We start from the raw sequence: 66768 nt of genomic DNA, 5'->3' as shown, positions 1-66768 counted from the left end.
TCATTTGCATCATATGCATGGATTGCATTTATTGTTTGTGATTACTGCATTTTGGATGCTGCATTTGTTTGGGTTTATGATTGACATGCATACAGAGACACGAGGTATTTGTCCAATGACCCTTATGTTTAGGATAGGAGGCCCTAGTGAGTATAGTTCTTCTTCTTCGCACGCTTTCGATTTCTATATCGACAGACTGTATTTCATGATTATTATCAAGTAGTTAGTATCTTATTATGCATGTTCATTAAGATCCGCCAAGTTCCAGACTCACCTCAAGCATTATTCCTATTAATATGTAGGATGGGCAAATATTCGGAGGTATCCTGTCTACCGGTCTCACGTCATATCAGAAGACGGATTTACTTTGTTCTTGTATTCTTTCCTATATTCTTTATTGTTTTAGTATTATATTGGCATTGTGGCTATTTCATTGTTATTTTTGGTGTTGTATTTGTGTTTAAGCTGTGTCGGCACGCATTGTGTAGTTTTGGTTTGTATGGATTTTTCGTTTATTTTTCAGTTGTATTTTTAGTACAGCCGAGTGGTTATTTGATATATAACTGTGTGAATGTGTTTTTAGTACAGCCGTGTGAGCTGTTTAATATATTTAACTACATGGTTGTGTATATTCCAATCGTGTGGGTTGATGTATGATTGTTTGTTGATGTATTCATGCTTCATATTGTCACCGGTATAGGGGAGATGCTGCCGGATTTTTCTCTGGTAGGGGCTCCTCCGAGGTGTGACAATTTATTGGTATTAGAGCTATAGGTTTACGATGCCTATTTTCTTTTATTTTTGATTTCGTGTTTTATTTTTTTCGATATGACTTTTCGGATTTTGGGACCAGGCAACAGCAGGATATCTCCAAACTATAGGAGATATGTTTGTTATTGTTATTATACACTTTTTTTAGTACTTATATGGTTATCTATAAGTACTTATATGGTTATTTATGGTAGTTAGTTATGATATATGTTAGTACTCTTTTAGTCCCTATCTAATTATTTGTAGTAAATATTTCATATGATGGGTCAATGTATATGATTGTCTTTAAGTGTTATAATAAGTTTATGATAAATTTTATTAAATTTTTATAAGTTTAAAAATTTTAGTGTTTTAATTTAGCCTATCAATTTCAAATCCGAACGTATAAAGACTTTTAAAAGCATATTTATTTTAGTGATGGATCTGCAGAAAAAGAGAAGTATTTTAAGAATATAATAATAGATTTGAATATTATGAAAATTAGATCTGTGATTTGATTAATACTACTTATGCGGTTCAATAATTTGTTCTAAAAAAAATTAATTTTTTAGGATAATTTAAAAATATATTTTAAGAAAATATTTTTATATTTTTAAATGTCTAAAAAAATCATGGTTCAAAATATCTTTAAAAATATTTTTGAAAAATAATTTGGAAAATTTTCATCACTCCGACGTCCGACGGATCAATTTTTTTCCCACCCGCCTTTTGCTAATATTCCAATTTGGACGTCAGAATTTAACGTCATCACTCCGCGTGCGGCCCTGTTAGCCGCTTTCGGCCAGGCGTTCTCTTGATATTTAAATCATCACTCCACCTGTCGCCTTGTTTGCTTCTCGCCTAACTTTAAAAACACGATTTGTGATCCAGTAAACGCCCTCAGGCCTCAGAAGTCATAGCGTTCTCCGTAATTTTTTCTCTTTTTCCCTGCACCGCCTCATTGTCATTCTCCATATTTTTTCTCCTTTTTCATGCACCGCCTCATTGTCAATTTGTCATTCTCCATACTTTTTCTCCCTTTTTCTCCTTGCTTTTTTCTCTTTTTCCTGCAACCTGTACCGCGTCATTGAGAATTTTTTCTACTCCCCTGCACCGCTTCATTGCCAGGATGGCCTTGACAATGACAGAGGCGGCTCTCCCTTAGAGGCTCTCCACTATCTCAGTTACAGAACAATATTAAAAAGAAATAAATTATAAATATTATTCTAATCTTTTAACATCAGAAATCGAGACATCTGAAAGATTCTAGATACTTAAAAGAGATAAACTTTTATCCCTATCATAACAAAATGCACTACATCGCGCTCCAAATAAAATCTTACTCCGAGCACCCGGAAGAGTTGTGGGCACCTAGAGTCCGGGCACCCGGACCAAGTTCGAGCGCCCCGGACAGGTCCAGACACCCCGGACCAGCTTGGGATGTCTCGGACCAAAAAAATCTAAGGAAAATAATTTTGAAAATTTTGATATTAGTAAAAGTTTGTAATAATTTTCAAAGAAAAGGTTTCTAAGTTAAACAAAATTTAGATAATTTTGTAAAAAAATATTTTTGAAAAATTGCTAAGTTTTCGTAATTAAAATTATTTTTGATAATTTTCTAAGCAGAAAACTTTAGCAAGAAAATTTTTCTGGAAAAAAATATTTTTGAGAAATTTTCAACAAAATATTTGATGGACTTTCTAAAGCATTATATAATTTTAACTTTAATGTTTTATTAGAAAGTTAATTAAACATTTCATTTCTATATTTGACTTCCAAGCAATAGCGAGGCACTAGGTCTTCTTGGTTATTAGAGCAACAACCACTTTCTAATCAAAACCTCATAAAGAAATTTAATATTTAATTTTCTCGCTGAAAGCGCTAAGTCTAATTTAAAATTTAAGTTTAATGATGTTTAATTTTCCATTTTAGTTTATTATAATTTCTCAAATCTAAAGTGTAGAATTTTAATAGCAAAAATTGTATAATATGTATTTGTTCCTCTAATATGTCATTTTCATTTTAGTTTGTCTAAACTTTAATCGATAAACTATTGCTAGAGTTCTTTTAATTCACTATTCTCGTGTTTTATTTTAATTTCTAACTCACAAAAATATTTTGATAATATAATTCTTGATTTCCAAAACATATTTTGATAATGTTTCGATTGAATTGATCAATTTGTCGACGTGGATACCATACCCACTTATCTTGCCGCTTACCATTCTCCCCCTGAATTTTTTTCTTCCCGTTTACATTTTCATCGATGCTCTCGATGCTCATCGAGGAAGAGTTGATTGCATTTTCTTGCGTATACCCCATAAGAGAGATGTTTCAAAATTTCCTCGCTGATTCTTTGACGACGACTCGATTTATCGAGGAGTCGCCTTCAGTTGGTTCTTCAGATAGCTCAAAAAACCTTTCCCAAAGTTCTTTCGCGCATTTCAGATTCTCCTGATCGAGATCCCGTGTATAGTACACTCAAAAGGCGGGATTCAGCCATACTATTTGCCATGAATTCGTCGCGTTGCTCGTCAGTCCATTGATGCTCCTTAAGTTATTTTCCTTCTTTGCTTTTGGGCATATCAAAACCATACATCATTATTAATAACATATTAAAATTGGTTTTAAAATAAACCTCCATTCGTCGCTTCCAAAATGCGAACTCCCCCTCGAACGTTGGTGGATAAATGTTAGTTCCGCCATCTCGTTGCTTCGATCGGCGGTTAGTCTTCCTGAAGTGCCTTGGCTTTGATACCACTTGTTGGGACAGTTGGGCCGGCTAGACGGGGGATTGAATAGCTCTAAATCAAAAATACAACCCTTCTCGACTTTTCAAAGAAACACTTGCATAAATTATAAAAGCAATAAATTAAACAGTAAAGAAGAGGCACAAGATTTTTACTTAGTTACACTGAGGTTGTTAAACTAAGGTAGATGAAAAGCGTACTAAAAAATCTCTTCGAGGCGAGAAACCTCTTACCAATTGGTGCAAAATGATGAAGCTAAACTTACAAACTCTGCCACAAGTGTTGTATTAGATCTTTCTTGTTCGTTGTTTAGCTTCTGGATCAAGGTTGTATTTATAGCCTTGCTCGGGGCGCTTGGAAGGGTTCCAGGCGCCTAGAAGGGGATAAAGTTTTATCCCCTTCGCAACGGATCGCGGTTAAACACGATCCGGTCAAAGTCATGTTCTGGGTGCCCAAAAGGTTTCCGGGCGCTTGGACCTCAAAGTTAACCCCGTTGACTTTTTCGGTCCGGGCCCTCTGCTCCGGTTCAGCTCGCCTCGGTTCGGGACTTTTGCTCCGGCTCCGCTTACTTGGGTGATCTCGACCATCCGGTATAGGGCTCACCCAAACCCAACTTCTGGCCTTCTCCTCGAGCAGCCTTCCTCCCTGGTTTCTCATCCCTCGGAATCGTCGCTTGCTTCCTTCTCGTCCGCTAGCGTACTCATCCGCAGCTCTTCATCCCTCAGACGCACCGAGCCCGTCGGCTCTCTCCCGTGCCGTCCTTCTCGCTAGCTACATCTTCTACTCGACTCCCTGTGCTTCTAAGTTCCTGCACACTTAGACACAAGGTTAAAACACCACAGGACCTAACTTAACTTGTTGATCACACAAAAATAACCTTGACGTTCCAACAAAATCAACTTAACTTGTACGCTTCATTTCTAGTTTAACTTTTTCATTTTTTGTGCTTAAATGCTGTAAGAGGATTCTCCGTCTGAAAGAGTCAGTTAGTGCGCTTCAACTTCCTTAGATTAACAACCTTCCCGGTTGTAATAAAGTAAAACTCCTTTGCCTCTTCTTTTAGTTTATTGCTTTTATTTAATTTATGCAAGTGTTCTTTTGAAAGTTCGAGAAGGGTTGTATTTTATTTTTGCAAGGCTATTCAACTCCCCTTCTAGCCGGCCACTGGTCCCGAACAAGTGGTATCAGAGCCAGAACGCTTCAGGAGGACTAACCGCTGATCGAAGCAACGAGATGACCGAGCTAACATTTATCCACCAACGTTCGAGGGGAGTTTATGCTGGAAGTATAAATGGAGGTTTATTTTAAAATCGATTTTAATATGTTATTAATAATGACGTATATTTTTGATAATGTCCAAAGTAAAGAAGGAAGAACTTAAGGAGCATCAATGGACTGACGAGCAGCACGACAAATTCATGACAAATAGTAAAATTGAATCTCTCCTTCCTTCTAAGTGTACTACCTGTTCAGAATTTTGATAGAGTCAGAAAATATAAAAATGAAAAAAAAAACTTTGGGAAAAATTCTATTGATAATTTTTGTCAAATGTGCAAGTGTCGAAAAGCCCATAAATAAATGTAGAATTAGAAATATACAAGTGGATCAAAATTGATCACATACTTAATAAATGAAAAAGTTAGATAAATATTAATAAATATATAAAAGTTCAAAAAGTGAGGACAAATAAAAAAGTCTAAATAGCTCATTAGAGTTCCTTAGCAAACGGTAATTTTCTTGGTTCACTGTAGTTGTGATAATATATCGAAATAAGTAGAGGTGTCTGACGAGTCAATTTATGACGGATGGGTCGACCTGTGATGAGATGAGTTGACTCTTCGTGGAATGAGTCAATATGTGATGGGGCAATCATTTAGTAGGGTAGGGCGGAATGGGCTAATCCATTAACTTAGTGGGTTAGAAAATTTCCAACTCAACACAATCCACGGCGAATTATGGGTTTGGCATGTCAATCCGTCGGTCCATCAATTTTAAAAGAAATTAAAAAAATATTTCATATCTTCGACGTTTTACTTTGGAGTGGTTTCATCAATCAAATGTATCTATAAACATGTATTTTAAATATAAATGAATATAAATGAGTGGATGAAAATTACTATTTTTATCTTAAAATTATAACAAAGCAGGATAATAAATTGACATAAAACTTAGTTTACATATGTTTCTCAACTCACTGGTTAACCCAAGCTTATCGCGGGCCGACCCACGAGAGTCGCGGGCCTAGGCGGGTCGGCCCGCGATGGACTTAGATTGATAAAATTTTAATCCAACTCATTTAAATTATTTGACAAAACGAACTAATCTGATAGACCCAACTTAAATTAACTGTTCTAAAAATAACCACTCTAACAAATACCAACTATATAACTCGTAAGGATTTTATTATGTCAATATAATACATTATCAAAAACAATATATTTCATTATTAATTAGTGAAAGAACATGTGACAATAATTCACATAACATGCTTTTTGTTTAACATCAAGTCTAAATTTAATATATTTAATAAAATTAAAAAATAAAAGTGTGCCCAATTTATTTTTTATCCTTTATTTCTATAAATAAAATTGGGCCCTTTGTTATCTTATGGGCCCTTCTTTTGATTTGTAGCCTTTCAATGGCCCATGTTTAAATATATAGTTAAATAAAAAATATTTATTTTTTATTTATTTATCTAGAATAAACTAGAAGCATCAGAGAATATATCTTTATACTTGTCTCGGCAAATTCTGGGGCATCGCTCGTTGCCATCGAGATGGAGCACATGGACGCCGACCACCCCGGCGAACGATGCGACGCCGCGCAGGGGAACGCCCCGGGAGCGTTCTCTCCGCCGCTGGGCACCATAGCAGCCTCCGGCGGAGTCGGCGGTGCGGGCGTCCAGGAGAACGCGTGGAGTTTCCTCGCTTTGGCCCGCCAGCTCGTCGATCGGGGCGAGCCTTCCCTCGCTCTACAAGCGGTGAGTTCCCTGAGGAACACCTTTTGACGCTGTCGTTTTTTGGTGGCGTCATTGCTGTGTTGTTCTTGTTCGAGGGATCGGTGTTCTTGATGTTTTGTTTATCCTAATTTCCTAATTCGCCGGCTTTGGGGATGTTTTTTTTGGGCCTTTCTCACCTGTTTTGCGCGAGTTGGTATAAAATTAATAGAGGTATTTGCCCTATACCTGATTTATTTTGTTTGCTTACATAAGATTGTGACGTTGTCTGCTATAGGAGGTGTGCAAATTTTGCAGGTTAAATGGAAGGTTACGATGTAGATATGTTTGTTCGGATTAGTATGAATGTTGCATGTTCGTTTTTCTCGAACCCGACATTTTCAGCATCCTCTTTGCAGTTTTTGCATCTTGAATTGTTCTTTCTCCAATCTAAGCAATTTTCCTCATCATTTTTTTGTGAAGTTTCAGTTAAAATCACTACTCAATTTTAATTGCAATATCGACTAGGTGCATTGGTCCATTTGAGTAATCTTCTGTTTTTTTGCTTGATTTGGGGTAGATTCTTAATTTGTAGATATAATATCCAAGATAAGATTGTAGCTTCTAATATTATCATTTTGAGTTCAAATCGGAGGATGATGCTAGCAGTTTAACAAGAAAGAAAACTGATTTTAGTGTAAACTTAGTTTATTGATTGCTGATGCAACAGAAAGTTTAAACCCTTTAATCACACAAAAATTATCACAAATTAGATGAAGCATGAGGGCAACTATCTCGCATAGAGAACGGAGTCTCACATAGAGAAGAAATCTCACCCAGTGAATTGAAAGTAGAAAATTCTTATTGATTGAAATGGATCAATACATAGATATGCCATCATTTTTATAGTCTCCATTCTAAATAAATTAGAAATAAACAAGGAATTTGGGAAATGCATTAATGCTCTTTAATCCACAAAAGCTAATTACCAAGAAATTCTAATTATTACCAGCTGCTGATATTGAATTAAAATCTAAAATTGATTTTATTCATTATTTGCATTATTTTTCCTATCGGGTAGAACTCTACGTCAAGCAAGGTGTAAGCATGTGCAGCTCAGACGTTCTTTTGATTGAATAAGCAATAGAAGTAACACAATTTGAGACTTCACTTCTAATGAATGTATCTTTATTATCTTTTTCTTTGGATGCCCCTTCTGGTGAGTAAAAAATTAATCTACTTTATTCTTCCTTTTGGACTTTGTCTTTGTTTCCTTCCCTTCTGATTACCCTTGTGACAAAATCAACATATGAAAATGGATGTTCAAATTTCCTTCAATTGAGAATTGAACATATGTTTAAATAAATTGTCAAGGTAAATAAACAACACTATCAATTTTTCCAATGGTACAACTTAACATGAACGAAGGAGAGCCTTGGCACAATGGTAAAGTTGCTGCCATGTGACCTCGAGGTCATGGGTTCGAGTTGTTGAAACAACTTCTTGCAAAATGCAAGGTAAGGTTATATACAATAGACCCAATGTGATCCGACCCACACTAGCGAGAGCTTCGTGCATCACACTGTCCTTTACAAGTTAACATGAATTTAGAATTTTTGGAACTCTTGCATGCTGAACGAGAATTTATTGCATTAATAAGTACTTTATATTTTGGAAATAACATAGTTTTGTATGCTAATAATCATAATAAGAAGCAACTAATAATATCATGATTCTTATTATCATCATATAAATCATGGTAAGATCAATCATGTGGCGCGTTCCTTGCAAATGCAACGTGCCAAGGTGCCACGTGTATGCAAAACATGGGTAACACAAATCAATTTTAAATTTTAAATTTAAATGTCATTTAAGTGATAATGAATTTTACCTTATTAGAGAGATATTTCATTTTCCTAATAAATCTATGTAGTCTTCTTTGTTCTTTTTTTATTGTCCTAGTATCTATAGTAAATATTTTGCCTCAATATGCCCTCTGATTAACATGTAATTTGTGTTGCTTTTATTTGGTTCAAATGCATTTATATGATTCTTTGTTTTTGAATTTTTTTTTTCAGACTAGTTGATGTGAGCAGTGCCAGCTTTTTGGGCCTTAGTTCTCTTTTAAACATGTAGTCCATTTTGTTTCTTTTAGATTTTGAGTGACCACTTATCTAAAAACTTAAGCTATTGCAGAAGAATGCCATCTTTTTTTTTTCTTCCCTTCGAGTAATAATTCCCTACTCAAGTCTTGATGTATGTTCTCATTTTCTAGGGCTATGTTTTTTCTCAATTACTTACTTTTGTAAGATTAGAAACAGAGTACTATTCTGCTATAATTCTTATCCCAAAAGCTTAGGTTATTAGAAAAAGGTTTAGATCCATAGTTTTTGTATTTGAGGTGCTTTGCTACTTCTTGTGAGGTAAACACACGCAAGCATAGCAACCTGTGGAACACTTACCTGTCCAAGAATGGTGGCTTAGACAACTTCTATTGTTTATAGAAATCATTCTAAACTTCATTTGTTTCAGACTATAGCTCACTTTTACGTGGATAATTGCAACAAGTTAAATGTAGTAGATGATCCTTCGGGTTTAAAATTACTATTCACTAACAATTATATGTTCCTCTGAGAGGATATAATCAGAAAAAGATAGTTAAATGGTTTATTTAAATAAGTTTGAATCAATTATGTTAGAAATGCGAAGAGTAGAGGGTCCGAAGAGAGTTTAATGGTACGATATTATTTATCCAATCCTAAGCAATTGGGGTATACAGTTTAATGGTTTATGGTTGAGTTGTAGGGTCTGTGATATTGCCTTATTGGTATCAGAAACAAGTTTCAATGAATTTTTCCTGGAGCTAAAGTGACAAAGCAGACAATGGTAAAGCACAATGAAAATATTGCTAATGCAAAAAGTTTAAGTAAACCCAGAAATGAAGAAATCATGGGCAAGAGGCAGAGAATCTCACTACAAAGTGTTGCACAATTTCTTCACAGACACTCAGAGAAACTCTCATGTCCTAGGGTGTATACATCTTGTCTACCATTTTCCAGTTTGGACGAGCCCAGAACTCCTGTAATGCTTGAATGGATTGGTTATTACAAAAAAAAAAAAACAAACGAAAAGTGTTATTTTTAGTGTAATTGGGGTAATTTGAATGACATGGGGCAGGGAAAAAATTAGGTGAACATATAGCTTTCTTCACTAAGAAGAGCCTCAATATTAATAACCATTAGCAAGATTCCTTACTATTATCAAAAGTAGCTCGTGCATTAAAAAGCTGGTCTCTTTCTTAAAACAACAGTCAGTGATAATATACAGTATATTAGTGTACTAGAATTAGATGCAAGTTGTTGCTTTCCTTAAAAGTTTGTGGAGATTAACAAAGAATTACTCTAACAAGAGAATATTAATTAACTCATACAGATTAAGACTTGATGGGCTAAACTGACAAGATATTCGTCTAAAAGGAGGGTGCCAAATTATTCATACAGAGATGATTAAATAGTTCCTCTCTTTTGTTCGACACAAATTTTTCATGTGAGTAGCTTAACATTGTCCTACAAGTAGCCATCACAGCTATATTCTTGCATGACCTTATAGCTTTCTCTTATGGGCTTATGCCCTCCAATTAGATCTAGTAATTTCTTACTAAATTCCTGTTGTCATTTGCTAAACTTCTCCTTTTCTTTGCTTAAAACACTCGCTACTATATGACAAAATTGAGAGCATTTGTGGGTGGCGGTGTCAATAGATGAGAAGGGAAAGAATTGTCAGTTGACTGAATTAAAGGCCTCACAATACGACACAAAAGGTTGAAATCCAATTATATCGTTGATATTTGATATGCCACATGAATATTGGATGTGTGCGTCAATGGAGTACCACAATTGGAAACAGGTAAGAATTATGAGATAAGACTAGCCCTTAATCATCACCATAGTTGCCTTTTATGAAACCTGCCTTATGAGAACCTTTCATCATGAGCCATTGATGTCTAGTCTGATCCCAAGGTTACATATTGCTAAATTAATTTGGTTTTAATCATATGGTGAAGATGACAATTTTCTCCTAATGGGATCAAGGGATGACTCTTTCTAACCCTGATAAGTGCTTTATGGTGCCCATTCAGAAAGGTGTGGTGGTATGGAAATGATGCGATGCAAGCAAGAGTAGATAGGTTTTTTGGGGTAATTTTCAAAATGCTCCTAACAGTTAATTGCTTTTTCAAAATGCCCTCTGAGGTTTCCATTTTGTTTCTATGATGCTCTCTCTCTATTAACAAATGAATTATTTAGGTGGTAATCTAGAAGGGTGAAGTAAGGATTTTACCCTTATATTTTTACAGCTAAATGTAAACCTTGGGACTAGTTTTAACATCAATGATACCTTAGGGGGGCATTTTTTTTTTTTTAAAATGATATTAACCGTTGGGTGCATTTTAAAAATTACCCTTGTTTTTACAGTTACATACGCGGTATGCAGTAAAGTTTCCTTTCATTTTTCTTGTCACGAGTTCCTCCACTTTTGCTCATTGAACAAGAAAAGATCAATTCAAGGTGAAGTTTCCAAAACTGAAAACAAAGTTTCTCAAAGGAAAAGCTAAATCAAGACCGAGCTAATAAATTTATGTAGAAATTGAAGAATTATTTTCATGGTTGAACATGAAGATGCTAAGTCATTTTTTTTAGCAGTTTCCCATAGCTAAGTAGCTTGGGAACACTTAATGCAACTAATGGTTTTTCCTTGGTTGCTTAACAAGTTTATTGACAATATATGCGATTTTATTGGTTGCTCTGGGTTGCTTGTGTTGATCTTCTGGAGAGGTACTTTCTTCCTTAGAGGCCTGCAGGAAGGGTACTTAATTGGATTCCCTCCCTAGTTCTTGGGAAGTACTGAACAATAACTGTTTGCCCTGAAGGTGAGGAAAAGTAGTCGAATCCTTCCCGGTGCACTCTTGGGAAAGTGTTATTGTCCATGAAGAAGCATTTCCCCTCTCAAGATCTTGGAGGTCCGCGTAGGCTAGTAAGAGGGGGTGAATTGCCTGAGAAAAATAAATCATTTCTCGATCTTTGGACTTGATTAGTTAAGCACAATTAATTAAAATAAACAACAACATAAAAAGAAAAGAGGCTATAATATTTACTTGGTTATAATCTAGGTGGTTGTTAATCCAAGGCGTTGAAAGAGACCTCCTTTTTTGAAGACGGAGAAGAATATTACACTCTTTAAAAACTCAGAAAAAGACTAGGGATGAGTTACAAAAGTTATTGTTGTTTAATTTCTAACTCCAGGGGGTTTTTTATAGCCTCCTAGGATGATGTTTACCATTAGTTTTTGTCGCTCGGAGGCGCCTCCAAGGAGGTCCAAGGCGCCTCCAAGAAGATAAGCTTTATCCGTTGAAGATAAAGTTTTATCTTCAGCTAACGACTATTGAAGGCGCCTCCAATAGGTTTGCGGGCGCCTTCCATGAGGGCTCGAGGGTGCCTTCTATATCGTTGAGGGCGCCTTCCATGATCAGGCGTTGAAGGCACCTTCTATCTCTTGAAGGCGCCTCCAACAACTTCTGGTAGACTCTAAAGTTAACTTTAGAGTTGAATTTTCTTCATGCGGGTGATACTTCGGTCGTTTAGAGTTGAGCTCATTCAAACCCAACTCCGACCTCCTCCTTGAGCAGGCTTCCTTCCTGAGTCCTGACTTCTCATTCCTTGAATGTCGTGCACGTCCTTCTAGTCCACTAGTGTACTCTTTCGTAGCACCTCGTCCCTCGGATGTATCGAGTCTATCAACTCGCTCTTCGTGTTATTCTTCTCGCTAGTTACGTCTTCTGCTCAACTTCTTGTGCTCCAAAGTTCTAGCACAATTAGACACAAGACATTAAAATACAACAGGATCTAACACAAGGCATCAAAATATAATAGGATCTAACTTGACTTGGTTGACCATATCAAAACCAATCTGAGGTACTTAAACTACTGCTTTAGAATGACTACAAGATGAGGCTGGTAACAAACAACTTGTAGCATTTGAGAGACTTAGTTTGTCGTCTTAGGAATTTGTACTGTCTATCGCGCAGTTGAAACAAGTAGCATTCTTGAACGAATTTGTACTGTCTATCGCGCAGTTGAAACAAGTAGCATGCTTGAACTGCTTTATTGGTATCCATTTAATTAAATTGGATTGGAAACGATCTCTTAGATTTAGATGCAGTTAGTAAATTGTTGGGGCTTAGTTCAATATCTTTAAAAAGGTTTGTAGAATCTAACAAAAGAACAATTAATTTCTTTCTTAATGATTTGCGTATCATTTGATGAAGCACCTACTTTGACTGCAGTTGTGTGAAATCGATCCTTTGATGCTCTTCTAACGCCCCTAACATGTAGGTACTTGCAGCAATCAGATCGGGTGGCGGAGAACAAGCAGTGTTTGAAATTCTGCATCAGGCACGTGAGCTATACCGCAATCGATTGCAAACGGATGCTGCAGCAGACGAGTTGGCCTCATTGTTCGCAGAATGTGCTATTGCAGAAGCACAAGGACCAGTGAGGTCGTCCAACAATCCCCCATTGGCGCCTCTTCATGTTGGCCCTTCGATTCCGCTAGATTCTGAAGGGAGATCTTTCCTCGCTATGTCCGGGAGGCAGCAGGTTATGCTGGATGCATTCGCAGACGGGAGCAGTTTTGTGTGTCTCAAGTGTGGCGGTCTGGTTAGCACTAATCGCAAAGACGAACATTTTGCGTACTGGTGTAGCTAGATTCGCTCGGCGTCGTTGCACATGTGTACTCATATTGAGAAGTATGATATTGATCATTATCGCCGAGAAGAGTGTGATCCTCATCTAAATGCAGTTGTTTAGTACAAGAGAGGTTCTCAGATGGATTGGATCGAAACATGTGATTGTCTGCGTGAATCTTTCTCATGGATTGGATCTGAAAGATGTATTCGAATTCATGACTATGTAATATTGCGTTTATGTATAAGGAATCAAATAATTATTGTTGAGAGGTATAAATCAATAATCAAATCTATCATCATTTTTGCTAGTTAATAAATTTCATTATAAATTTTCATATTTAGCAAATATATTTACTAGTTTATAAAATTTGTAGGCAAGTCATAATTTATTTTCTCATGTACAACCCACTTCGTTTATTTTTATTAATAATTAGATATATTTTTTAATAATCCGATATTTCCGCATTTGAGGCTTTGAGCTAAGCTTCGTAAGGATGGGTTTTTTTGTTTTTTGACATTAAATCTGAACTACAATTTGAAAATTTCGAATTCTGTTCTTTAAATAACCGAACTGGATTAATTGAAATCGAACCAATTAAATTTTTAAAAAATTTTGATTAATTTTTTTAATAAAAATTAAATAAATCAAACTAATAAAATAAAATTAATTTGATAAAAAATCGAATTACCTGAATTTTTTTTACAAGTCTCCTAACACTGAGTTGAGTGTAACAAAATTGATTCAGCGAGTCAGGAATGCCGCCTCGCTTAACCAAGAAAATCAGAATATGAAGCTTGGAGATGCCCCTCATGTGAAGTGGCAGAGCATGACCATAATTAATTAAATTTTTTATTTTGTAGATAAAACAATAACCTTGTTATGTATTGCATTTGTTCAAAACCCAAAAAAAAAAAACAAGATTCAAGCGTTAAATTTTCAGCAGTTCACGAGAGTTTGAACAATTAATTAGGGAAAAAAACTGTATACTAATGCGTTGATAGAATTTTTTTTCTTAAATATAACACAATTAACCAAAATTTGATGTACTAAATAAAAATTTAAAAATGTACGTAATGCCAATCAAGCTTCCAGTCACTAGTCAATAGGAGAACTCAGAAAAAGGTTAGATGTGCTGCGAAGTGAAAATATTGAACCTCGATCGTTCAAACTCATAATGGTAGTAGTTGTCCTCTTGGCCGATAGAAAACAAGAACAATGTTTGCCTGAAAGAACAGATCAACAGATACAATTAGCCACGCTGAGAGAATAAATGTTCAAACGTGTAGGCTTTCATGAAGAAAATTAACATGTTGGTACATTGACAAACTGAAATTGGCATGGTGTGCAATAAGTTACAAAGGGCCTATTTCAAGTGTCGTTGCACCCATACCATGCGAAACAAGGTTTGAGTGACTACGTACCCGTTGAAATCCATATATGATCTTAGTCCAACGGCAAAGCCATCTTACGAGCAAGATGCTAAAACCAAAAAGCATGATAATGAAACAAGCAAGCAACATTACATGGTTCGGTGGCTTTTCAAAATGGTTAGGTGTTGTGTTTGATTATTTCACGGACAAAATACAATATTATTAGGCTACATAAAATGAAAGGACATCAGTTAGAACAAGCTTATAAATGGCATATAGAGTTGTGTTGGATATTCAAAAAATGAAAAACAAGTTCAACATAGCGCGTTACCTCTAGTGATATATAGTTAACATTTGAGACTCAAAAACAAGTCAGTTTGCAAATTTATCCACATCCGAGCCAATTACTAGTCTCCACTTTTAAGTGCCCACGATCCTTTGTTAGAATCACACAAATCACGCATTACCTGTAAATAATGGAACATCAGAAGTTGGAATGTCGAGAAAATTTGGTAAGATAGTATGCAAGATGACATATGATATAAATTCTACAAAACCCACATCAGAAGGAAAACAGAGACGGTGACTAACTTCACTATTTTATGATCATTCATTCTAGATTCAGTTAGGTTGTTAGTTTAAGTTAAGCATCCAAGCCAGTTTGTCAGTCTTTAGGGCACCTTCATCTAGATGAATAGAAAAACAAAAATAGACAAAATAGCAGCATATCCTGAAACCTAACCAACTAATTCTACATGAAAAACAAAAAAGCCTTTATGTCGACAAAAATTTTGCAGCGAGCATGATTTCAAGCTATCATTCTGTTTTGTTTGCGATTGCATCCTCTGGTTAAGTTGAGGCCACCAATTTCTTCTTGCTGCTTTCAGAAGGTGTTACTAAGTTTAGCTTATTTTGTAGAACTCCAAACTAGATGACATTAAAGCTTTAGGTTCTTGAAGTCATACTATAACAAGTTAAAAACAAGAATGAATCATCAGTATCAATTATTTGAGGATCTGCTACATGGATCTTAGTTCATCAGTTAACTTATATATAAAGTTTATGTTGGTAGTAATATCTAAATGGTCAAAATTTAATAGTTTCTTCAGTTTCCCTATAACCCACACTCTAATTTATTCATCTTGTTTAACTACTGAAGTTATTAGTCCTTTTGGAAAATGTTCATACCATTTGAACATATGTTCTCTTATTTTTCCATCTATTTAAGGAAACTTAAAACTGTCAACAAAGTAACATCCATGAATAATCATGTAACAGATCAATCGATGAAAAATCAGACCTAAAGATGAGAAAAAAATCAAGGTTGATCACCAATTTAGAACCATGGTCGTAGGGAAGTGATACTACCACATAATAACCTTTTAAATATTATTGCTATGATTGGATAATAATGCCATTCAAATTATGTTTATCTTAAGAAAATTAATATCATATATTACGGATTTTAATTGAAGGGGAGCCTTGGCGCAATGGTAGAGTTATTGCTATGTGACCAAGAGGTCACAGGTTCGAATCTTGAAACACCTCTTGCAAAAGCAAGATAAGACTGCGTACAATGGATCTTTCCCCGAGACCCAGTATGGCGAGAGCTTCTTGCACCCCTTTTTATTACATATTTTAATTAAATCTCAAAATATATTTTCTCAGTGTACAAATACATTGGTGGATTCAATGATTTATAATAGTGTCTTGGATAGAGGCAAATTGAAATAAAATATTCATGTGGCCAACACTCTTCATTCTGACGATCAATTCGTTAGCATATAAGCTCACATTTTAACTGAAATATCTCATCCACTCTTGTTGACTTTAGGTGTAAATATTATCTGTCCTGTTACATATAGTTGAAGATCAAAAACAAGAAAATAAGCTGACAAGGCATTGAAGGGTCCTTGAAGCAGCTTGAGTACTTGACAATGCCCACATATTAGGCTGACATTCAAAAGAGCGAACTGTACGTCTGTACCTATTGAAAAATTGAACCAACTAATTCTTGGATGGGTTAATGTTCTTCATTAGCAAGCGTCTAACAAATACAGAATAGATAGCTGGGGGAATTACCAACAAGGGTCCTTGATTTACATTCAAAGAGAGAATTCCCATGCCTCAGTATCAAGGACCTGAACTTTAAAAAATAAATAAATAAATTCAGCAGGGCATACTAATGTTTTTCCCAAAACATAGTTGTGTGGAAACCTGTTCAACAATGATTTTCCAAAAGGTAGGGCTAAACTTGTGTGTGTGTGTGTGCGTGCATGTTGTTGCCTTTAGACTGATTAATAGTAAAAGAATTTCAGCTATACCTTTTCTCAAAAAAAAAATGTTGAAACTATTGCACTTACCTGATTATAGTCAGAATCATTAATATCCTTCTGGAGACGAGCTTTAGCAGCCATGCGAACCTCCTGCTTATTGAGCTTTGCCTTAGGTTCTTTGCCCCTGAAAAGATCAATGACAACATCTCTGCCACAAGTGTGTCTAATATTAGCATGATTCAGAAAATTTAAACAAAGATAACATAACAAAGCTCGCAAAAGGGTATAACCTCAATCTATCAAGATCCGAACTCCCTGTAGATTTCAGAACATATGTGCCATGTACATCCACAGCGATTTGAGACACAATGGACTGGAGCTCAGATATAGGAGCAGATGCACCGTTGGCAGCAGCATTAATAATCGCTCTAATTTTAGGGTCTTCTCTTGGACGAGAAGAGTTGCTGATTGCCAAGCCCCTCAATTCATTGACTACTGAGTTTATACTGTAGGCGAAACAAATTCAAATCAATTACTGCATCAAACAACTACAATATACATGTAATGTAAAGCAGTCAGATGCACATCCATGCTGGACTGGGTGCTGAAAAAGATCTTGCAACTGACAAGCTACTGAAACTAGAATACCTGCAAGGAAACATCCTAAGTAAATAAGTCTTATATGCATTACCTACGAATTTTTTTATCCTTGAAAAATTTCTGGAGAATCTTTAGAAGATGCTCCTGTGTTTCACTTGACAGTGATGACACTGCTGTGTTCACTGCCTTATCTTTGCTTTCATGTACATCATCGGCTATTTTAACTCTTTTACCACTTGGAACAGGGACATGCATCTTTTCTCCTACAGACTTTTTTATGTTATTCCAGCATGCCAACCAAGCCTTTTCCTGATCATCCACAATTTTTGGATTGTTTCTAATAAATACAATGTCAGTAGACTTTATGAATTTCCAGTGCTTGAGGATGCGCCTTTCAACAGCCAATGGAATGAGTATAGATTTCAGGCCAGTGCACTTTGACGTTAACATCCTCAATCTGTCTGTTTGAATTATGGGATTCATACTGAATAAATAAAGAAGATAATCTCTATAAAGAGCAGCTTCGCCTTCATGTAACAATGAGCTCTTTGTAACCCACAATCCCTGTACCAAATCTGCATAATGTGGCAGCACTTTCAGAACATCTTCTTTCGAACTATCTGGAGCAAGATCCAAGAGTGCATTAAAATTATTCACCTGGCAAACCTGCACGCAGAGGTGAAGTATGATAAACCATCAGAAGGTAATATCAGATAATCAATAAAACCAATGAACTATGGTGCTCTTCTCTATTATGTCCTAACTACTGTATCATGAAATGAAATAGATCTCTGTAAGTGTAATTGACTCTTCATAAATGCAGTGGCAAAAACCTCATGCACTAGGATGCTGGTCTTATGAACAAGTGAATCCCATTAAGACAAATAATGAAATATATACCAGCCAATGAGAGTAGCAAGGACAGTTAAGTAGAGACAGGAGTCTGATGATCAAGTAATACACCATGGTGATAGGTATTCAGTGACAATTGATACAACAGGTAGGTAGGTCTTAGTTATTTGGTGTGTTTATTTATGGTGGTTTCTTTTCAGATACCTATACAAAGAATTTATTGAACTGAAAGAGGTTCAACAGAAAGAATAAAGCATGATGATTTCTCCCCTTTTCTTCAACTTTCCTCTCTCCTCACTTCTCTCATGTCCCAAGTCTCTTAACTCCTGATATAGTAAAGGGTCTTCACCACTTTCTCCTCTATTTTCTTCCTCTTCTTCTCACATTCTCATTTCCATTGCTCTGCTTCCTCTTCCGCACCTATCACATTCCTCTTTCTTCTATTTCACTTCTCCTATGGGCATGACTTCTCTGCTCCAAGATTCTCCCAGCCTGCCTCTTCTTCTCAGTCTTCTCTATCTCACTATTCAGCTTCTTTCCTCTTCACCAGCCATCTCAATCCTTGCTTTCTCCAATTGTAGTTCACTTCCTATCACACATTACCCTCTTCTTCCTCAGCCACTACCAGCTTGCCTCAATAACTGTACACCACTATACTGTCGCTCATTCCAGCTGCCATTTCACCAACATTCCCATCCCCAATTCAACAAGCCAAAGTTGAGTTTCATTAATGATTTAGATATATTCTAGTTTTCTCTCTTGCCACTTTGTCAATCTGGTATTCCTTCCTGCAGCAACTAAATGACAGTTAACGTAAGTAGGAATCACAGAGACTGATAGTACATAAACACCGGATCAGATAATTGAACAAACATGACACGGAAATAATGTCTAAATATAAAGTCAAACGACACATCAAGGTGGGTAAGTTTAAATTTTTTGGCAATTTTCAAATAATTACTATTTTCGTGGGACTCAGGCAGATTCTGTGATTCCATGTTTATGGGAAAATGATTTAAAATAGAATCATGAAATGATAATGAACATTTCTCATTCAACAATTCCCAAATTATGTTTCAGGAAATCAACTAAATTACATAAAATTTGAATTTAAACCTTCATACAAACTAAAAGATTAGTATGCCAGTGAGTTTTCTTAAAGAACTAAGGAATAATATCACAGTAACGATTCTTCAACTTCTATACAAATAAAATCCTAAAAGTATAAGGGTGTTTGCTTTCTTCTTAGGAATGCAGATCAGATAAAAAATTAAGCACAAAAAGAGATTAAACCTCAGAAAACCATTTCTTCAACCGCTTTTCCAAGGGGAGTGAGAGCAAGTGCCTACAGACACATGAAAAGGCAGATTTATTGCAGTTGCAAAATAAAAAATAAGAATCATGTTTCCAACAAGGATTCAGTTCAACTGACTATGGCCGACAAGAAATTAAAAAAAAAAATACAAGGCAAGATAAAATAAGGTTTTGGTGATTTTCATGCAATGCAGAGAATAAATCAGAATCTAGCTCATATTATTGATATGGAATATAACAAAAAGGAATTCCTAAGTCAGTAGGAACTCATCTTTTTTTAAAACAAAAAAGGAAAAAAAAATACAGCAAAAACCAGCTCATAGTAGAAGAAAACTCCTAGAATATCATTGATGGTGTAGGAGAGTTACTAGCACTTCATTGTACAAATAAAATTTCATTGTCTTGGAGTAAGTTGCTTGCTTAAGATGCAAATATGAAGTTAATGAGCATCACAGAGATTTACCAATAGGTTTGGTTTTAACAAATGCAGCAGTTAGATAAGATGCTCATAATAGATTTGTGTTTTGGAAAAGAGAACAAGAAGAGAACCTAAGCTAAGAATATTTTCTCAGAAATCAAAGGAACATGACAAATTTTCGTTTGATCTATGATAGTGAGAGTTCCATGTGCATAGGTTTTGAAATTACTATTGCAGTCAAATCATCAAAAACTCAAGAGTGAATTTCATTTAATAACTATGAAATCAAATCAATTATGCCCTTGCAGTCCTTTAAGAAAACCAAATGTTTAATAGAATGATTCGAACTGATATACACACGCAAAATGAAATATGGTTCAAGAAAAAGTAAGCCACGCAGGGTACAATGAAGAAAGACCTGCAGGACACAAGCAGAAGATCATAAGATGACACTGCAGCTGGAAGCCCTTACCTTAGAGAAAAAGCTTGTGTTCTCTTATCGTCTGTTGATGTTCCAGGGTACAATGAGTTGATATAATCAGATCTAAGGCATCAATTCAATATGATAAAATCAGGAATCTAAATCACATATATGAAAAGGTGCAACCTTTGAGAACTAATAGCAGGGAAATAACATCAAAAAGTTATGTTTAGTAGTTCTCTAGTTTGAGGTCTCACGGTTTAATCATAAATGGAATTTGATGATGATCTTCTGCAATCATTTTCTGATGATATCTATCTGTAAAGTGGCTATCAATTGGATGATATTCTAGAGATATCCATGGCTGCAGATAGAACAATGAAGGAGATTTAACATTGTAAAAAAAATATTCTAGCAATTCAACAGAAAATTTCACAATATGAACCACCATCTAATACAGGTCAGGAGGTAAAGCTATTAGAGCATCTATTTCTTAAAAAAAATTCAATGAAAAACCCAATGAAGATTTAATAGGAAGCATTGTTTAACTCGGAGAACTACTAGGTATACTGTTTAGAGGCCATAGTCTAGCAGGGAAACAAAATGCAGCTTGAGTGTGTCCGAAAAACAGATACTTGCGCCTAGAGAGAAAAAGAGATGATCTTTTAGAAAAAAAGTATATGTAATGATCCTATTGAATCTTATGGAATTGCTCCGTAATGTTGTGTGAAAAAGTAATCATAAACATTACAAAATAACACATTGCTTTTGACTGGTTAACTTTATATTTTTCTTCAAATTGTTTATCCTAGTTAGATCTCCTTTCCAATCCTTTCTTTGCATAGCACATAGCATGCTTCTCTAATAAAGGAGAATAATTGAGAACTTGAGATTGACCAAAGAAGAAAATTTAGTTACTTGAATGATGAATCTATGTGAGTTGTTCCTTCATACAAAAGACTGAGAACTTTGTTCACAGTTATCCTTGATATATCATAGCTAAGTTAGAAATTAAAATAAATTTGATTGAGCAAACCAAAAATTAAAGAGAGAAGAATCAAAAGTAGAAAGGTAATCAAATCAATAATGAGGTACATGGAGCTTCAAACCTCTTCTATTTCTCCACCATCATTCGAACCTGCCTGGCCCAACTTTTCCTGTTCAGGAAAAAGAAATTTGAAGTTTTCAGTAATACAGTATTTAAATGGTAAAACGTTGATGAAGGCTGAAGCATCAAAGACACATTCTAGACTGAATATAATTATGATGTAAGATAATACTAGAAAACTGTAGAAGCAGCCCTGACAAAGAGAAAATCACTCCACCTAAATTAGATTGGCTTCTATTAGGATATTTACTTATTTACTAAAGAGAGTATGCATATGTTAGAGATATTAGTATTAATAGGTTTATTGGTGTAACAGGTTTAATTTTGCATTAGGTTTAGAGTAGTCTAAGGTTCTATATATAGAACCATGTAATGGTTAAACCCATCATTATATGTAATATAATATTCAGCTTTTCCTAATTTCTTCATGGTATGAGAGCCACCCATTTAGTGTTTGAATTTTCCAAAAAGATTCTCTTCAGGGGAGAAGTTATCCCTCATCTATTGATCATCTCACCTCTATCATCATTGTCATGCTTGTGTCAAACCCTTCATCACTGCCATCGCCACAGCTGAAAATAGGAATTTGTGGCTCTAATGAAAAACCTCACTCTACTACAGTGTGGCCTTATGCACATAAGATTGTCACTTTTGTGAAGTTTCATGAATCCACGCAACTAGAATCAATTGTTCATTGTCGATTTCTCTGCCAACTTCATCTAGATGTATGATGCCTCATGAAACTGATGTAGAAGATTCACATTTGGCTGCACTAGATGTATGGCATCTACAGGGGCCAAACTGGCTACCTACACATATATTCACGGTCACCAAGCTGACTCCACTGTACTGTATGCAATGCATCACACCTCATCTTCTGCTAGATCCAAGATTCACCTCAATCATCCCAATGTTAAGCGTGAGGGAGAAACCACATCGATTGTTGTCAAATCACATATTTGTGCAATCCCACCTGCTACCATCCTGAGGTTCATGATGCACCAATGGATCTACTGACATCTTAAACAGCTACCCATGTAAGTCCTGACTCTAATATTGCTCGCGACACTTCCTCTCCATAGTGAGAACTATCTTGCAGTGAACTAGCCATCTCTACACTGCAACAACAAAAAATTGATAACTTTGTCCTCCTTCCAACAAGACAAGGCAACCTTTATGCATCGTCCTTGATGATAGTGTAGCTCTCTAAAAGCTTAAGCTTGATAAGGATCAAAAGGCTTTCCTTGATTGTAAGGCATGTGACTGCATTGTTGACAACACCAGTGAAAGTTTTCTATGTAGGAGATTGTCATAGCTGGCACTCCATCTCTCCAGAAAATTGATTAATTTTGGTATACATTTCTTACCTTGAGTATATGAATTCCATGCGCAATTCAGTAAAGCAATGCACGGTTGTGTACAGCTCGATAAACCATCAAATCAAGAAGAGGAAACCCTACCACCAAATCACCATGGCATAATATGGAAAACCATGCAGAGGGAAGCCTACCACTGAAGATATTGCAGGATAGTGTTAGAAACATAGAGAGAACCATATCAATTAAACGGCTATGGCATAAGGTTGAAACCAAGCAGAGAAATCTACCACTGAAATCACTACAACATAACAGTTGAATCAAGCAATGGAAAACCAGTCAAAGCTGCTGCGACATAATGTCAAACCCAAATGCAGAGAATCCTAACATTGAACCTGCTATGATTTAAGGCCAGAACCAAACATAGGAGCAGGCCTCTATTCAAAACCCTACCACCAAAATCATTACAAGGATAGCAGATCAATGATCATGCTCACCTGGACACAAATAGAACTACTACCAGCCCCTGCTTCCGATCCTAATACATAGTGAACTCTATCAACTAGCTCTAGACCAAGGTCAAACATGAATTGCATGCTTCATTAACAATATAAGTTTTGTTTTGCTTCCATACGAATATCAATATTTTTCATGTCCTTATAGTAGTATCTAATCTATAGTCTGCTTATGAGAATTTATCCAGTTCACTGGACATAGATAGGATATATTAAAAGATATATATAGATATATTAAAACTAGACAAAGATACTATATATGCTCCAGCTTGAGGGGAGTGCTAGAGATATTAGTATAAATAAGGTTATTACAATTTTATATTTAAGGTTACGCCTTAAGTCCTAATATATTAAAGGTTATCCCATCTTTATTGAGTATATAATATTTAATTTTCCCTAGTTTTTACAATATTCATCAAAACAAATTGACACAAGTAAAAAATGTTTCCCAATAACACAGATTAGGCAACAAATGATGTACAAAATTTTAAAAACAAAAGAATATGCAATAACTGATCAAGATGCAATATCAAAACAGTAAATTATGTAGTGTCATAAGCTCAGAGATATAAATAAAAGAGTTTAAAAACATATGAAGAACATACTGTTCAATCCCTGAGAATTGCAAGAACGTGAAAACGAGAAAAGAAATAAGATTATCAATTAGACCACGTTGCTATCATTAGCACCACTATGAAAAGAATATGCTGAAAACATTAAGATACTCCTATGATGAATATCTAAAATAGAACGATAGATATCCATCCTGCTAAACAAATGTAGGACAAAACAGGGAAAATGTGAAAACATCAACTAGTAGCCTATGATACTTAGACTTGACATTTTCACTTCTGCTAGTGTCAACAGTAAAAAAGTATGAAATAGCAGTCTAATGAGCTGAACTCCTCTATTTCATCAGACCAAAATGAAGCAAAGGAAGAAAGAGGAAGAATAGTACAAGGGTTTTGACAACATCAACCAGCAAAGACTTTATGCTCTATAATGACTGGATACAATTCCACAATGACTCGCGGAATAGCTACTCATGCACAACTTGCAATACAGCCTCACAAGGATTTTCTTCAATTCGTGAAGAGCTATGTGAGGATCTCACTATAAGAACTAGTGTTCTCTTCAACTCACAAACAATTTCAAAAGGGTTAAAGCTTCAAACAGCTTCCGTGAAACCATCAAAAAACTCTATGGACATAGTTGCACCCTCTTCTTTTTCTCCTTCATCTCCTTCTTCCACCTCTAACTTGCAACCGGAACTAGGCGTCAAGAATCCAGCACAATACCAAATTTGTCTTGTTTCAGACAACCACCGAAGCTCCAGTTCAGCTTGTAACGAGATTTTAAACCTTTCTACCCATCAATCAATGTTAATTGCACAACTTAGGTGGTGGCACATGATGTGAATCAGATTCAATTAAAGCCCATTGTAATCAAATAAAAACCATTTTGATTGATGCTAACCTAGTATAGACAAGTCCTCTAGCAAACAAAAAAGGATTCAGAAGAGAACGGAAAGAGAGGAGATGGATGCAAGTACAAGTGTATAGCTGTACAGGAATTTTCTGGGAAGGGCAGAGGATACATGTAGTCATGTGCCACTGTTTTTTATTTTTTTATACATAGGCTTGTGGTTGTTGCATTTATCAAAATATATATAAGAGGGGAAAAATATTTCAGAACAATAAACACCGAATATGAAAAGAATTAATTAGATAGCAAGTCAATGACGAGAAAGACTACTAGCAATACTATTCATGACAAACTTTAGATTAGAGATTTCTCACTAAGATTGGGTGTTTTCGTGAAACAAGAAAGGCTGTGTTATAGCATATTTAAGGTCCCTAACTACTTTTATTGGAGGCACATTCACAAAGCCTTTGCTTCTTTGTAAAACATTGTGCAGCATTGTAGGATGGTGAAAGACAAAAGAAGCCTTCAGGTGAAAATGCCACAAAATATCTTTAACAAGGGACTTGGTAATATCAAAGACCTTTTTCAATTTAAAGTGTTATTTTTGTGAGCAAGGGAGTTAGAAACGAAATTCACCTGCTTGATTGGTAAACCTACAGCATTGATGTCAGATTTTGCACTTGATTCCGCACTCTGCACATTTTGTTTCATCTTAGGATTTAAGTATGCTATTGATGGGCGGAGTTGGACAACTGCATGTACAGGATTTAAGTGCAACTGCAAGCAATGAAATTAAGAAAATTAAGTTTCTCTTGACAAATGTAGGCCATTGATATAAACAAGCCAAACAGCATACAACATATACATCATAAATAAGAAACTAATTTGAGAGTGGTAAGCAACAATATCCATCCACTAGGACAATGAAACCCGTGATTAAAGTTTTGTTTCCTTGAAAGAATGGAAAAGAAAACAAGGAAAGAGAAAAATGAGCATTTCCTTTGAAGAAAGTTGGGTATGGAAAGAAGCTAGAAGAAAATTCTTGTCCACTCAAAATTGATCCTGCTAACTTGAGTGAACATTATCAATTCAGACACATGTCTCCCCACACTCTTGGACTTTGCCCTCCACTATGAGCCTTCCTATTGCATCTACAATCTCTGCCTCTGGAAGAAGATTCACACACACACATACAAACACACCTAGAGGAATAATATACTACTCTTCCTTTCATTTCCTATTACCTCTTTTCTTTCTCTTGTATCCTGTACCCCTTCAAGGAAACAAAGCCTAAGTCATTTCTTACAATTTTTACCAGGGAAATAAATTGAAGCTATAACTCTAAAAGAGAGATTGTTTGCTTTTGCTCTTCATTAAAGTTCTTGTTTGAAGAAGTTATATTTTTAGCACTAAATAATGACCAGGCTATGAGCTTATCAGTGAAAGCAGGTATTTCTATGTAAAAAAGACTGTTCCAAGATTACCCATGTAAAGTAGTAAAATATGTCAGAATCTATTTAATGTCGATTAGACAACGAGATTCTATCAAGTTAATTGATTGGGTGACAAATGAGTAAAATTTTGCCTTTTATGGCACATCTAACATCATTCTTCTTACAGTAAAATGTGAGGAAAAGATGACCCAACCATCAGGAAACAAAAGAAAATAGCAAGAGGTGATAGACATTGTAATAGAGAGAGATGAGGCTAATCATACAAGCCCAAACAAAGTTTGCAAAATCAAGTTAAATTCCCAATCATAATCTCTATATATTCTTTAAGCAATATCCAGTACTAGCCCAATCAAACCCATCTGCTAATGATATGTAATTTGTAAGGGCATCTGATATAATTTCCAACGGCATCTATATTCTATAATGCTCACACCAACGAAAGCACATCCATGTTGACTAAAACAGAACTTACAAGAAATTTAAAATTTGTAACGATGAATAGAAAATCTGGTAATTTGCAGAAATTAATTTAGATTTTCTGAAAGAAAAAATGTGAACTATGTTGAACTAGAAGCAAAAAAAGGTACCTGGTTTCCATTCAACATCCCGACAGCATAAGTAGCTACTAAAGGTGTTTTTGATGAAGACAATGTCTGGAAAAAGTGGAATCAAGTGTCAGGGTGATGAAAACTTTGCGATACAAGAAACCTACATATCACTCACTAAAGTAATTGCAAAAGTAGCTATCTGGCAATCATTTCAAGTGCCACTAAGTTTCATACCAATGGACTCAGCGGTGAAACAAAAAAAAATGGGACAAAAAGTTGTGTAGACGAATAAAATATAAGCATATGTGAAAAAAAACAAAGAGCACCTAAGTATACTAGGAGAATAAATTGATTGATTAGTGATAAATAAAGGCAATCCATAACCCGGTCCACCCAATGAGGGTTGTAAATGCACAAATCGTTCCCTAACCAGTTCAATACTAAACTTAATAAGAGTTCATGTATATTTTAAATATTAGAAATGGAAAATAATGAAACTTGAACATATTTTAAAGCAAGATAAGATAGACAAGCAAGCTTCAACACTTGTGAATTTAACTCGTTAATGTTCATGAAGATTGAAGAATGCTAGTGAATAGTTTATGAACTGGGTTGTTTAAAAGTTTGTCCAGGGCTCATTTATGATCTTGGTTATTTAACCTTTTGTCTGAATATATAAAGCATATAATAAATATGCATATCCAATTATACGTTTAGATATATGGGGATGGCAATGGATGGGGTGCACATGATTTTTACCATACTAATTAAACAAGTACTAAATGTCTTTGTTGATTATCATCAAATAACAAATATATGGCCAACATATCATGCAACTACTAATAATACCATCGAATTATCACGAACAACCAAAGGACTTATTTGGGAAGGAGTTGTGGGGGGAAATTATCCACCTAAGGCAGTGGAATATGTATTTATATATTGACAGGTACCTAACCTGTCGAAATATCTTAAAATACTTGCAATTATCCAACTTAATTAGTATTGGAACCTGACCAGCTTAAGTAGGGTACCCAATTAGTAAGGTACCTGTACCTATTGTCATTCTTAACTATTTTTGTTCAGGTAGGATGCTTTACAATATTCTCAATAAATTCTAACATCAAACTTTGGCTAAGGACAATGGGGAATCTTATCTCTATTGACCCTCACCATCTTTAAGGAAGTTATAACATGCCAACACTCAATACTATGATGATTTCAATCAAGCAGCGGATCAAGATATGTCAAACATGCCGGATGGAAATAAGTATTTAAATCTTCGAACAAAGATAGCATTATCAACTAAATACCTTCATCTCCATGCAACAATATGTTACATGGAAAGGCTAAGAGAAAACATCAATCAAAGGGGCATTTAATGAATCTAAAGCATAATGGCCATCAAACTAGAAGCCCCAAGTCTAAAATTTGTCATGAATTTACGCTCTCAGAAGCATAAATGACTCCTGCGAGTATCCATCAATAAGAAAGAGTAGAAATACAAGGTCACATAGTTCGTACCTGCTTCTCTAACCTTAGGAGTTCAGAGGTGTCTTGATCATAGTTCTCACTATCAATATCCAGACTCAAGTCTATCTCAATATTTGATTTTTTTGGCTTCACACGGACCTGAAAAGGACAAAAAATAGCTAAAGAAAGGTTGTAATAATACTACAACAACAAGAATCAAGCCTTATCCCACTAGGTGGGGTTGTCTAAGGTTGTAATAATGCAAAAGCAAATGAACAATAAAACAAAACAAAAAAAAAGGAAAACACACTTGATACTGAATCTATTGAACATACCTTGTCACATCTTTCATTCAGTTCATATGGTCTCCAAGAAGGTCTAAGTACATATTGCAAAATATATAGCTGAAAAAACAAGAAGTTTGTAAATGGAGTCGTACATTAAATATGATTGAAAGAACTATTCATTTAAGACACGCAAAATCCATATGAAACTATGTTCAGTTGATAATGCTATCAAGATTGTTTTTTCCCCTTGTCACTGACACTACCTAGTTGAGGATATCTTATGACACACATGCTTATTTGTCTTAATTGAAGTCTCAAAATAAATTTTTTGTTTCTATTTATGTTGGGTAAAGTATTCAAATAGGCGAAGTATTCAAAAATCATATTTCCAATGATAATTTTGAGGAAAATTCCAACTCCAAAAAACTTGGAATTCCAAACTCCATCCAAAAGTGTAGATTTGTATGCCCATCCTTTTTCATTACTAGTTAAGGAGGCAAGTTTAATTTCCTATTCACAAGTCAGAAAAAGAAGAAACATAATGCCATTCCTAGCCTCCAAATACTAAAATTGAAGTCTAATTTCCTGAAATAACATTTTTTGTCAAGGAATTATGATCCATCTCTAGGTTCCAGCGTCCAGACAATGTACATAGCACCCAGAAAGAATGACAGCGACCACAACTATGCTCCAGTACTTGGTTGCCAAAGTAACAACGATGAACTTCCAAATTTAACATAGTAGAGAAGAAAAGGCTTACATAGGTATCCTCATCGAGAGGAGTTGGAGAACAGAAGACGTCGATCTCGCGAACCACTGTATCATCCTCTTCCACTTCCTCTTCGAAACCTCCATCAACATCCATCGCACCGCTCTCTGCGTCCTCTGCGTCCGGGCGGGACGACGAGGGGTCAACTCCAGGCTCCTCCTTGACGGGGTCTGGACAAGGAGCGGGATGAGAGGAAGGTTTGGTGTCGGGATCGGGCTTAATCCGGATCGGAGGCTCGTTCTTGACCTTGCCCTTCATCTTGGGTTGGAAGCGGGATCGCGGGGCGGGCTTGGCGGCGCCGTGGGAGAAGTTGAGATCGAGGGCCATGTCGAGGTCCATCGCCTCTCCGCATGCGGGATCGATGCCGTCCTCGCCGCCGCCGTCCATCTCTCTCTCCTGTCTCCTCCTCCTTCCCGCAGTTGCTTGCGTTGCGTGCGCTCCAAACGGTTATCGAAGGCGCTTAAACCCTGACAGGGTCGAAGAAAATGGTAAGAGGTGGGACAGCCTGTCCGTCGGAAACTGTCATATATATATATTTGAGATTAAATAACTATATTATTTTCCATTAAATAACACCCGTATAAATAGGTATACGACTTAGTCTTTCCTTTTTATTCCAATTTAATTAAAATTACTATACATTTAATATTATTATATTTTTTTTTGATAAATTTAATTAAAATTATTTTCAAGGAGAGGGTGTTTGGCTGAACTTATAAACTCTTTAAAATAATTTATAAGTTATTTTGGAACTTATAAAATCTTCAAATTTGTTTGATAAATTTTTTTTCAAACAACTTATAAGTGTCAAAATAAACTGTTTTGGAGCTTATAAGTTATTTTTAAAAAAATATGGAAGACCATACTTTAAAAAAATATATTATTTTAATAATTTTTTCTCTAAAATATCCTTATATAATTTCATAAATCATTATCTTATCCTCCATAAATTTTTATAAACATAATATCTTTCTATCTCCGCCAACTTCTCTTCTCTGTCAACATCTTTCTATTTTCTCTCCCTCGATATAGAAATTCGCCCAAACTCTCTATTAATAAAAAGCTCAAAACCCTCTATTAATAGTATTATACCATTTTTGGAAATTTTATTAATAAAAAGATCTTATAATATCGAACACATCAACACCTTTAAGTTGATTGTAATAAATTCACCCAAACACTTTACCAACTTATTTTTAAAATAAGACCTAACAACTTATAAGCTCATAAAACAACTTATAAGTTATACGTGCTTATAAGTTATTTTTTAATAAGTTTAGTCAAATATTTATTAAAATTAAACTATTTCTTAATTTATTTTCTCCTAACGATACGAGAGGGTTGTGGAGGGGCCGTCAAGATGATAGATTTTATTTTATTTTTTTTACCAAATATCTTATAAATTAATTAGATTAAATTTAAATAATTTATTTTTTTTAAAAAAAATTCAAAAATAAGTGTAATAATTTTTTTAAATAACGCAAGTGTCTCGTTCTTATAATCTAATTATCGTGAAGATAACTAAAAAATTCCCTATCAATTCCCAAGGATAAATCACGACCACATCAAGTCGTCAGTGTTCAATTTTTAATTCAATTAATCTTGGAGATGATTGATCCAGTCCCACATAAATTTTCCACTCATCCTAACAGTAAATCATAAAAACACAACATCAAATCATTGACAAATGACCCCCCACGGTCTTCGTCATCCCTGTAAGACCATCCAATGCTGCCCGTGAAAACAAACTCGTGGACTTTTTCCTTCAGTCCACGACCCCTCAACGCAAATTTTTCCACTAAATTCATGAAAGCAAACTCATGGGCTTTTTACGCTCTGAGGCGCTTCAGCCGTGACCACTCAACCCAAATTTTTCCATGACAAATATGTCCCAACAAAAAATCCAACTGCAGCACTCTGAAAATCAAACTCTATTGCACACTTTGAATCCTCATCATACTCCTCATGTCGTGTTAGTCTCAACAATTTATAGTTAGCTACACACTTCAATATAACAACCCAATAACACATACATTATATAAAAGAAAGTTTGAAGGATTCTAGTGCCAAAAGGCACAAAACAGTCTATTGATTTACCCTTTCATAAGTTTTCGCAAAATAGTACCATGGAGAGTACAGCTAGATCGACTGAATTCCCAGGTGTGAAGTTAGTTCGTTCATGTCGGATGCATCATCATGCGAGCAGCGGATGTCATCCAACTTCTGCTTCAGAACGTTGATCGCATTGAGGAGCATCTGTGAAGCCTTGATGGCACCGGTTGATTCAACGGTGAATATGAAACTGTTTTCTTTAGGAAAAATCTCGATGAGGCCTGGTTTCCCCATAGCTTCCGCTTTCTTGAGGACTTCATCATCGTATGTATAGGCCTCTGGGTCGTTAACTTCCACCTGATATTGACAACAAAAAGCCAAACTACATATCAACAAGTCTAGAACTATCAGTGCCAAGTCTTCTTTAGTGATATCGTTCGGGCAAACGATAAATATGTTCAGAGCTGTAAGTAACTTATCAAATGCTATCAGTTCAATTGTTCAATTCTACAAATCTCTCGTCTCTTTTTTGAGAAACTCCAAATTTATAAACAGGCTGATTCATTTAGGATTTGATTGGTAGATGGAATGGAATAGACAAATAGAGTAGAAACAATTCTTCCTCAATTTGGATTACAGAATAACATAGACGAGGAATAAGTATTTCAAATATATTAGAAATAGACAAGAAATACCTTTTACAAAGATAAAATACTCCTACATGAAATATTTTTTTCGATTCATCCACCTACTAAGCCCAACCTACCTGGCTGAACCACTGGCCTGACCAACCCAATCCTTTTATTTGACTCATTCAGCCGGTCAGGCCATGCCCAACCGGATTGGTCAACTTGCCTGGCCTGCCACACCTAATCGGTCTATCCAACCTGCCCGACCTTCTTTACTTGTTCATAAATGTATTAACAGATTAAGGAATTGCTTTGTCTCTTTATGAAAGAGAATCATAGTTACCAGAATTTGGCATTTTCACTGCTGACTGCTGTCTTAGGGTTCTATTTAAAATTAATGACATGTCACATTCTCTCCAAGTTGATTGGCATGTCCAGGTGGTGAATATTTTCAAACCAAGATCGTGTTATCAATTACAATGGTAAACCACAAATGTATTGCTGAAACTTAGCCAGACCGATAACAATCAACTTTACTTGAGGCATTTAAGTTTTATGCATCCATCTTAAGCCTTACATTCTAGGACTGCCACTACTCATTTGTTACGCCAAATGCCTAGATCATAAAACCCTCTCACCAAAGATGCACTGTTACCGGTGTTATGAAAGAATATACTTGCAGAGCACATGTCATTTAAGCAAGAGGTAAAATTGTGTGCGTAATTTTATATTTTAACACTACAATGTATAAAGCCACAGGTAACAAAATCGAAAATTTTCACCATAATGTTTTCATAGAAAAAGCAGAAAACTGAACTGTTACCAGTTTTGTAGAAAGCACTTAACCAAAATGAACAGTTTATTAAACACAATCTTTGTGATGAAGCCAAGCTGGTGGATTTAAATAACCAAGGATTAGCATACCAACATTTATGTTCAGGTTAGAACTCCAAAGAAGGCTGTAATTTGCGATAATTTGGTAGCAAAAAGAACACCAGCTATCACACAATTATAGTCATGTGGCATTCGTGCTGCTATTCAGTGTGAATAGTGCTGTGGTGAAGCCACAACTCACTCTAATATACCATAAATTCAAAATTGGTTTGACTTTTCAAGTGGTATTGGTTGGAATCTACAATATATATATGACGCTTTGAGTGACCAGGAAATACTGAAAATTGCTACAAAACAAGGTACTAAATTATCCAGCCTGATGTGAGTGATAATATCGAGCAAGATCGTAATGAGAAGAAATTCTTTTTTTTTTCAATTATTATCAAAGAAACTAAAAAACAGAGCACCAGCTTCATTAATTCATGAATAATTAGTCCCTTTAAAGATAGAGTCGACATTAACAATTAAAAAAGCAAGATCACCAATATAAAACAGTAGGATCACTGAAATATTTTTGAGACCATATACTTCTACAAATTCAAGAGTAGATAAAAGCTCCTGTTTTGAAGATTATAAAGAGCAATGAGAACCACAACAATATGAAAAATTCCTCGGAGGAACAAACACAAACTTTGGGAAACTAACAATTGGACAAACCTGTTGAGTATTTGGATCAATGACAAAAACTTTTGTAGGGCTGCTCTCAACCCAGGCTTGTTTCTCTTCAAGCGTCAATGTTTCCATCAATTCCTCATTTATATGGATCTGTGGCTCATACATAAATGCAACAGTTGCAGCAGGTGACCATTTGGCGTGATCCTTGCCAATCCCTTTTCTAGCAATAGCTCGAAGTCTTAGCTCTTGCCCACGGTGTAATTTCACAATGAGTATGCCCCTAGTATCAAATTCACAACCATCAGGCTTGGAAGATAACAACAAGATATCATGACCATAGACAGCTAAGGTAATTGGTAGGTAGATTAGCTTCAAGAAGTAAACAAAGATATGATCGAAGGAACCAATTTGATAAGACTACCATTTGGAAGTTGAAAAGAACCATATTTTATTTTTAAATGAGACAGTGATATGGTGGCATACATAAGTTTCCTTGTACCTTTAAGTTCCAAAAGTTCACTACATCAATCAGAAACACTGTATTCAATATGCATTTACACAGAGCTCTTTGGAAAATTGAGAAGGTAGTTTGGCTCCATGGACACAAATACAAACATCTGATTACATTAAAGTTTATAGACAAGCTAGAGAGACTGAGTCAAGCAAGATAACAGAGGATTGCAAGTCTATCAGATATGCAGTGATCAAATTCTCCTCTAGTGAAGAGAGGGCTAAGACACAACAAATATATCGATATCTTTTACCAAAAAAGAAAACAGAAATTGCACCAATTTTCAGACAGGAAAACATTAGATGAACTGACAAAATAGAGCCACCTTGATTAAATAAACATCTATTCTTGCATGAGGCTACATGATTCACATCTGACATTAAAGAAAATGACAAAAACAGTAGCCAGTACACAAGGTTGTACAGGGATCAAGATGAAATACAAGCAAGCTGGTAATTAATAGATGACTAAGAAAACAACTGTTTAGGGTGGGCCCCACCCAACAATGTCCGAACATGCCTTTCCCTATGCCTTGGCCACCTACACTAATGGCTAGTAGCCACCCGTGATTTACCTCCTCTGTGTTAGCCTAGGGGCGGGTTAGCGGGGGTGGTGAGGGCAAGCGAATCACTTTTTTTCCACATGATATAATCAATGTTGCTGCACCTACTGAACTACAAGGTATAATCAACAAGAAAATCTACTCGAGCTAATAGTGAAACAAACTAATCTGTCAATGGAAAACATTGTTATTTGTCAAATGAAAGTGTCAACTAATCTAGACCTGCCTCTAGTATATAACATGGATTACATTACCAATGATATCACTTGATTCTTTTTTGCTAGAGCCTTAACATATCCAATTTATGATATTTTGTATTTAATACATTTCTGCTAAGGGTAGCTAGCTAATTATTTCTATCTAGACATACTTTTATAACATATAAACAACTAGCTCACAGCCAGGGTAACAGTGAATAAGCAAAAAACAGCATGTCAGCGGATAGTGTGCCTAACTAGCAGAAGATTCAAATTCATGGAAGACACTGGCGACAAGAGTTGAGGAGCAAATTCAATTAACCTAGTTCTGTTACTGCTCTTTGTTTCACTCTGAATAAAAAAACATTAAAAGGAATTACTTTGGTGGTACAATAAGAAATGGCTGGCGGAATAGAGTTACGGTAACAAGACTCGAAGTTTGAGAATCCCATGGCAGATCATTCAGGGAAGTGAAAGGGAGCTAGTACTCGGCACCAATAGAAATTGTTCAAATTATTCTTAGGGATTCAGGTTAACTATGATGAAACAAGCTGAGGTCTAGGGTTTATTTAGGGTTTACGACGTCATCTACTAAAACCCGGAATCAAGAAGCAATATAAAAGGATAACAAGACTACACAAGGAAAATGGATACTTTTGCTCGGAGGACTCGCATCCCTCGCGATCGCTTGACATAGCGCTCGCAATAGTCACATTGACGGGGCAGACGCGGGGGTTGGTGCTCTGGAGGTCGGCGGTGGTGACGTCGAGCGTCTGGTCGGAGTCGCATCGGACACTGAGGAAGAACTCGACGGAGCAGAACTCGCACTGGCCATCGCCGTCGCAGGCGTCACAGTCGCGGGAGAAGCGCATCGACATGGCGTCGTCGCTGGTGAGGGGGATGAGGCCGAGGCGGTGGGAGATGAACTCGTCGTTGAGCACGGAGGAGTTGATCTCGATCTCGACGAGGTCGATGGCGATGGTGGGCACCTCGGCGATCATGACGCGGCGGAGGGCGTTCGCGATGCTCGCGTCGGTGTCGCGCAGCTCGAACTTGAGGTAGTCGTCCGTCATCTCGCGGATGTGGACCTTCGGGAACCGCTGGTAAGACGTCCGCAAACCGCCGCCCATCTTCTCGCTCGCCATTTGCTCGATCTCCGGCCGACCTTTCGCCGTCTCCGACGAAAATATACGAGTCCCAATAAATAACAACAGGAATTTTCACTTCGCACCCCGGATTAATGCTATATATTCCCTTCTAATTTGATAAATTAAAATTACAACCTGCTCACCCTTGTAGACTCATTATGAGCTATGAGATTCCTATTTTACCCTCTATACTTAATACTTACACTACTTTTAACACACTTCTATAGTTTTATTGTCACATTTTTTTAATAATACAAATATAATCCATTAATTTTGACCAATTCTGTAATAAATTTAAAAAGTACAAATAGATTCTAGTAGACAGTCTAATATTACGAGTGTTCGAACAACACACGTATAAGATGTGAATTTTAAATCTTTGTTACATAAAACATCGTCCTACTTCTTATTATTACATTGTGCCCATGGGGTTGTCACTATTTTATCCTCGTAGATAGCTTTAGGAGTGTTATGTTATCAAAATATTTTGATAATATTTGTCCATTTACTTTTTAAATTCTCATAGTTTTCTTATTATTGTTAACAATGGAGAAAGGAATGGAGATGTTTATGAAAGTGTGCAAATAAAATGATAAGAGGCGAGCTATAAGAGTATTTTGGTAATACTAATAAAAAATAAAGGTTAAAATGATAATAATAATTCTCCAACAACTTTGATTGCGTGATTATAGATAATCAATTAGAGAATACAAATATAACTTAATATTATTTAATTTAATTTTTAAAATATTCATTTTAAAAAACAAAAGTTAAAAAAAATATATTTTTTAACTCCAAAATCACATAAAACCTTACTTTAAAGGTAATGACATGATTCATTTTTATTACTTGAATCAAATAAAATTAAATAATAGGCCCCAAATCCTAAAAAGAATGGACCACATTTGAATTTATTATATGCAATCTTATTTTACATTATTTTCATGACTTTTGTAACCATAAAGTCACACAGAAATTAGTTCAGATCCTCTGTTCCCATTTTTCTCTGTACCCATATCCCACTACCGATCGGACGGATTAGATTACATCTCAATGCATCATGACATCTTTAAGATGTGTGCAGTATCCTCGTGATTTACAAAGTATTATTGAGATGTGATCTGACCCGTCCGATCGACAGTGGGACATGGGAACAGAGAGAAATAGGGACAGAGGATCCGAACTGCACAAAAATACCTTTACCGACAAAATCAAATCAATTAAAAAACAATGTAATATTACAATAGTTTAGAGGGTAACTAAGCAGTGTCAAAATGAATAAACATACTTGCAATCGGCATAGTAAATCACGCACGCACCGTAATCGTTTATCTACGCAAGTAACTGAACTCATGAGGAAACTAATTGTCATTTACTTATATAGTTAAACTGAAATCAAAATGCACAGTTCATAAGGCAAGCAGTTACAGTTGACAATTTAGTGTGGAGAATGAATTACAGAGGCTCAGGACACATTTTGAAGAACATTATCCGTCAGTGAATCCACCACATGAATGCAAGAACCACGACGATGGTCAATACCATGCCGGTGTAAGCAATCCGTTTGTCGACTCGGTGCCGTCTCTCTATCAGCTTCAGCACGGTATTGGATAGCCCTACGGTGTTCAGGATGTCTAGGGCTTTCTTTTGTGCTCTCTGCCCAAATTATCAACATCAGCAGAGGGCAAGTTTCAAAAACAAAACAAAAAATGATCAAATTTTATTTAGGTCAGAAAGTATCATATAGAAACCTCTTTGTTAAAGGGGAATCCCGGCAAAATGGTAAAATTGCTGCATGTGATCTGATGGTCATGGGTTCGAGTCGCATGATCTATCAATCTAGCACAATCAATCTACTCGCCCTGCCTCTCGGTCTAACTACACGATTCATTCAACTCACCCTGTTTGATCGAACCACCTGATTTGCCTGCTCAATTTGATTGACTCAATTGATCCACATGGTCAATCCAATCAGTCCGTCTTACCCGACCAGTCTAACACTTGATCCAACCAACTCGCCAATGTGTCCAGCCCAACTAATCTATCTGGCACGTCCAACTCAACCAACAAACCCTGCCCATCTAATCTATCCAACCCATCCAACTCAAGCAACACACCTTGCCCAACTGGCCTAGCTGGGGCGTCTGATTAGACTAGCGTGCCCGACCTATAAATTTGACCAGCACACTTGATTACTCAGCCTGCCTAACCCAATAGACTTGTCCAATCAGCATTCATAAATAATTTTTTTTTGAATAATTATTTCTATGAATCAAATGCAGAGGCCTGATCATCATAGTCATCATAGTTTCCATATATAAAAATGTTTGGAAAGAACTGGGTCACCTTCAAACGATCCCTCTGCTCAGAATACTTGGACAGTACAGCAACTCCGGTGGCATAAGCTTCTTCCAGCATTTTTGACGAGTTTCGAGCAGATTCCATTGCCTGTGCTTCCTCGTCAAATATTCTCAGAACATGCGCAGAGTCCCCATTCTGCAGTAAGCACTCAAAGTTATCCAACATAAGCAAATGCATATGAGAAAAATATATTTAGGAAAACTATATATTATGCCTAACATGCATTTTGTTTTGTATACTTTTGTACAAAAGGTGCACAAAATAATAGAAGGAACTTGATGTTGAATCTAAAGAATTTACTAGCGCTTACAGCTCTTGCCAGCAAATCTGCCCGCTCCTTGACTTCCAGCATGCGTTTTTGTTGACGAAACAGGTGCTTGTCAAGACTTTCTTTCAGTGAATCCACCTTTTCTGCTACCTGTTCTACTTTTCTTCACAAGCACAAAATAAGGAAGAAATCAGAAATTTCTAACTAATAATGAAATGGCTAAAAAGGAAAGAAAAAAAAAAGAAGCTAGTTTGTTTCACCTATAAGCTAAACACATAAGCAAACTACATTAATGTATTGGTTCATGCACCTACAAGCCAGATACAGTAATTAGTTTATGAACCTCACTACTGAACTTGTACATCATCAATCATTTGATACATGGCAAGTTGAAAGAGCTGTTATGAAAAGTGCTTGAATGCATCTAAACCATAATAAATAGTGAAACCTAAGACTGAGACATCTTTTCTTTACAAATTAATGACTAGCACTAGACTAAAACTTTTTTGTGATTGCCAACATTATTCACCTTGTTTGACATGTTCATTATATGAAAATTACTCGCACACCACCATTGATCCTACAAATTGGTTTTATTATCTTACAGAGCTCATCTTCTCATCATGTCCTAATAGAGTAGCTACTGTAGCCGCTTTATGATTCATTTCTTCCATTGTTCTAGGAGAAAATTTGTGAGACAAGTTAAACATTATCATTAATTTAATTAGTTTTATTGCCATACAACATTGTAATAGCAGTTGAAGTATTATTGATGGAAGGGTAGACCAATGTGTCTCTTTTTAAAGTACCAGCAACTATGAAAGGATTTTTGTTTCCTAAGCTTTTCTGTTGATTATCAAATTAATTGCACCTTAATTGTTTTTTTAAAGAAAAGATAGATATGAGATTCCTCATGCATTCACATATGAAGGTGGAGAGCTTGGAACTCAAGACCTCGGCACCTTAATTGATATGACTTAGCTTCAAAGCACCTTCAGTCAACTACATACTACAAATTGAATTATACAAAATCATTCACTATCATCACTAAGTTTAAAGCTATGCATGCAGAAGTTGCAATCATGCTAGCTTTTGAGTTCACCTAATTATTACCCTATGCTTTTGTAATTTGAGTTTTGTTTGTAGTTAAAGTTCACAAGTGTTCTTCCCTCTCAAGTGTGATCACAATCCTTTGTTATAATAGTTAGGATATGAATATAAAATAGACAATTGTAATTTCTCTGAAATGATAAATCTTCTTTTCAACTTCCTGAGATTATGGCATATAAAGCATGGTCTGTCCTGCTTTTTCCCTTACCAAGTACTCCATAAATTTAAGGCTCATTTACCAATCACAAGCACTTCAGATACATCCACTTCATTTAAATTTGTATGCAAAATCAGTTGGTTGTCAATTGGAAAACTAATTTCTTCATACAAGACCATACATTTTAACAGAAGTTTCAATTAGAACCAGCAGAAGGGGGTTATGGAGCTTCTCTCCTATGAGAGGATATTCAATCGCTCGATCTAAATAAACTATAAAGAGTTCAATAACCAATCGTCTATCAGTGTAAGCAACTTACCCTAAGATCCAGCCTTATAATTTTTCCTAACTGAGTAACTGGTACAAATGGAAAATTGAATAACAAACATTCCACATAAAAATCCGGAGAACTAGTTCGGAATCAAAGGGAGAAAAAAAATTGTTTGTCAATCAGATCTCATACCTCCTCCAGAGATCGCGCTGGCCTCTGGCAGGAATCGAGCGCCAGAGGCGATCCATCTCGGCGCAGAGGGAACGGATCTGGGTGATATCCCTCTTGATCTCCGACGCAAGATCCTCCGGATCCTCGATCGAGGGCATCGACGACGAGGAGGCATAAGAGAAGGAGGTAGCGGAGGATGAGGAATCAAGCCGCTCCCGCTCCAGGCGCTCTAGCCCACCGGTCGCGCGGAGGAGCAACCTCTGCGCGCTCTGGTAGATCTCCGACAGTGTTGCCCCGCCGCCGGCTTCCATCGGAGGAGATCCTCGTCGGTCGCGAGAGAAGCAGAGATCGGAAACGAGGAAGCGCGAGTCTCATTCATCGAATATGGTTTCGGTTTTAAACCCGACTGGACCCGAGCCCAAGTACAAGATATTCCCCTCAGCTTTGAGCAACGGCGGCCGAGCATGACACGTCACGAGCCGGGCAAGACCGACTTAAGTATATTTGAGACCTTAGGCGAAAAAAAAAAAAAAAAAAAAAAAAAAAAAGGGGTCTGTAACACTATCTAAAGAAAAATTTTCTTCACCCTTTTCATTCAAATTTGAGATCGGAAAATGATGATTTAATTTTTTTAACAAATTAAAATATTAATTTAAAGAATATTTTTATTTAAAATTTATTTTTCTCCCTTTTTAAAATGTAAAATTATTAATTAAATTTTCATATTCAAATTTTAATACCCTAATTAAGAGAAGTATAGACTTTAAAGTAAATATAATAATATACCTCAAGGATATAATAAATTTACAATTCACTTAGCTAAAAATAAGTGTATTTAAAATTGTTTAAAAATAAAGAAAGATAGAAATATGTCTAATTACTTAAATAAAAGATGGAGAAAGTCATCCTTACAAAACGAAACAAAATTGATGAAATAAGAACAATAAAATAGGATAACAATAGAAAAAAAAAGTATATTCTCATGCTCAACTCATCATCATCCATGAAGCACAAAAAAAATAATATATGCATTAAATGACAAAACTCAATACAATCCTTAGAACATTATCATTTATAAAGAACTAAATGTGAGTTTTTTTAGGCATGGAGCAAAATAAAAAATAAATCATATTTTTTATACCTAAACCAGAACCGTTGTAAATGATAGAATGGAGATAAAGAGAAAATCGAACAATTTATGACTATAAATACAACTAAATAAAAGTTAAACTTAATGTCTATTAAGGAAAAGAAATGGTAAAGATATCTAACTCATTATTACTCAAAAATAATAAAGTTTTTCATTTCAATTAGACAATATGGATGAGTACATCAACATTTGAATTTAATTAATCAAGGAGCATAGTAGCAGCAGCATGAATTAGTGTGTTAGTGTTAGGTGTGATTTCTCTTCTCTAATCTCAATGAGTAATAAAAACACAGAGAGGGGGGAGTTGGAAAAGGGGAAGAGGGGAACTAAAAAAAACCAAAATTTTTATTTTACATTGTATGGATAAGATAAAAAAGTTCTAATTCATGTTATTATTAATCAAAGGAGAAAGCATCACCAATGAAAAATAAACTAACAATAGAATACTAGGATTGAGAGATATTGAAGAGGAATAGATTTGATCTTATAAAATAACATCTATAATTAAAAATAAATTTAATTTGTTAAAACAAGAGAGTCTCTTTATGACTCTATCCATTGGAGCCATAATGAGATTTTTGCTTAATCCGAAGCTTTGATTAGAGATGGAGATCATGTAAATCTTTAATCATGTGGGCCTTATTATAAAAATATATTTAATATATTAAAAATAATAACTCTAATTTTTAAGGAATGAGATTGTGCAATCTTTTATCACATGTACCTCTTTTTTTATTCTTTTTAAAAAGTACAGAAAAATATATTTAATATTTTAAAAATAATGGATCGTAATAAAAATTGGGACCCTAGGTATAGGCCTTAATGACCTATGCCTAAAGCCCGCCATGGAGCCGGGTTCAAGGAGTTGAATCCAAAATGGGACCAGTATGAAAAGACGGTCGAACCAATCGGTCGGGGACGGGGAATTAGAATGACATTTAAACTATTGATGTCCTACGCTTAAAAGAATGTTAGAAGGGAATAGATGGACCTCAACAAAGTCTTTCACGTTCAAATTAGATGTCAGAGGTAACGAAGAGCTACGTAGCAAATAGGTAAAATACTATAAAATCATTAATCATGTATGCCTCTAGATATCGACATCATTTTCTTATATAGGAGGGAGAGCCGTGAAATGCTTTCCTGTCTTTTTTTCAAATAACTTTTTTGTTAATCTAGACCCTCCTCCTAATCCGCCCATCATGTAAATCCAAAAGATCATAGTAGTGTCGACAGCCATGCATCACTGTAGGATTGCACATACCCTCAAAATTAAGTACTCGAACTATGAATCCCTTAATACAAGTCTTTTCCTTTAAATTAAGCGCCCACACATGTCCTATTTGAGGATTGAGCCCTGATGCTCTAGAAATCCACCTTGACATTTTAATGTTGCACTGTGCTCATGGGGGCAATGCCACATGATGTGATGGAATCCTCCAACAACTCATGAGGTCAAAAGTCATATTGAGCTATCAGCCAAAGTCAAGGTAAGGTAGATTTGACTCATAAGGGGTCAAACCCAACCTAAAAGGGATTCAGGTCTAATAGAATTCACTCAACACACTCGCCCCAAGGTTCAAATTTGATCAAGCTCAGATCTCGACATCCTCTCAGTCTCGGTCTCAATTGTCGACTTCCCAGTTGTAGCTTAGGATCCTGACACCTTCTAATCTCAGGCTCAGATCTCGACACCCTCCCCGTCTCAATCACCAGCATCACTTTCGTCTAAGCTCCAGATCCTAACACCCTCCCAGTCTCAGCCACCAACTCCGTCTAAGTCTTAGTCTTAATCTCAATCTCAATTGCTAACATCTCTTCCATCTTAGCTCTCAATCTTGGTCTCAGTTGTCAACATACCTTCATGTCTTGGTCTCAGTCATCAACACTCTCCACTCCCCCCATCTCAAATCTTGGCATCGCCTCTATCTTAGCCTCAGTCGTTGACATACTCTCTTAGCCTCAATTGTTTCACCTTCAATGCCTCTATCTCAGCCTCAATCACCAACATATTCTCTCAATCTCAGTCGCTGACATCTTCTATGCATTAGTCTCATATCCTAGCATCACATTTGGCTCGACCTTAGTCGTCGACACCCTCCAAGCCTCAACATCGAATCTTGACTTAGTCTATTCTCAAGGTCACTCTGTATCAACTTCATTCCCTCGTCTATCCTTTGATTAGGCTATACCCACATGGCCTGTTGAAAGCGTGCGGGGCAGGGGGCACATGGATAAGGAGACAACATAACCACCTCCTCAATGAGTTTGCTCCTCCACAAATATTCCAGAACACGTGGTCAGAATGATCGCATCGACCTTCGATGAGTTTACAACATTAACTCACAAATGTAATAGTGTTTGAGTCATTGCTTATTGGTGATCAAAAAGAGATCGAATAAATTAGTGGCACTTGCAGAACGAAAGGCCGTCAACAAAAAAGAGGTTGACAATTAGGATTATAATGGCATTCAATCTATTGATTTCTTGCCCTTAAAAGCAAGTTAAAAGGGGATAGAGGACCTTAACAAAGGCTCCTCCGACGTTCAAATAGATGTTAGAGATAAAGAAAAGCTAGAGTAGCAAAATAGGTAATATAGAGTAAAATCATGTACATCTAGATATTGACATCATTATTTTATATAGGAGGGAGTGCTATGAAATCCTCTCTCACCTTTTTTCAAATGATGTACTTTTTTTTGTTATTCAGTTGTTCGGATCTTAGACACGACTAGTCTTGGAGGTGGACGGTGATGTGCGTAGATTGTATACACTTGTTTAGCATGTTTTGACGCACATTCACATACTTTGTACATGATTTATCTACGTATTTTCGTACTTCTAGCTTTCCTTTTAGCATATTTACTCTTTTTGTTTGGAGATCTGCTTTTGTGCATTTTCTGTACACAGGAGTCGAATTTGGTGAAGGTTTCGTGTTCAAGGGAAAATCTGCAAGCGAAGCAAAGGAGGAAGGCACCATTCTTGTACCTCACACGACCCTGCCATGGGAGGTTGCCCAGGCCGTGTGTGGATCACTGCCCGTGTGATTGCAGCAGCAAAGGAAGTGACCTTGGCCGTGTGAACCTCACACGACCGTGCCAAGATGAGAAGCCAGAGGAAGCTAGGCCGTGTACATACGGTCGTGCAAGCCCTCCAGAGCCGAAGAATGCCCTGGCCGTGTGCTACACACGACCCGTGCAATGATTCCAGAGGCCAAGAATGCCTTGGCCGTGTGCTTCACACGGCCCATGCAGGAGCTCCAGAGCCAGAGGTAATGCAGGCCGTGTGGATCTACACGGTCGTGCAAGGAGTACAGTGGTATAGCCAGACATGACCGTGTCTCACACACGACTGTGTGAGACAGGAAGAGAGGGGAATGAGCCAGGCCGTGGCCCACACACGGCCAGGTCCTGGGGCCATGTGGCGCTCGAATTTCCCCCTCTATATAAAGGTTTCTTCTTCATTTCAAAGGGGATTTTCTCCCTTTTAGGGGGAATTCAAGATTTGGGCGTTCCTCCACCTTCTTGGAGGGATTTTCGACGATCTAAGGGCGGATCTTCATCGTTTCGACTCCGGAGATCGAAGATTGGATCCGAAGATGGTTCTTCATCGTAGATAAGCTTTGCTTCCCTTTCTTTCTTGGGTTTGAGAACAAGATGCTTGTATTTTCTTATTCTTCAGATTTCTTTCCTTGTTCCATGGATTAGATCTCTTGTTCTAGGATGGAGGGAGTATTTGTAATGAAGATTTGATGTAACTCTTGTGGATTTATCAAAATTCCTATTTCTATGATTTTGCCCTGTTTGTATCTATTCTTTCTTGTGTGGATTGTTGTGATTAGGGCTTAATTACTATGCTTGATTGAATGTTTGAATATCTTATGGATCTTGTATGAATTGTTTCTCATTCGATTTTCCGAGGGACGTTCATGATAGGAACATGCCCGCGTAAGGACGTTTGAGGGGTAATCTTGAAAGGGAAATTAGGTATTTCAAGAGGGCAAGATGGATTGGATGCATTAATCTTTATATCTTAATAAGGTTGAGAAGTATTGGATTTCTATGTTGATTTTCCGAGGGACACAGGTGACAGGTAAGCCTGTGTAAGGATAACATAGGGTTCATTCCTAATTGATCATATTTAGATATATTTCAGTCCTAGGTCGGTTGTCTATTGCAAGAGAGAACCGACAACCTTCTACAAATGACGGACAATTGAGGAATAAGATTTGGTAGATCATTACATTGAATAACATTACAAAGAAACCAAAATTCTTAGAACATACCCTTATCATTGCCCTTATTCTTGTTTCTTATTCTTTCATTTCTTTGTTTACTTTTCATAGTTACACTAAGATTTTGTAAATCAATTGATTGGTTGTTTAGCTTACTCGCGTTGAGACGTCTTTAGTGCTTATTCTAGTCCCTGTGGATTCGATATCTTTTATTATTACTTACGACATATCCGTACACTTGCGGAGAGTCAACAAGTTTTTGGCGTCGTTGCCGGAGACTACGCTATAACATTAGAGATTATCAATTAAGTTAGACTAAACATAACATAACTTTTCTTTTCATTTGCATAGTTGAATCTAATTGTTAGAATTTTGTTTTCATAAGTTTTTCCTTTCTTGTATAATATTCTTGTCATTTCTTTTTGTTGTAATTCTAATTCTGCATTTTTGATTCTAACATTTTTTGTCTAACTTTTCTCTATTTTTCTTTGGATTTAGTCTCTTTCTTCTTTTCTTTTGTAAACATATCTTGCTATCTTATTCTTGTGTATGCGAAGATCTAACTTTGTAGGAGAACTTCTTCCTCTAGACCCTGAGATAGGCAGAACTGTTAGAGTGTATACTAAAAGCCTAGCTTATGTAAACATTTATTTTTGAAATAAAAGAATCATATTGGTCAAATGTATACATTTATTTGTTAAGTGTAGTTGTTTAATTAATTTATATTGTAGATAACATGATGTGTGGTGTCACACACAGAAAATCATGTTATCAGCTCTTTATAAATTATAAATAGTTGCTCACGACTAAGATGGAAAGGAACAAACCATTGGAATAGTCGTAGTGTAATTATGTATTAGTTTATCTTGACTAATAAATTACACTAGTACACTCTAAGTGTATTGAGTAGGACCATTTTAGGTAAGTTCTTTTTATACTGACTTAATAAAAGAACTAGACCTTAGTTATTATGGAAGTGTGTGCTCTTAATCCTAATATAATAACAAGCATATATATTTAGTATTTATTTCTTTAACTTATCAAAGGGTGAGATTTAGCTTGATAAATCAATAGGCCCGATAAGTTGAGAAATGATATTACTTATAGTATGTGTTGTTGATTATAGAAGGAAACTGTGTCCTAGTAATCTAGGTTGAGAATGTCCCCAAGAGGAGCTCATAAGGATTGTCATGTTAAACTCTGCAGGTGGACTTAGTCTGACATAACAATGAGGTTGAGTGGTACTACTCTTGGAGCTAGATATTAATTAAGTGAGTTGTCAGTAACTTACTTAATTAGTGGACATTTGTTATCTTAAACACAGGGAGACTAACGCACTCATGATAAAAAGGATCCCATAATATAATTTGGAATTGGTGCGGTAGTGCAATAATAACTCTCTAGTGGAATAAGTTATTATTGATGAACTTGAGTTGTGTGTTTGGGGCGAACACGGGATACTCAAGCTCATCGGAAGGCCAAAACCAATTTCTCCTCTAGATCCTTGTCGTAGCCTCAATAAAGCCTCAAGCCCACCCATATAAAGCCCTTCTTGGTATCCAAGAAGAGGCCGACCCAAGGCTTGGTGACCAAGCCAAGGGCCAACCACCATCTCCTCAAGAAGGGCCGGCACTATGCTTGGTGCCCAAGCAAGTAGAGGCCGACCATAATAAATTCAAATAGGAGGGGTGTTTTGAATTTTTAAAATCTTCTCTATGTAGAAAACTACATGTTTTAAAAGAGAGTTTTTAAAATATAAAACTTTCCTTATTTGAATTAGGCCACATGATTTAAAAGAAAATTTAAAAGTTTTAAAACTTTCCTTTTTTAACCATCCTCATGGTTTTAAGAAAAAAGGAAAAGAAGTTTTAAATTTGAAATTTTCTAACCATGTTAAAAAAGGAAATTTTAGAAGAGAAGTTTTAAATTTTAAAACATGATTTTAATTTTTAAAACTTTCTTTTTTTTAACATTCACTTTAGGAAGTTAAAAGAGAGCTTGTAAAATTTTATAAGAGTTTTTTCTTTGCTTATAAAATTTTTTACAAAGGTTATTTCTTTCCTTATTATTGTGGCCGACCACCCTTGCTTGGTGCCCAAGCAAGGGGCCGACCAATCAAGACAATCAAACCATGTTTGATAATTGAATCAATCAAGAGGAAAGAAAAGGAAAAATAAAAAGGGAAAAGGAAAACAAGAGGAAGATTTTAATTTTTGTAAAAAGTCTTCCCTTATTTACCTTAGGCAAGTAATATAAAAGAAGGGGAGGAAAGACCTCATGAGATAACAATTCTTATTCTCTTGTTGGTGATCCTCTTGTGGCCGACCCTCTCTCCCTCTCTTTTCCCTTTGCTCTCTTTTGCTCCTTGGTGGTGGTGGTGACCGAAACACAGAGAAGGAGGAGAAGTTCTTTGGGTGGTGTTCATCTTGGAGGATCGTCGCCCACACGACGCCCAAGGCGAGGCGAGAAATACGACAGAAGATCTCGAGGTCATTAGCATACAAGAGAAGGTATAACTAGTAATTTTCTTCCGCATCATACTAGTTATTTTTCTTTATATGAATTCCAAATACAAGAGGTAATAGATTCTAGTTTTTCGGATTTGTTATTCGAATTTGTGTTTTTATTTTTTTTTTAATTTATGATTCGATTGTTCCTTTTAGTTAAACCTAGAGTTATATAAGGAAATTAAATATTAGCTTTCCTTAAAAGGCTTTGTCTAGGAAGTGGTGGTTGCTCCTATATCCAAGAAGGCCTAGTGCCTCGCCATGTTTAACCTGGAAGCCAAATTTGGAAATTAATATTTAATTGAATTTATAACATAGGTGGATTTGGATCAATAGTGTTAAGTTCCGCTTGCGATCCAAGTCTAAATCATTAAGAACAGATAAGTTAAATTTGGAATCAATAATGTTAAGTTCCGTTTACGATTCCTAATTTAACTTCTAAAGAACACAATAGGTTATTTAGGAAAAGTTCGACACTTGTACAAAATTTTTGTACAGTGGAACCGGTACGATCTTCCTAGGACTAACCAACAATTGATATCAGAGCTTATGAAACTATTCAATTAACAAATTATAACAGTGCTTATAAGTGTCAAGATTTGGTAACTATAGTCCCCACGAGGTTCCCATTTGGCTAAAGGGGGGCAGACTAGGTACGGGGCAAAGGACCGATTCTCCGAGGGTGCATATCCTTTTGAGAAAAAAAAACCCCTTCCACCCCCTAACCACTTGGCGGCTGGCTATAAATTAAACCCGTGATTTAGCTCCCTTTATATAACTTAGGGACCGATTGTAAGGGGCTCATAGGGTGAGCATAATCACCTTTTATAATAAAAATATTTGTTACATATAATTGAGTGTAAAAATAGCATCACTTTATTTTTACTAAAATTATAAATTTTAATATAAAATATGCTTTAAATTGTAATTATTCAACTTTTTTACTATAAAAATACTAAAATTTAGTTGATAATTTAAATAATTAGATATAATGAAAAAAATATATTGATGATAATAAATAAAAAAATTATCAATACTATGAAATGTTTAAATGAAAACATAAGTTTTTTTTACAAAATTACAATTGATCAAAAAAATGTTTTTATTATTATCCATATATATTTAAATGAAAACATAAGTTTAACCCTATGTTGCTTGAAAAAATATACAAATCACTAAAAATTTTAAAGTTTCAAAGAATGGTTTTCTTGAAAAATCACAAAGTTACATGAACATCATCAAAATTTTCAAAAATGATACAAAGTTGAAAGATGGCTATAAGTTTCATTAAATTCAACATTAAATGCCTTAGTTTTGAATCAATACAAGAAAAATTTTTACTTTTAAATACAAACTAAAAGAAAATTTTAAATTTTGATATTTAATATAAATATAACCTATCAATACATTGAACTTCTCCTGATCTAATCAATGATTACTATTTTGATACTTTTGATTCAAAAAAAAAAATTATAAATTCTAGTTTATTAGCTTACCATCTCACTTGAAATTTAAGAGTCTCTATAAAAATATTAAGTTCAACCCTGTATTTTGAGTGAGACATAAATAATGTATCAAAATTTTGTTATGTGATGATGCAAATCTAACCTTGCAAAGCAAAGCAACAACCATAAAATAAAGATATTGGTCGAAATTTAACATGGTCTGCTTTTCTAAAATACTATATGGAAGAGTTAATTGTTTGGGGGAAAAAATTAAATTTGACCTGAATAGATTCACCATTTACTCCATACGAACACATATCCTAAAAATAAACTTTTATTTCATAGCTTCTATTAAATACTCCAAGATAGGACTTTTGTTTCTTAGATTCCTTGTAAACAATCCATTTTTTATAGGAATGAACCCTTTATCTCTCAAGATCATGTTCCACATGGATTTCTAGTCCTTGATCTCAATTTTTGATTGCTTGATACTAGTTTTAGAGCCACAGGTTTATGAGGTCTATTATACATGTTTCTGATTTTATGGTTTGTTTTTTTTTGATGTGACTTTTGAGTTCTAGGACTAGGCAACTGTAGGACATCTCCAAGATATAGGAAATAAAGTTATATTTCTGGTGATTATCTTATCTTTTGTGTTGACTACCTTTTATACGTCATGGATAGACACTCTCCAATTTAGTTGGATTGTGTATCTATTTCTATACCTGTCTAGTAGGTATTCATTAACTTGGTGTAGCATGATGATACTTAGTCAATCAGCTCTATTTTCAATTATGGTCATGTATGACTATGGAAGTGACTAGTTGACACGTTGAAGACTCGACCTTGATGAAGAGAATGTTGATTCTCTAGTAGCACCGACTGATATCAAGTTTGAAAGTGAGGGTCGAATCTATCAACAACCTAGTGGAGGTTAGAGTTTATAGTCTCAGGTAATTAATCCTACCCTACCACCAGCGGTACCAACTCTTGCTACTACCATCTAGGTGAAAGATAGAGTTGTATACAATTATTGGCTTGGTTAGTAAAGGATCAATTGATTCATGTTGTTTCGATCAATAGAGGACCAATTTAGCCTATTTCATGGAGTTTCTGACCTTTGAGTAGCTTGTGACTAGTTAGATAACCTAGAAGGAACACTTGGGTGCATAGCTAGTACAGATGTAGAAAGTGTTAGTGCAACCTTAGGTCAAGGTTGACCTGGTTGACCTGACTCGAGTTGACCTGACTCGAGTTGTATTTTGATGTTTGACTTAGGAAGATTGTCGGTGCAACCTTAGGTCAAGGTTGACCTAGTTGAGTTGCATGTTGATGTTTGACACTCGTGGAAGAGTTGTATTCTTGATATGGGACAAGAATAGATGTTTGGGAGATTGTTGGTGCAACCTTAGGTCAAGGTTGACCTAGTTGACCTGATTCGGGAAAAAGTCCAAGTATGGAGACTTGGCACTGGAAAAGTTCAAGCAGGGAGCTTGGCACGCGAAAAGTCCAAGTATGGAGACTTGGCACGGGAAAAGTCCAAGTATGGAGACTTGGCACGGAAAAGTCCTAACTGGGATGTTAGGCAGTGTGGAAAGTCCTGGTGAGTGAAGCCAGGCAGTGGGAAAGTCCTAACTGGGATGTTAGGCAGTTGAAAAGTCCTGGTGAGTGAAGCCAGGCAGTCGGGAAATCCTGGTGAGTGAATCCAGGTGAAAATCCTAGTGAGTGAAGCTAGGTGAAGGTGAAAGTCCTGGTGAGTGAAGCCAGGCATTCGGGAAAATCCTGGTGAGTGAAGCCAGGTGAAAATCCTAGTGAGTGAAGCTAGGTGAATGAGAAAGTCCTAACTGGGATGTTAGGCAGTTGGAAAGTCCTGGTGAGTGAAGCCAGGCAGTTGTGGAAATCCTGGTGAGTGAAGCCAGGTGAAAACCCTAGTGAGTGAAGCTAGGTGAAAGTCCTGGTGAGTGAAGCCGGGCAAGGGAAAATCCAGATGGATCAAGGGTGATCGGACATCTGGTGATGGGAAGTCCAAGTAGGTCATAGGAGTGACCGGATACTTGGTACGGAGAGAAAAGTCTAAGTGGGTAAAAGGGATTGACCGGACACTTAGCGGGGAGTCCTAGCAGGTCAAGGGAGTGACCGGATGCTAGGCGCAATGTACCAACAGTCAAGATTGACCGGATGTTGGTTTGGACTTGGTTTGGGCGAAACCATGAGTGGATCAATCGGTGATCGTTCGGTGATACCGAGAATATTCGATCGGTCGGTGACGATCAAACACATCGAGTATATCAGTGTTAATCGATCGGTGACCGATCGAGTCGATCGAAGCCGAACAGAGCGAGGCGCAGAGGGCCGATCACGGGGACCGATCGGCACAAATCTGATCGGTCCCGGACCGATCGAGGTTCCTGATCGGTCCATGGACCGATTAGGGAACCGAAGGAGGAGAGGATCGGTCTGTGGACCGATCCACATGGAGCCTGATCGGTCCACAGACCGATCCAGGCACTAGCCGTTGCGACGCAACGGCTAGATTTCTTCTGTGTTTCTTCGTTTTCTTCGCAGGTTATAAAAGGAGGGCTGCTGCTGCGAGCCTCCTTCTTCCTTCTTCTTCCTTCTTCCTGTTCTTGGTGCTGCTAAGCTTGCTGTTGAGCTTTGTTGAGCTGCTTTGAAGCTTCGCGTGAGCTTCCGGCTGGGTCACCTGCTGTTGTAGGCGCTTGGAAGCGGCTGCTTCTTCCAGTCGAAGAGAAGGCAAGAAAGTTTACATTTGTATTGTACTTTATTTCTTGTTTTCCTTGTACTCTTTTCTTGCTGTTGCAAGAAGTTTCTGTGGCGAGGTTTCTCCACCCAGAAGGAGAGTTTTTATTAGCCGGTTTTCCGGGGACTCATCCACCGACGGATTGATTGGGTTCGTCCACCTTACGGACACGCCGAGGAGTAGGAGCATCATCTCCGAACCTCGTACATCGCTGTGTTAAGGTTTGATATTCTTCCTTTCGTTTCTAGTTTATTTTTCCGCTGCGCTAACGAATTGTAGGAAGAAACGAGTGATTTGGGGCGGCTATTCACACCCCCCTCTCTAGCCGAGTACGTAGGATCCTAACAAGTGGTATCAGAGCGAGGTCGCTCTTCGCCGGATTAACACCCGAGGGAGCACAAGCTAGAGATGGATCAACTCGGAGAGGACATCACGATTCCACCCTTCTACGATTGCGACGACTTCGCGTTTTGGAAGGTAAGAATGAAATATTTTCTTATGACTAATCTTGAGAATTGGAGGTGTGTGCAAGTAGGTTTCACTCCTCCGGAGGATGAAGAAGGAAAACCTCTCAAGAAGAAGAGGTGGACGAAGGAGCAAATCCACAAATCAACCATCAACGATGAGGTAACGAAAATCATTGAATTTTCTTTACCTAATGATGTTTTGTGTAGGATAGGTGGGTATAACGATGCCAAGGAGTTGTGGAATAACTTGGCAAAGCTCCATGAGGAGAACTCCACTTCAAGTCATGAAGAGGAGTCAAGTGAGCCAAGGAGCTCACTTCATGAAGGAATGAATTTAGAAGTTGAGGGCCACTCAACATCTAAAGAAGAAGAGGAGGAGAGTTCTTCTTCAAGTTCGGAGCAAGAAGAAGAAGAAGCGTCTACCTCCGGAAGGGATGAAGAAGAGAGCTTTCATCCACCCTCAAACCTAGGTAACTCAAGCATTTTAATTTCTAGCAAATTACACATAATGTGCTTTGAGTGTAGGGAGTATGGACATTACAAGAGTAAATGTCCAAAGAGAGTTAGAAAGACTCCACCGGCGCCAAAGGTCAAGGAAGCCGGAGTCCCAACATGCAAGGGCAAGGAGCACGTGGTGTGCTTCCAATGCAAGCGAAGGGGACATTATCGGAACCAATGTCCGAGAGGGAGGCAATCTCACAAGGACAAGAGATCGAGCACATGTATAGGGGGAGCTAGGGCAAACCCTAAGGTAATCTCTAAGGCACATTCTTGCAATTCTAGTAGGATGCATGCTAGTAGCCTTATTGCTATTGTCAAGAATGATAAGCATGTTAATTATAGAAATCGATACACATGCTTAGGTGCCAAACATGTGAGCCTAGATAAGGATAACACTAGGAAAGCCAACCCTAGAATTAGCCCATCTAAGGCTAAGGAAAACCTAGGTAGGAATCCAAAATCATCTAGACATATGCCTAGGAATACCTCAAAGAAAAATGATAAATTAAAGCTTGAGGTATTAGAGAAAGAAAATTAAGTCTTGAAGTCAAGACTTGACTCTCTAGAAAAGACTCTTGAGGATTTGACTCTAGGGTCTAGGGGTCAAAAACCCAAGTCCAAGGACAAGAAAGGTTTGGGTCACAAACCTAAGTCCCAAATGGTCAAACCCACTTACCACAATGTTCCATTCGATTATGGAACAAAACCTAGGGATAGGAAGACCATTACCAAGGTTACAAGGGGAGTCACCCCTATAGTTGACCTTGACGAGACCCAAACGACCAAGGCTTCAAAGCCTAAGAGGGTCATTAGGAGGGTTGCTAGGGAAGTCATCCCTAGTGAATATTTAGTGAACCCAATGAGCTCAAATAGGTATTGGGTTCCTAGGAGCATCTTCTCTACCCCATAAATGGGTTAGAGAGTGTCAACTCCAATAAGAAGGGTAGTTAACCCAACTTTGAGGAAATTGACACTCAAGGAGCATTTTCAAGGTTTTGTGAACCTTTGAAAATGAAAAGGAATTATCGTTTACTCCTTGAAGAGTAAATTGTGCCATATTTGAAAAATATCGATTTTAATCTTATTTGACACAATTTAAGAAAACCTAGAGAAATACCATAATTGGGATTTTGGTTTTCTCTTAGGGATATATGAGCAATCTAGGGTTAGATTTTAAGTTAGCCAAGGCTAAGGATACTTAGATAGGGAATTTAGGTATTTTATTTGTGCTAACTTGCCATGATTGGTTGCCATATGCCATGCCATGACATCATATTTATTTTATTATCATTTGAAATGTCATGATAATGCTTAGGTTATCTATATGTCATGTTTATTTAAGTTTTCAAACTTTATGCCATGACATCATGACATTGGCACATGTTTTTACTTATGATATCATTTTATGCCATGTCATCATCTCTTGCATTAATAATCAATGAAATTGATTTAAGGATGAAAACACATTTTGATATTGAGATCAAATTTGTGTTTAGAAAATGCATGAGACCTTAGTCTAAGATACCTAAACCCATATCTCACATCAACATTGACTTGGATGTGTTTGATACACTTTAGATGTATGTGAGATATTAGGATCATGAGTTAGGATCAAGGTGCATAGTTTTTGTACCTAGATGAGCCTAATTCAAGAAATGGAGGATCATAGGGAAAGCTTGTGTACAAGTCATGTACATTTAGCCCTAAGATTATGGTCCTAAATTAAAAGGTTTAAAATCATTTTGAAATTGATTTGGAAAACCTTGATGAAGCTTTCCTAGTGATAGCATTCATCATTGAACATTGTGATACAAAGTTGAGTTAAACTTGAACGATTTCAAAGTTTTTGAACTTTGTATCAAGATTGAAAAATGGAAGTTATTTTCATAGACAACTATTTTTCCATGATAGTATATGTTATGAGAAATGTATCCTCAAAATTTCACAATTTTTCTAATTTTCTGTAATTTTCTGTGAGTTTCTGAACTTCTCCCGGGGAGAAAATCAGAAGTTTTGATTTCAGTGGCTGGATCGGTCCGGGGACCGATCCAGGGAATATCTGATCGGTCTGCGGACCGATCCAGAGTATTGTGGATCGGTCTGCAGACCGATCCAGTGAGTTCCAGTAGCACGAGTGCGATCTGGTGAAGGGCTGATCGGTCTGGTGACCGATCAGTGATGATCCAGAAAGAGGATCGATTTGGGAATCGATCCAAGGGGTTCCTGATTGGTCTGGGGACCGATCAGTGCGTGCTGAATTGCTGAAATTCGACTGGATGTCTGAAATTTCAGTTTTAGGAAGTGGTGTTTTTGGATTTCTAAAGGTTTGAAACTCTCCAAGACATTGTTGGTACAATGGTCAAGGGGGAGTTGGCCTTTAGGGAGAGTTTTACCTAATTGTCAAGGGGGAGTTGACTTTTAGGGGGAGTTTTTACTCCTTAAGACTTTTGAGGATTAGTGATATGGGATTATCACTAAGTTGATTGTTGAGTTTAGTATCAAGGGGGAAATTAAGAGTTTCAATGAAAGGTATGGGACTTTCATTAGGAAGAAACTCTTGACCTTGATACCCTCTTTTTCTTTTTGATGTGTGTCAAAAAGGGGAGAGTGTTCATTGGAGAACCCAAGTTAGGTTATCGGGTTAACCTAAGCTAGGGGAAGAATGTCAAGGAATGTTCGAGGAAGAACATTGGAATTCTTTTTGATGTGTGTAAAAAAGGGGGAGAATTATTGGAGAACCCAAGTTAGGTTATCGGGTTAACCTAAGGGGAGAATGTCCAGAGAATGTTCAAGGAAAGAACATTGGACATTGGAAGATGATTGGAAAACCTAAGTTAGGTTATCGGGTTAACCTAACTTGATTATGGGTTTTGTCAAACATCAAAAAGGGGGAGATTGTTGGTGCAACCTTAGGTCAAGGTTGACCTGGTTGACCTGACTCGAGTTGACCTGACTCGAGTTGTATTTTGATGTTTGACTTAGGAAGATTGTCGGTGCAACCTTAGGTCAAGGTTGACCTAGTTGAGTTGCATGTTGATGTTTGACACTCGTGGAAGAGTTGTATTCTTGATATGGGACAAGAATAGATGTTTGGGAGATTGTTGGTGCAACCTTAGGTCAAGGTTGACCTGGTTGACCTGATTCGGGAAAAAGTCCAAGTATGGAGACTTGGCACTGGAAAAGTCCAAGCAGGGAGCTTGGCACGGGAAAAGTCCAAGTATGGAGACTTGGCACTGGAAAAGTCCAAGTATGGAGACTTGGCACGGAAAAGTCCTAACTGGGATGTTAGGCAGTGTGGAAAGTCCTGGTGAGTGAAGCCAGGCAGTGGGAAAGTCCTAACTGGGATGTTAGGCAGTTGAAAAGTCCTGGTGAGTGAAGCCAGGCAGTCGGGAAATCCTGGTGAGTGAATCCAGGTGAAAATCCTAGTGAGTGAAGCTAGGTGAAGGTGAAAGTCCTGGTGAGTGAAGCCAGGCATTCGGGAAAATCCTGGTGAGTGAAGCCAGGTGAAAATCCTAGTGAGTGAAGCTAGGTGAATGAGAAAGTCCTAACTGGGATGTTAGGCAGTTGGAAAGTCCTGGTGAGTGAAGCCAGGCAGTTGTGGAAATCCTGGTGAGTGAAGCCAGGTGAAAACCCTAGTGAGTGAAGCTAGGTGAAAGTCCTGGTGAGTGAAGCCGGGCAAGGGAAAATCCAGATGGATCAAGGGTGATCGGACATCTGGTGATGGGAAGTCCAAGTAGGTCATAGGAGTGACCGGATACTTGGTACGGAGAGAAAAGTCTAAGTGGGTAAAAGGGATTGACCGGACACTTAGCGGGGAGTCCTAGCAGGTCAAGGGAGTGACCGGATGCTAGGCGCAATGTACCAACAGGTCAAGATTGACCGGATGTTGGTTTGGACTTGGTTTGGGCGAAAACCATGAGCTGGATCGATCTGGTGATCGATCCAGTGATACCGAGAATATTCTGATCGGTCTGGTGACCGATCAGTAACACATCAGTAGCATACTGTGTGTTAACTGATCGGTCTGGTGACCGATCAGGAGTCGATCAGAAGCCGAACAGGAGCGAGGCGCAAGAGGGGCTGATCGGTCTGGGGACCGATCAGCACAAAGCCTGATCGGTCCCCGGACCGATCAGGAGGTTCCCTGATCGGTCCATGGACCGATCAGGGACGGAACAGAAGCGAAGGAGGAGGGAATGGATCGGTCTGTGGACCGATCCACATGGAGCCTGATCGGTCCACAGACCGATCCAGGCACTAGCCGTTGCGACGCAACGGCTAGATTTCTTCTGTGTTTCTTCATTTTCTTCGCAGGTTATAAAAGGAGGGCTGCTGCTGCGAGCCTCCTTCTTCCTTCTTCCTGTTCTTGGTGCTGCTAAGCTTGCTGTTGAGCTGCTTTGAAGCTTCGCGTGAGCTTCCGGCTGGGTCACCTGCTGTTGTAGGCGCTTGGAAGCGGCTGCTTCTTCCAGTCGAAGAGAAGGCAAGAAAGTTTACATTTGTATTGTACTTTATTTCTTGTTTTCCTTGTACTCTTTTCTTGCTGTTGCAAGAAGTTTCTGTGGCGAGGTTTCTCCACCCAGAAGGAGAGTTTTTATTAGCCGGTTTTCCGGGGACTCATCCACCGACGGATTGATTGGGTTCGTCCACCTTACGGACACGCCGAGGAGTAGGAGCATCATCTTCGAACCTCGTACATCGCTGTGTTAAGGTTTGATATTCTTCCTTTCGTTTCTAGTTTATTTTTCCGCTGCGCTAACGAATTGTAGGAAGAAACGAGTGATTTGGGGCGGCTATTCACACCCCCTCTCTCTAGCCGAGTACGTAGGATCCTAACAGAAAGGACTGAATTGTATATATACCATTGTTAGCTTGACTAGTCAATAGAGGATCGACTTATCTTATTCCATGAGGCATTTTACGATGGACTGTATATACATGGTTTGGATAACTTAGTAGATATATTCAGGTAGATGACCCCCAATGATATGGAAAGTGTAGAGGTAGTTGCTTAATACTTATGTGATACAATTGTCACGCCTCGAGAGTAAGGTAGTCCGACGAAAATCGGACAGCACATCCCCTGTAACAATGACAATTTGAAGTATATATACATATATCCACAAGCATACTCATCAGCTATATACTTTAGCCCGCACGGCTGGATATAAACACACCTACATTTTATAAGTAGCTCACACGGTTTAACTAATCACAACCAATGTAGTTAATAGTCAGCCCACATGGATGAAACATAGCATAGTGGAAATCACAAAATAACGAACATGAAACGAAGAAAACAACTAACTGTGAGTCAGCTCGGCTGGACACATCATCACCTAACCAAATACAAGATTCCATAAAACAAAACTCCATATAAAAGAATATACAAATACAAGAACAAGTGCAAAACCAATAATGCGAATGGAAGCACTAACAGTAGGCGAAGCTCGATATGACATGGGACTGGCGGATAGGATATCCAGGCGACTCCATAAGTCCTTTATCTGCTACCTGGTGAAATAAACCAGTTTATGGGGTAGTGAGTGCTGGGACTCAACGGGTAATTGATGTTAGGATGTATACTAAAAGCCTAGCTTTTGGTATAAATATTTATCTAGAAATAAGAATGACATTGGTCAAATGTCTACATTTATGATAAATATAGTTGTTCAATTAATTTATATTGTAGATAACATGGTGTGTGGTGTCACACATAGAGGATCATGTTATCAGTACCTTATAAATTATAAACAGTAGCTCACTACCAAGATGGAAAGGAATAAACCATTGGAAGGTCGTAGTGTAATTAGGTATTAGTTTATCTTAACTATATAATTACACTAGTACACTTAGAGTGTATTGAGTAGGACCATTAGAAGTTGTTTCTTTTATACTGACTTTATAAAGGAACAAAGACCTCAGTTATTATGGAAGTGTGTGCTCTTAATCCTAATATAATAACAAGCACATATATTTGATATTTATTTCTTTAATTTATCAATGGGTGAGATTTAGTTCGATAAATCAATAAGCCCGATAAGTTGGGAAATGATATCACTTATAGTGTGTGTTGTTGATTATAAAAGGAAACTGTGTCCTAGAAATCTAGGTTGAGAATGTCCCCAAGAGGAGCTCATAAGGATTGTCATGTTAAACCCTGCAGGTGGACTTAGTCCGACATGATGATAAGGTTGAGTGGTACTACTCTTGGACTAAGATATTAATTAAGTAAGTTGTCAGCAACTCATTTAATTAGTGGACATTCATTATCTTAAACACAGGGAGACTAACATACTCATAATAAGAAGGAGCCCAAAAATGTAATTTGGGATTGGTGCGGTAGTTCAATAATAGTTCTCTAGTGGAATGAATTATTATTGATAAAATTAAGTTGTGTGTTCGGGGCGAACACGGGATGCTTAATTTTATCGGGAGACCAAAACCAATTCCTCCTCTCGGATCCTATCGTAGCCTCTTAATTATAGAGTACTATACCCACCTATACCCACCTTCGCACCCATCTAAAGGGGGCTGGCCAAGCCTTGCTTGGAGCCTAAGTAAGGGGTCGGCTAAACCATGTTTAGATGGGAATGATTGTGGCCGGCCCAAGCATGAGTTCAATCTATGTGTGGCCGTCCATTAAAAATAGAAAAGGAATTTTAATTTTAAATTTTTTCTTATGTGGAATATATAATTTAAAAGAGAGTTTAAAAATTAAAATATTTCCTTTTATAAGATTCTACAAAAGATTAAGAGAAGAGTTAAATCTCTTTCCTTATTTGTAGATTAAAAGGTTGATTTTAATTTTGGTAAAAACTTTCCTTATTTATAAATCATCCACATGTTGAAAAGATAAATTTTAAAATTATAGAAATTTTCTTTTATAACATCAACCATGAAGGGATTATTAAAGAGAAATTTTATTTTAAAATTTTTCCGAAGCAAATTAGGAAGCTTTAATTTTTCTAGCGAAAAATTTCCTTGTTTGCTTGTTTTGATGTGGCCTGCCATATACATTAAGAAAAGGATTTTAATTTTAATTAATTAAAAATTTCCTTTTCAATGGCAATAGAATTAAGAAAGGTTTTATTAAATTTTTCTTATTTGCCAAGGCTAAGGATTATAAAAGAGGGGGTTTGGGTGCCTTCATGGGATACAACCTCTATTCTATTTCTCCCTCTTTTCTTCCTTGGTGTGGCCGGCCTCTTCCTTTTCTCTTCTCTCCATCTTTGTGGCCGAACTTCCTCTTCCTCTTGGAGATCAAGTGGTGGCCGGATCCTAGCTTGGAGAAGAAGAAGAGGAAGCTTGCATCCCTTGGAGCTTGGTTGGTGTAAAAGGTTCTTCATCCTTAGGAGGTTTTGTGCTTGGCCGAAACTTGAAGGAAGAAGAAGAAGGTGCTAGGTGGTTCTCGTCTCGAAAGATCGTTGTCCACACAACATCCGATATTAGAAGAGGAATACAGTAGAAGATCAAGACGTCATTATCCACAAAGAAAGGTATAACTAATAGTTGTTTTCCGCATCATGTTAGTTTTGTTTCTTTGTAAAAATAGCAAATACAAGAGGCTTGTGATTATAGTTTTTCGAATTAGTTTTCGAAATTGTGTTCTTTTATTTTTTCTTTTCCTTGTGATTTGATTGTTATTAGTGGTTAACCTAGGGTTACTATGGGAAGGTTAAATATTTAATTTCCTTAAAAGGCTTTGTCTAGTCGGTGGTGGTTGCTCCCATATCCAAGAAGGCCAAGTGCCTCGCCATGCAGTACTGGAAGCTGATTTTGGAAATAGATATTTAATTGTCTTCGTGACCTAGGTGATTTGGATCGAACGTGTTAAGTTCTGCAGGAGATCCAAGTCTAAACCTAAAAGAACAAATAAGTTAAACTTAGTGTAGTGCCCGAAAATTCTCAAAAGACTTTTAGAAAATATTCTATTATTTTTCTGGAATTTTAGGATATTTTTATGGAAATTTTAGAAAAGCGGAAGTAGCAAAAATAAATAGAAACGTAAAATAGCCTGAGCGGGAATTGAACCCGAGACCTATGGGGCTCTACGTCTTATAGATAACTCTAGTAACCAGGAGGCCCTAGCAGGGGTGTGCTGAAAGAAGAGGGAAACCATTATATTTATATTTAAGTTGACCGAATAAACCACTTAATATAAATAGGAAAATTATTAAGTGGGGAATTGTTTTAACGCAACTTTCTCTCCTCAAACCCTTACACGCCGCCCCCTCTCCCTTCTCTTCTTCTCTCGGTGCACCAAGCCAAAGGGGCTAGGGTTCCGTCCCAAGGGCTATAGGAGCACTTTCCAGCGACAACTCCGATACGAGGACGCTCCCCTCCATGAGAAGAACACGTAGACGTAGGAGGATCGTCGAGAAGATCGTCTTTCCGGAAAACCTAGCGATCAGATCGTAAGGAAAACTAGCGCAGGATGTAAAAAACCCCTCACCTGCAGTATAAATAGCTATTTGTATGTTTTTATGCATTAGTTTAGTCATATGCAGATTTTCAATACGTAGGGTGTGTTCTAGTGCACACCAAGTGTTTGATAAATGTTTAGCTTAGTAAAATGCTACAGTAGGCATTTTAATAGCTCAGTAAATGCAGTAGTAGCATTTAAAATAGCATATTTAGTCTTGCTTCAGCTTATATGGGACTACGGTCCAATGGGTGGGCTCCCATAGTCGCCTCTAGGTTCAGATAACCTAGCCCTAGATTCAGATAACCTAGTAAAAGCAAAATAAATTAATTAGCTTATGATCCAGTATTTTACTTTTACCAGTGGCACTGTACTGGACTAGATGTCCTTGGGTTGGGCTCCCATAGTCGTCCCTAGGTTTAGATAACCTAGTAAACCCTACTAGATTTGGGACTAGCTACCTCAGGTCTAGTTAGGGATGCGCGCATAGCAGGTACAGTTGTCGAGGCCCATCAGCAGCATGATTAGTATTTTCATCTATTTATGATAAATAGTTTTTCAAAGCTTCACAATTTAGTTAGGTGATTACAGTTCAGAATTTGTATCAGCTTAGCATTAGTTTAGCTAGCTATTGCATCAGTTTAGTTCTATCTTGTTGATACTAGAAGATATTGCCATGATCAGCTTTTGATTTCTATATTCTGTATGATAGTATGCCATGCCATGCTCTAACATGTTCAGTATATATTTCAAATAGCATGTTTTAAAAGCATAAATTGCATCGTATGCATGTTTTGTGAGGTAGATGGTTTCTTACTAAGCTCCCAAGCTTACAGATACTTCTTTTCCTTATACTATAGATAAAGGTAAAGGAAAGATGGATTAGCGGAGGCTAGAGGACAATGCAATGAAGATATGTGTGGATAGGAACCTGGAATAAAGATCTTTGGAGAAACTAGCAACTTAAGAACTTAGTATTTCTTGTAGTGTTACTTTTCTGCACTTTTAGTTAATTAAGTGTCTTGAATTGCGATAGTGATGCTTAGATTACTGATTGTCATGATCTTAGTTAGCTAGACATGAGTAATGATAGGTCTACACTACAAGAAAAAAGCCTAACAACAACGGTTTTTCACCGTTGTCGTAGCCCATTTTGAACTGTTGTTAAAGGCCATGTTGTTAAAAGGGGTACCCAAAGACAACAGTTTTTAACCATTGTCTTTGAAGGCAAAGACAATATTTTTACAACAGTGAAAAACTATTGTCTTTTCCTTCAAAGACAACAGTTTTTCACCGTTGTCTTTGAGCGTCTACCTTTAATAACAGAGTCTTCAACAACAGTTTTAAACTATCTACGACAACGGTGAAAAACTGTTGTCTTTTTTAGAAAAAAATAAAAAAAATTAATACACAATTTTCTAATATTATAAATCATTCAAAATACTAAATTTCAAAATAAAATTTAATATACAATTTTCTAACATTCAAAAATAATATCTATAACATTCTAAAGAAATTTCATAAGCAACCAACAAAATTTCATAAGCAACCAACAAAATGATAACACTATTAAAACAAAGGTAGAATAATATAACACAAGATTTTCTACTTAGATATCAGTGAAGAGGAGGGATTGCAGCTCCTAGTGCTCCTTAATTTGTTAAAGTCTCTTCATTTTTTTAGCTTGTCGGCATTCTTCCCAATACTCTTGAGGACACCTAAAAAGAGCAGAATGAAATTATGCAATCCTGTGCACAAGAACTATGTAATTCTAAGTGGTGGACCATGTCTGTCACAAGTTCGCCACTAATTTTTTTGACCATTATGCACAGATTGTAGACAAGCATGAAAATAAGCAGAACCATAAATATAAGCGAATAAAGGATACCTTTCAATCTTCTAAATCTTCTTTTCTGGTTGGCCCGTCTCCTTTTCCTCTCTTCTTTTGTTAACTCTGCCTCTTCTTTGATGTTTCCTTTTCCATGAAAAATCTCCTCAGGGGCAAGCATAGCCGCATCTGAGACGGCCAATGGAGCAACCTGCAAAACCATTGTATTTCAGTGACTCGAAACTATTTTTACCATAAACTAAAAGACAACTCCAAAAGATATTTTTACCTCTTCCATTGCTAGAGCAGGTACATTGACTTGTATAGACATGTCCTCAATAACCTGTTGGGTTTTTCGGGCCGCGAAAACCGCTTTTCGCGTCGCGGAAACCCCGAATCACCCAAAGCCGTAGATCCATGCAAAGAAAAACCGAACGAAAATATGAGTACGAGTTTCAAAGACTCTAGATCTACACTAGATGAGAGTTATACCTTCGAAGCGTGCCCATTCGCGTTCCCGCTCGTCCAAGGAATTGTCGGATCTCTAGAGTATCAAAATAGATACTCCTCTAGAAGTATCCACACGAACACGTAGATGGAGAAAACACACAAAAGGTGTGCTAGCACCTTGTGTGGTCACGGCAAGAGGAGGAGAGGGAGAGAGCTCTCTTGAGGAAGAAGAAGAAGTAATGCCTTGAATGAAAATCAAATTTCATTCACCACTTTTGTGTGGCCGGCCACTCCATGGAGTTTAACTCCCATTCCACATTAATCACAATTAATGTGAAGCCATTAAGAGGTGTTGTGTAACTCCTATGATGTGGCACATCATGAAGATGTGGACCATTACCATTGGTCCACATCTTGCCACCTCACAATGATGTGGCAAATGAGTAACCTCCACTCATTTAATGTGGCCAACCCACATTAAATGCAATGGAGGCTTGTAACCTCCATGAGGTGGCAAAGCAAGATGATGTGGAACAACACTATTGGTCCACATCTTGCCACCTCACTCATGATGTGGTAAAGAGTCAAGTCAAACTTGACTCTTCCTCTTCCTCTCTAGTCAAGTCAAACTTGACTCAATCTCTCTCATGGTTGATCTAATCTAACCATTTGATTCAAGCCAACTTAATATAATGAATCTAATTCATTAAATTAAATTGATCTAATGAGTCATAATCTAAATTAGACTCATTAAATACATGAATCAACTTGAGTCTAACTCAATTAGCCCAATTTGGATTACTCTTAATCCAATTTGATTCATCAAATGAATCTAATCCTCTTGGTTCATCGTATGAACCAAATCTCCATCTAATTGTCCTAAGTGTGTGACCCTATAGGTTCTTGTAACGTTGGCAATGCCCTAAACACATTTGGGAGCATAAGTAATGAGCGGTATCTAGCAACACATCATTACTACCCAAGTTACAAGAATGTCGAGATCCGACATCACCTTGTGACTACTAATTGTGACTGCTCACAATATATGACATTGTCCTTCTATCCTAGACATCTAGATTGATCAATGTGAGGCATAGACCGTGTCATCCTCTAATCAATCTAAATCTTGAACTCCAAGTAGACTCACTCGATCAAATGAGCTCAACATCTCATGTTGACTCACTTGGGCATGGCCATGCACTTAGTGGTCTCACTCTATCAAGAATACCGATGTCGCTCCCGTCATATGGGAGGGATAGATCCCATCTACATCACTCACATCCCTCTGCATAATTCATTATATACCCAGTAATCGCCTTTATAGTCCACCCTGTTACGGGTGACGTTTGACGAAACCAAAGTACATAACTCCTTATGTAGGGATCCATGGTGACTTCAGGTCTAAGGACTAATAGTCATACTAATAGCCACATGAGAAAGTATATGACACTCATATAACGATCCATGATACTTTCTCATGGCGGGTCATTCAGTATACATTCTCCAATGTATACCCATGTGTCAGCTTGATATCTCTATATCCATGACTTGTGAGATCAAGTTATCGAGCTGACCTACATGCTAGTCTTATTTCATTAACATTGTCCCTGAATGTTAATACTCGACTAGGAATGATTTAGAGTAGTGTTCCCTATATCATCTCACTATCGATTCAACTAATCGATTGATATAGGTATGAACCTTCTACTCAAGGACGCTATTATACTTAGTCTATTTGACACTAATATAAATAAGTATAATAACCAAACAAATGCCTTTATTAATATACAAGAATATGATACAATGAGTCCATACAATCATCAAATGATTGGCTCTAGGGCTCTAACTAACATAGCCTACATCATAACTTATGGTCAATCAAGAAATAAATACTAAAAGAATTAAACACTTGATAAGCTTTATTGCTAACCGGCTTTGGAGCAAAATGGAAGTGAGACAGCGCATCCAACTTTAAGGAAATCTTTTTGAATAGCATTGTTGCCTGCAGGCATAAAAGAAAAAGTGTATGAGAAAAGCTGAGAAGCTACACAAGTAGCCAGATGTTATCGCAGATCAATACAATAGATCTAGTGGATCTGTATTATTAACAAATTAAGATTGCAGATATCCCAATGTCAATTTTTTTTGGCTATAAAGTAAAGTCATTATATACATCAGTAAGAAAGACATCTATCGATAATATAATCTTCCATCAGGACTTCTGAGAAAGTTTCCCAGGCAAATAAATAGAAAGGAGGGAAAACCTAAAGAGCTTGAGAGGTTTCAATATAATTTCTCAATAGTGAGAATACAACAGTTGTAAGGAGCTTAAAGAAAATGCGTCGATGAAGACTTATAAACTGACACCTAAGACATACAAATTCTCATTCTCATTAGCCATCAATCACTAAACTATGATTACTATCCTACTAGCAGCTGAAATCAGATATTGAAAAAAATACAGATAATTTTGGTAAAAATAGCTACTAATTGCCAGGGTTCAGTTTGAATTTTTATGACAAAATTTACCACATAGGAATAGTAAATAAGTGGACAAGTAAAATACCTCAATCTTAAGTTTATCAGAAGCAGAAAGAAGAGCAGGAGCTAGACCCGTCTTCTGCGCATATTCTTCCTAAATTACAAAAAAAAAAGGAGAGAGAGAGAGAGAGAAGTGAGCATAGTCTATGTATCACGCATTAGCTGATTAATAAAAATGATTTGCATGAATGAAGC

At 36.9% G+C, this 66768-nt stretch overlaps 4 protein-coding genes across 4 annotated transcripts; 1 reads left to right on the top strand and 3 right to left on the bottom strand.

Annotated features, from left to right (window-relative positions):
• The first annotated feature begins 6222 nt into the window (after positions 1-6222).
• On the top strand, positions 6223-13454 carry LOC122034803. The gene is made up of 2 exons (XM_042594158.1): positions 6223-6480; positions 12825-13454. The coding sequence occupies exons 1-2, from the start codon at positions 6277-6279 to the stop codon at positions 13194-13196; spliced, it is 576 nt and encodes a 191-aa protein (XP_042450092.1). The 5' UTR covers positions 6223-6276; the 3' UTR covers positions 13197-13454.
• Positions 13455-14144: 690 nt separating this feature from the next.
• Positions 14145-29816, bottom strand: LOC122034546 (DNA-directed RNA polymerase III subunit RPC5-like). The gene is made up of 14 exons (XM_042593842.1): positions 29316-29816; positions 28604-28672; positions 28320-28427; positions 26835-26900; positions 25430-25570; positions 21539-21586; positions 20687-20793; positions 20481-20552; positions 19570-19621; positions 17516-18090; positions 17115-17330; positions 16912-17032; positions 14880-15015; positions 14145-14401 (listed from the first exon to the last, which is right to left on the bottom strand). Exons 1-13 carry the CDS (start codon positions 29709-29711, stop codon positions 14956-14958), a joined length of 2031 nt encoding a protein of 676 aa, XP_042449776.1. The 5' UTR covers positions 29712-29816; the 3' UTR covers positions 14145-14401; positions 14880-14955.
• Positions 29817-31263: 1447 nt separating this feature from the next.
• LOC122033436 (DNA-directed RNA polymerases II, IV and V subunit 3-like) lies at positions 31264-35957 on the bottom strand. The gene is made up of 3 exons (XM_042592453.1): positions 35439-35957; positions 33557-33794; positions 31264-31733 (listed from the first exon to the last, which is right to left on the bottom strand). The coding sequence occupies exons 1-3, from the start codon at positions 35927-35929 to the stop codon at positions 31464-31466; spliced, it is 999 nt and encodes a 332-aa protein (XP_042448387.1). The 5' UTR covers positions 35930-35957; the 3' UTR covers positions 31264-31463.
• A 1320-nt stretch (positions 35958-37277) lies between these two features.
• On the bottom strand, positions 37278-40666 carry LOC122035159 (membrin-11-like). The gene is made up of 4 exons (XM_042594556.1): positions 40292-40666; positions 38604-38724; positions 38279-38428; positions 37278-37588 (listed from the first exon to the last, which is right to left on the bottom strand). Exons 1-4 carry the CDS (start codon positions 40579-40581, stop codon positions 37427-37429), a joined length of 723 nt encoding a protein of 240 aa, XP_042450490.1. The 5' UTR covers positions 40582-40666; the 3' UTR covers positions 37278-37426.
• Positions 40667-66768: the final 26102 nt, after the last annotated feature.

This window comes from Zingiber officinale, chromosome 11B (genome assembly GCF_018446385.1).
Source record: "Zingiber officinale cultivar Zhangliang chromosome 11B, Zo_v1.1, whole genome shotgun sequence".
NCBI lineage: Eukaryota > Viridiplantae > Streptophyta > Magnoliopsida > Zingiberales > Zingiberaceae > Zingiber > Zingiber officinale.
The sequence above is the reverse complement of the archived record's forward strand: the minus strand, read 5'-3'. Positions and strand labels throughout refer to the sequence as shown.

Bases quoted from the DNA above. Each gene is read 5' to 3' on its own strand.
- LOC122034803 (XM_042594158.1), top strand. From the start codon at position 6,277: ATGGAGCACATGGACGCCGACCACCCCGGCGAACGATGCGACGCCGCG. The intron at 6,481-12,824 runs GTGAGTTCCCTG...CCTAACATGTAG, and splicing joins CTTCCCTCGCTCTACAAGCG to GTACTTGCAGCAATCAGATC.
- LOC122034546 (XM_042593842.1), bottom strand. From the start codon at position 29,711: ATGGACGGCGGCGGCGAGGACGGCATCGATCCCGCATGCGGAGAGGCG. The intron at 18,091-19,569 runs GTTTAATCTCTT...CTCTGCGTGCAG, and splicing joins TGAAGAAATGGTTTTCTGAG to GTTTGCCAGGTGAATAATTT. The intron at 15,016-16,911 runs GTAAGTGCAATA...CATTATTTACAG, and splicing joins ATGATTCTGACTATAATCAG to GTAATGCGTGATTTGTGTGA.
- LOC122033436 (XM_042592453.1), bottom strand. From the start codon at position 35,929: ATGGCGAGCGAGAAGATGGGCGGCGGTTTGCGGACGTCTTACCAGCGG. The intron at 33,795-35,438 runs GTATCCATTTTC...ATTTGATACTAG, and splicing joins TGCGAGTCCTCCGAGCAAAA to GGGCATACTCATTGTGAAAT. The intron at 31,734-33,556 runs GTTTGTCCAATT...TGTCAATATCAG, and splicing joins TTGATCCAAATACTCAACAG to GTGGAAGTTAACGACCCAGA.
- LOC122035159 (XM_042594556.1), bottom strand. From the start codon at position 40,581: ATGGAAGCCGGCGGCGGGGCAACACTGTCGGAGATCTACCAGAGCGCG. The intron at 38,429-38,603 runs GTAAGCGCTAGT...TGCTTACTGCAG, and splicing joins CAGATTTGCTGGCAAGAGCT to AATGGGGACTCTGCGCATGT. The intron at 37,589-38,278 runs GTGACCCAGTTC...TAATTTGGGCAG, and splicing joins AGCAGAGGGATCGTTTGAAG to AGAGCACAAAAGAAAGCCCT.